This window comes from Ochotona princeps, chromosome 2, assembly GCF_030435755.1.
Source record: "Ochotona princeps isolate mOchPri1 chromosome 2, mOchPri1.hap1, whole genome shotgun sequence".
In the NCBI taxonomy this organism is placed as follows: domain Eukaryota; kingdom Metazoa; phylum Chordata; class Mammalia; order Lagomorpha; family Ochotonidae; genus Ochotona; species Ochotona princeps.
In genome coordinates this window covers 56,747,693-56,819,781 of record NC_080833.1, presented here as the reverse complement: position 1 = coordinate 56,819,781, position 72,089 = coordinate 56,747,693, and the positions used below count along the sequence as shown (strand labels likewise).

The 72,089-nt window shown below is 37.7% G+C and overlaps 1 protein-coding gene across 1 annotated transcript; it reads left to right on the top strand.

Moving 5' to 3' along the window:
- The first annotated feature begins 18,073 nt into the window (after positions 1-18,073).
- RPE65 (retinoid isomerohydrolase RPE65) lies at positions 18,074-36,617 on the top strand. Its single transcript, XM_004588764.4, has 14 exons — positions 18,074-18,209; positions 19,294-19,376; positions 21,260-21,410; positions 23,373-23,480; positions 23,583-23,724; positions 26,264-26,411; positions 27,539-27,620; positions 27,860-27,992; positions 28,087-28,226; positions 28,820-28,949; positions 34,054-34,168; positions 34,263-34,357; positions 34,461-34,572; positions 36,089-36,617. The coding sequence occupies exons 1-14, from the start codon at positions 18,199-18,201 to the stop codon at positions 36,238-36,240; spliced, it is 1,602 nt and encodes a 533-aa protein (XP_004588821.1). The 5' UTR covers positions 18,074-18,198; the 3' UTR covers positions 36,241-36,617.
- The last annotated feature ends 35,472 nt before the right edge of the window (positions 36,618-72,089 follow it).

Here is a 72,089-nt window from a genome sequence, read left to right as displayed (position 1 = left end):
AAATTGCGCAATGCAAAGGAAATCCCTGAATTATTTATGTAAGTATTTTTGCTTTTTTGAAGCACAGAGAGATAAGCATACAGTCAGATATTTCCCCCACTGACAAATGCCCACAGTGTAATTGGGGTTGGGCCAGGCTGAAGCCAGGAGCCAAGAACTCTGCATAGTCCTCCCATGAGTGTGACAGGGATACAAATGCTAACCCTTGACATTGTTTTGGACGTGTTTTCTTTGCATCTTTGTGAGTGTCAGCTTTATGAGGTCACTCTAATTTTGCACTGGGTCATTTTCTCCATAATTGTGAAACGAAAATTTGTATGGAAGACGCTTATTTGGAAACACGTGTATGAGTATGACGGAAATGGGATGAGGCAAAAGAAAAAGTTCCAGTGCAACAACATTGTGACAAATGACTTATATGTGCCTATGAGAACCTTTAGAGCATAAATGTTTCAGACTTTTTCCCAGATTTAAGGACAAAATGAAGTTGTTGAACTTTGTATTAGCTAGTCACTGGATATAAGCTGATCCTGGGAGCAGATGGAACCTTGGGTAAATCAGCTCCTTTCATCGACACACAGTCGCTTGCAAGGAGTACAGTCAATACTCCTGGCAACCAGGGAAGTAAGTGGACACTGAATGAATATCTTTGAAAAACACCTTGCAATCACTACTAGGAAAGGGTCTGTGTTAATGAGAGAGACAGAGGAAATAAGAACAATTGTTTAGAAAAAAAAAATTTTAGTTTAGTATTATTTCTAATTAAAAAGTAACATCTGTTGAAATATTATAGCTACAGTTTAAAAAGAAGAAAGTTTAAATCACCTATAATCTTGATACAAACCTATGAAAACCTCAGGGTATTCTCTCTCCAGAACTGAGTCTCTTTACTGCTGGAGATAAAGTACTTCAACTGCTCATGACAAAGTAGTGTTTGTCGTTTAAGCTTATGTAATAGGCTATGGTTAGAGATTAGCAATTATGTTTCTTAAATATGCATGATACAACTAAAAATACAATAACAAAAGACCTGCCATTCTTATTCATTTAATACAATATCTCAGAATTTTATATTCATATGTTTTCATTAGCCTTTTGATTTATAACTTAGAAATTCTAAAAGACCACATCCATCTTTACATATTAGCAGACTCAATCTGTCTTCTGAATCCTAAGTAATCTAATTTGTCAGTCTGCAACTTAGGCTCACTCAAAGAATCCAAATCTCTTTCTTTTCCAGTTTAAATTATATTCATTTGTCTTGCCTACTCGTTATATATACTCCACCTGTTGTTGAGCAAGAATGTTATCAAACATTACATTTATTATCCATTAAATTCAACACCAATCATAAATTGAAGGGAATTACACAATTTATAAATCACTCAAGCATTGGTTGAGAGTTAACTTCAAAAGTCAGTGCAATGCTTTCTCCATGAATCTATTTTCTAACAAAGCTACTACTGAGGTAGACATCTGTGACTCACAGGCAGCAGCGCCCTCTGCAGGCCTCCCCTGTGAAAGCTGTTCGAAATCTCTTAAAAGGGATTAGTCTCCACTAACTGCTTTATAATAACAAGCACCAAGTGGCATTAATCAAAGATTTAAAACAGGTAAATTTACAGGTCCAAATTCCTTTTAAGGACTTTCTAGACAATGGGTTAATAATATCAACAGAATACAAAATTGGAACATAGGTATTAAAATGCATAAAGAGGTTGTAGTTCCATTACTTGCAGACTATGTGAGCCGATACAAAATTTACCCGAGTTGGAGCTGTGGTAAAACAGCAAAGCTGACACCTGTGGGACCAGCATCCCACATGGCTGCCGGGTCATGTCTCAGCTGCACTATGTTGTATAGCCTTAATCTGTCTTAAACAGAAATACACATAAAACAAAGTATATATTGGTTAGTGGATAAAAAAGTTAGAATCAGAGGTTTTCAGACGCTCAACTCTGTTTTTCCCTGAGGAACAAAGGTTTAGTGTTCACTAATTCAGTGTTCATTGTAACTATATAAAACATAACGAAGGGACTAACTGAATTTTCATATGTCTACAGAAGAGCGTAGATATCGTGGTAGGTCTCTTCCTCTGTAAATTTTCCAAATTCATAACCTTGAATAGGTATTGATTTTGTTGTGAGAACTAAAGTTTTTCAAAAAACATACTTTATAAATACTGGGTACTACTAGTAACACTTATTTAGCAGTCAGATCGAGGTTTTTTCTGCAACCTATTCTTCCCTTCATAAAACAAGGATAATATAATTGCTTTGAGGTATCATTCTAAGGATTAGAATATCAAAGGTCTAGTAGGGCAGTGCAATGTGTTAAGCCACTGTCTATGACACCAGCATCCATGTTAGCGCTCTGGTTCCAGGTTCAACTGCTTCTAATGCAGCTCCCTTGCTTGGTTCCATGCCACCCAACTGAGAGACTTGGATGCTGTTTGTAATTCTCAGCATCAGGCCTGTCCAGTCTCAAGGGTGCAACCATTTGTAGAATGAACCAGCAGGTGGAATGTTCCCTTCTCTCTGCAACTTCAAAATAAAACTTACAAAAAAAAAAATTATACATCTAAATCATCTGGTTGGTATTTAGACACAATAACAATGCAACTGAAAATATTATTACCTTTCTCTTTGGAATAAACCATAGAGGACCAAGCCTTGGAGACCCGTAAGTAAGGATCTTCATCCCAGCTGTTTTCCTTGTTCATAAGCATATTTTTTTATAAATTTAATGTCTTAGTTTCTCTATTCTCATTTCCATTCCAATAGCTATGCTTGCATGCCCGTAGTGTACAGAAACTATTCTAGTGGTGAATAAAGCAAAGCTCTTGCCATCCAACTTGTTAAATGACATAGCTTAGGCCTTTGTAGGAGAACTTGAGTGACTTTGACCTCCAGTTACACATCTACCTTATACAATATCAGACTATTAGCCTGAATTAATAATAAATAGATTTTAGAAAGTGATTTCTTTTTAAAATCCAGTTCCATCAATATTTGGTCAGATTTGGCCCCAGATATTACACTCTTAAGTTGTTAATTGAATCATTAGTTCGATTTTTCGTTTAATAGTAATTCCACAAAATTAATCCACCTGCCTGCTTGTTTGAACAGTTCAGCCACCACGTTTGACAAGCAATAGGACATGATGAGATGATAAAATGATACGTTAAATGGGACCTTGGTGTTCTTTTTTTTTTTTTTTTTTTTTTTTTTGACTTTAAAAATTTTGTTTTCAAACCTGGTTGCTGGTGGTGGTGTTCCGGATGCTGTTGGAGTTTAGATCGCCGTGCTGGAGTATCAGTCTCTGCAACACCACACTGCTGTGCCCGCTGCTTTCCTGTGTCGGTCAATCTCCAGGTACCCCTCTGCTGTTGTTCTGTCCTTTCTTATTTCCTGAAATATGTCCTCTCTGCTTCGTCCTGATTAAATGTTTTTCTGTCCGCATAAACGTGTCCTTACCCTATTCCGCCATCTTGATTCTCCAGGACCTTGGTGTTCTGATCAATTTGAATTAAAGGCACTTGGGAATCAGCAGACAATGGAAGAAGTTTTTCTCTGATGTTCTTTTGTTTACTTGAAGATTATACCCACCAAAGAGGAACACAACTGGAATTTCATTCACCAGGGAAGATAAAGCTCAAATTACAGAAGAGACTAAAAATCAGCCACCATACCTACAACATCGAGAACGTCACCCTATTCTTCCAACCGACTCATCTTCTCTAACCTTTATTACCTCCCTAAATGGCCTACATACCTACCCCTTTTCTCTCCCTCATGAGGAACAGCATGCAAGTTTTTAAATCTCTTTGGATTTTTGAGTACTCAGTTTTCTCTGATGCTTCAGTGCAGATCAATAAATTTGGGTCACTTTTCTCTTGTTTATCTGTATATTGTTAAGTTATTTTGCAGATTAAAGACCAGAACTTTCAGTGGAGGAAAGAAGAAGTTCCTTTTGTTATGGGCCTATATATCTCAAACTTTCTTTGCAGATACTCAATCCATAGAAATAAGAATTCAAAGCAGAGGCATAATTGCATAAATAAGCACAGCACTTATTTAAAGGGAAGAGTGTGTTTATACATTCATACAAGAGTGTGGGCCACACCAGAAAGGTGCCAGAGATGCCTATGAGAATAGAGAAAGGAGACCAGAAAAAGGATCCCCAACAATTGTCAAGAGCAAACAAAAGGTTCCTGTTGCCTATCAACCTCTTTTATGAGAGAAGGTAGTGGATGAATTGAATATTCGAATGGGATGACGTGTGTGTGTGTGTGTGTGTGTGTGTGTGTGTGTATTGAACATCTAAATTTCCATGATGGCTCCTCCTTCCCCCTTCTGGGAGAGTCACAGGTACATCCTGAAAAAGTGGATACATTAGATTGACAGGTAAAGGGATAGAGTCCCAATGCAGGGCTGGCAGCAATTCCAGTTCACCTAACCCTAACTCCCTGCCTATCCTCCATGTCATTCCCCTTCCTACAACATTTACAACAGAGTTTTCTGTGATGAAATTTTTAAAATTTCTAAACTGGAGGATACATTGACTTCAAATATGCTCTAGAAGCATATTTTTTTCATCCTATGTCTTGCTCATGAAGTGTTGGAAGACTGCTATAATCACAGTCTTCAAAGTTTTTCACAACAACATAAAATTATTTTTAATTCCAACTGAATTGATAACTCCAATAAACTTAATAAGATTGATTTAATCAGGCATGACTGATGGCGGGGTGAATATTCATGAACTTCCACTTGACCTTCCGTACAGAGCGGTACCAGTGTGTTTCTTTTTTCGCCAATTGTGATTTGTCACTTACATTGTCCTGTTTCTCTATATGAGGGAGTTTGAAGTTGTCTAAACAGCAGACAAAATAGCTCCCCGTGTGACACAGTGTCCTTTTGCAGCTGTTAACGTAACAGCTCTCCTGACCTCCTGCACTTGCTGCTGCCCTTCTGCGTTTCCCAAGGCTAGCTTGTCTCTGTCATCACAGTGGATTCCATTTCTCTACAGCATATAGCGTGACCTCACTCTCTGCATCATCTTGTCTCAATCATAACAGAGACTATTTACCTTTGGGAAATGATTTTGTTTTGCCAACAGAAAACCCTATTGCACAACTACTTTTTCTCTAACACACTTTGGATTCTGAGAACTGGAAACAGTAAATAGTTTTCCTTCATTCCAGAACATCCTGGGCCATAGCTACCCAGCAGGGATCAAAGCAGGCACACATCAAAAGCACCCTGTGGAGAGGAGCAGTCCTGAAGCTTTGGTGCCTGCGGTCCTTCGTTTTCATCACTGACAGTCCTGTACAGCTCATCTCATCATTCAGCTGTCAGTTGCTCCTCCAACCACAGCAGAGAGATCGCACACTTACAAACTTTCTTAATGACTAGAGATAAAAACTTCAATCCCTCCTTGCTGCTTTCTTTCCTAACAACCAACTAAAAATTTTGCATACTCACTTACTCGTTTAGCATTCTGAACATCTTGACCACATTCAAGTACTGTGCTAAGTGATGGGGCTACATAATGAATAACATTGCCTGTTCTCAGAGCTTTGTAACAGAATAAGAGAATCAGATGGCACACAGCAGATCTCATATAGAAGAAGAAAGTTCATGACAAAATAAATGGAAGAAATGATAGCATATGGTGGAATCTTCTTTTGGTGGATTCTGCATTCTCTCATTCAAGCAACTGGGAACTGAAAATATTCTAAAAAATTAAATTGTGTCTGTACAAAATATGTGCAGATTTTTTATTGTCTTTAAACAATGCAGTACAAATGCTTACAAGTACTTTGCATTAGCTAATATAAACCATCCTGAGATTATTTAAAGTATTCTAGAGGATATATGCAAATTATATGCAAAATACAGTATCATTTTATGGACCTGAGCAACCTTGATGATTTCATATCTGAGTGCCCTGGAACTGATTCTCCTGCTAGTAACAGGTACTAAGAGATGATCTTCTATTTCCAAAATTGGTTATGAAGGAGCAGAGCCTGACAAACAAGTACAAATCACAGAGGTGCCCCAGATGTAGGTAAATGCCTAGGTTATCTTGTACCTACAAGGCATGTGTTACACTGCTGAGAGAAAAGCAGCCACTAGCTGGTGCGCATTGTGGACATGGTTAATACCAAGTTTATGTTAACTGTACCAGAAAGCCAGCACGTTTACTTATTTAATTTATTTGTTTATTAATTTTTTAAAGATAAGTGAGGGAGGTAGGAAACTTGAGGCTGGGACACACCACCCTTGCCCCCAGGTTGGGGGCTACACATTGTCCCAGGAAGAGGTCTGGAATATATTGAAGTAAAAGAATCTGAGGACATGTTTCACAGGAAGGAATGATTTCTGGAGTCTTCCATGGACTGGGCGGAATAGTTCAGAGGGGGAAATTAGAGGACATGTCTGTGTCAGACCAGGACAGCTTCCCACTTGGGAGATCTCGGTTGGGTTAAATGCCATCTCCTATTACCCACTGGCATTTGCAAAAACTGAGACTGGGACGGGGGACATGTTTAGTTGGACTAGGCCACAGTACCCACCTGCAACTTTGGTATCAGGATTTGGGCCAGCTCGGGCTGGGCCACAGCATTTACTAGCACACAAAAGAAGCAGATGTGAGGGCAGATTCTGTAGGGGAATTGTGGGCTCACCTCTGTGAGACTGCAACATCTGCCAACTTATACAGCTGTTAGCAGTGACAGGCTGATCCAGACTGAACCATGGAACTCACCTGACAGGAATCCACTAGATACTCACTGAGTCTGGGGCCGGGAGAAGGATAGGAAGGGCCAGGCTGTAGCACCCACCAGTACATGCAGGGACTGAAGGCAGATTGGCACACATGGGAACTGGGCCTTAGAACAGGTCTTGTAGGCGAACTTGAGGAACTCCCATACCAGGCCATAGCTTTTTCTGGGGAGCACGAGAGCTGTGACTAAGGGGTGGGGGAGTGGGCAGGCCAGGAAAGTCTGCAGCACTCATCAGGGTTTGTGTGGACCAGGTGAAGGAACATACCAGGCTTGGCCAGGCCTTTGCACTGGCTGACACGCATGACAACCAGGCAGGGAGTGGGCCACTCCCAGATGGGCTGGGCAGCAACACCCACCAGTGAGAGCTGAAACTGTGGGTGAGCCATGCCCAGCTAGGCTGGGAATGGGCCTGGTAGAGGATCTCCAGGGATCTCTAATGGGCTGTATCTCCCAATAGTCAGCGTGAGAGCTAGAGTTGTAGGTGGACCAGGCTGGGCAAGGCTGCAGCACCCATCAACATGTGTGTAGGTTCGGATATGGGGTTAATACAAACTGTACTCTAACACCTGCTGGTTCTTGTGAGAACCAGAATGGATGTGGGACAGGCGGGGCTAGGTGATAGCACCTGCTGGGTCACAGGAGAGATGGGTCTGGGTGGGCCAGGCTAGGCTGGACTGTAGTACCCATAATTGAGAGCCAGAGTCAGTGATGGCAAGCCGAGCTAGGCCAAAATATCCAGGAATGGTGAATTCCAGGAGTGGTGGCCCACTATGTCAGGCTGGGCTTCAATATCCACTGGCACATTTATGAGCTGGGTCTGGGGACAGGCCAGGCAGGGACAATCCACAGCACACACTGGCATGAATGAGAGCCAGAAAACAGTGCAGGCCAGGCTGGGTTGTACCACAACACCTCCTAGTTTTCATAAGGATTGAGGGTGAGCTAGATGAGACTGGATGACTGCACCCCTCTCTGACAGCTGGGGTTGGAGGCAGGCCAGGTTAAGCTATGCTGTAGCACCTGCAAAGATTGGGAGAAAATGCAAAAATTGGGAGCAGGCCTTCTCAACCTGGGCTGCTCCAACCATGCAAGACCTGGGCTGGGAGCAGGCCTGGTATGGGGAATTCTGGAGACTCCCTGGCTGGGCAGCTGCTTCCACTGGTAAGCATGACATCTGGGACTGAGAGTAGTCAACCTGTGTGTGGAGCAGTATGGGTAAGGCTGTCGTACCTGCTGGTGTGCATGAGAGCCTGAATGGATGTGGGCCAGCCAAGTTAGGCCATAGCACCAGTGACAAGTGACTGGACTGGGTACAAGTCATGTTAGGCTAGACAGCAGTACCCCTAGCAGGTGCAAGGTCTGGGGCTGGCCAACATGTCTGGTGGGGGAAATGTGGGCACTCCCCTGCCGGGCTGTACCTATCACTGGTGAGCACAAGAATCGGGGTTAGGGGAAGGGAGCCAGGCTGAACAAGGCAGTGGCACCTCTCAGTGTATGTGAGGGCTGGTTCTGAGGGGCAGATCAGACTCAGCTAAGCCACAGAACCCATGGGTGTGCACAAGAGCCTGATTGGAAGTGGGCTGGGTTGGGCTAAGCCACAGCAGAGGCTAGAACAAGCACCTTAATCTAGGGGCAAGCCAGGTGATGTTGTTGGGGGTCACCCTGACTAGACCACAGCACCCACTGGTATGCCTGAGGACTGGGTCTCTACCGGGTTGTCTGGGCTGGGCTGTAGTATCTATTAGTTTGAATGAGATAAGGAGTTGAGGTGGAACTGACCAGGCAGCTATAGCCACCAATATGTGTGTTGGCTGGTACAGGTGACAGCCCAAACCTGACCTTATCTATACTGACTGGCACATACAAGAGTCAAATCTCAGGCAATTTTTCTGGGAGGACTCCCCAACGACACTGCTGAGACTGCTGGACTCAGATCCTGGCTATCAGGACAATCACAGCATGTGTAGCCCAACCTTGGAGTGCATGCATCAGGATTGGGCATCTTCAGTTGCTGATGCCCATGCAGTGGACAGCATATCCAGTTGCACATAGAGGACATGACAGCTCATCTAGGCCAGCAGAGGACATTAACTGCCACATTAGAGGAACTAAGCACAACAGGTTAGACAATTCTGCTAACTAAACTTAGCAGCACATTCCTGGGTCTGTGGATGCACATTAAGGTAGACTTTGTCAGCTAGTAGACCTTGTAAATATTTCCTCAACCCAGGAGCAATGAAACCAACAATGTCTCAGTTACTGAAACCACTCAAATAACACCCTTGGAATGTTGTCTACATTGTAATCTCTAAGTATCATCAAAGCAGCAGCTCCCATCCCTGGGGAAAAAAAAAATATCTTATTTAGCACTTGTTCGGGGAAAAAATGTCCATTTCTATAAGCCAAAAGTTGGGAGAGGTCAAACAATGGCACACCTTTTGTGAACAGCTCAGCAATTACACACCCTGCTGGGAAGATGTCCATCGGCCTTTTCAACTCCCCTCTCATCCTCTGGTTGCTACTCAAGTCCACGAGCGGGGTCGAGGGGTCTCTGATACGCTCTAACTCAGCGGCAAACATCCCCCCATCCACAAAACGCTCAGGAGCAATGTAGCAAGTTCTTCTCCGGGACGTGTCAAAAAAATAGTTGAAATCTGCCGGGTTGTCCTCCTGTTGCACTCCGGGATCCCCCCCTGCTCTGTGCATATGACTACCTGTTAAGAGGTTGTCAGGATCGCTCTTGGATCCCACTGTATGTCTTTATAGTTTTTGCTAATGTCTAATGCAGATTCGAGTCTGCTGTCTGTAAGTTACCTGTTACAATCTTGATAGATTATTCTTACATCTTCCTAACACACTCTAAGAAGGAAGATTTCTCTACTCTCCCAACACATTGTGGAATATCATAGGGTATTAAAAGCATATCAGGGTTTTTAGTTCTTTGATGTAGATCATAAGCAGCCTGACTTACATTGATTGTTGGTTCATAGATTACATCACATTATCTTATTGCATTAGCTACAGGCTCTTTGAGGGCGTAATAATATTACAATTTACAGGTACTTTTTTTCAGATTGACATCATTTCTTCTTAAATTAAGGCAAACATGTGGTATCTAACCTTTTGGGATTGACTCATTTCCCTTAGCATAATGGTCTCTAGTTGGGCCCATTTGGCCACAAAGAAATGCATTTCGCTTTTTTTAATAGCTGAGTACTATTCTATAGAGTAGATGAACCATAGTTTTCCTTATCCAGTCTTCTGTTGATGGACATTTCAGTTGCTTCCAAGTTCTTGCAATTATTGATTGTGCTGCTATGAACACAGGGGTGCATGTTGGCTTCTCGTGTAACAGGTGTTTTGGATATATTCCTAGGAATGCTATTGCTGGGTCACATGGTATGCAGATTTTCAGTTGTTCTCCATACTGATTTCCATAGAGCCTGTACTAACCTGCATCCCCACCAGCAGTGGAGTAGGGTTCCCTCTGCCCCACATCCTTGCCAGCAAGTGTTGTTGGTGGTTTTCATATGTGAGCCATTCTTACTGACATTAGGTGGTACCTCAGTGATGTCTTAATTTGGATTTCCCTTATTGCCAGGGAACTTGAGCATTTTTTCATATGTTTGGTGACAATTGGATTTGTTCCTTTGTAAAGTGTCTACCCATTTCCCGTGCCCATTTCTTGAGTGGTTTGTTTGTTTTGTTGCTTTGGTTGTTCTGGAGATCTTTGTATATTCTGGAGATTAGTCCCTTATCTGCTATGTAGTGTGCGAAGATCTATTCTGTCGGTTGCTTTTTTACTTTGTTGATTGTTACCCTTGCTGTCAGAAGCTTCTTAGTTTGATGAAGTCCCATTTGTTTATTTTGGTCTTGATTGCTATTGCTTTCAGTGAGGTTTTTTTTTTTAGGAAGTTAGGGCCTACACCTAAATCTTGCAGGGTTTTCAGAGTAATTTTCTTTATTGCATTCCTATAAATCTGTATCCATTATTGATAGGACTCAGATATTTATGGAATTTACTGTAGTTTATTATCCTGATCACCTAATTGAATAAATACTAATAAATCAATTTGGTATTGTAATCCCAGCAAATATTTTCTATTTAACCCAAGTTTGTATACGAAAGAGACAGAAAGAACTCACTAACACTTCCAAATATTTCTTACTTTTTTTCCCCACTCTGAAAGAGCCTAGCACTTGAACGATTAGTTGAAAGTAGCTTTTATCTGTTTCAAAGTAGAGATTCAATCCATGCCCTTTAGAAAAGAAATGGCACTCCTCTTTCTTTGGCTACACCTCTTTAAATTTAAACTTCACTGAATTTTTTCAAATCTATGACATGTTAATTATGAGCTTCACACCTATAATAATCTAAGATAGGTCTTTTGAATGTAGCAATTAAAATGCAATTTCATTGCAGTTGGATTCTAACTCTGGTTTAACAAAACATACCTAGTTAATGAATCAAAAGTATTGTAGGTAATAAAAAATTTGTCCTCAAAAATAAGGAAAATTTGGCTCAACAGTAGATGATTCAGACAATTCAAAAGTATTCATTTAGAAGTATGAACCTTATAAATTATAGTGTTTTTAAAGCCAAGATTATTTGGATAATTGCTTCAACTACACATATCCTGGGAAGATACAATTAATTTAGCTAAGGGAAGATTTAGAGTGGAAAAAATTGCTAGCAAACAAAGTTGAATTTGATTGTCAGCATTTTAAAAGCATGCCAGGAGAAAACACTGTAGCAGTTTCGTGGAATAATTCACAGCTTTAAAGCACATTGCTGTGCCATTTTCAGCAGCTGCGAACTAATCAACAAAGCTTGCACAGGAAGCTATTAGGATCTACTAATCTGTGTTTTTCTCCCCTGCTAGCTTTTTTTCCCTGCCCCAATATGCAAGATAAGCAGATTCTGGAAATAATTGATTCAGCAATTCTGATTTGGATGTCTTCAATGATTCTTTTTTTGTTAATTTACCTTCTTATACTTACATTGGAACTCATCAGTTGTTCAGCCAAATGTTGAAATATAAAATAAGAGTAAAACTTGGTAACTTATGTGTGATCTTACTGCGATGCCTTCTTTGTGCAGGATTTTCCCCCTTGTCTTCTGTTCTGCTGATTACATACAAGGACTTTCAGAGAAACAGCCTAATTTGGCCAAGATTTTCAAACCTGACCTCTCTTTTGCAAACTTGATTGGAATTTAGGATCTTGAATCCCAGCTTGACCTTCTTGGCCTGAGCTAGAAAATTTTAATACACAAATATTCTAAAATACCTCCTGGCATGGTCTCTACAGTGACCCAAGTCATTTGTTTTGTTTTTGTTTTTTGGCTTTCTTTTAAATATCCCTGTTGAACAGAAATCTTTTCAGGGCATCATTTGAGAAGTGGAAATTCTCTTTATACATCATAAAAACATTCTTGTTAGATGCAGATTATGGAAAATGGATTGCTTTTTCTCTTTTTAGGCTATGCTTCTGATTCATTATAATGATAATGAATTAGACTTAGAAAAGATTCCTGAAACGTCATTTATTCACTCATTTCTAGGCATTATTCTACATTTTACAGACACAAATTAGGGTCCTGCAGCCATGGACTGAGGACAAAGTACCCTGCTGCCTCTTTTTTGTTGAAGGTGTTTATTCATTTGAAAAGGAGACAAAGAAGAGAAATCTTCCACCACTAGTTCACTCCTCAGAGCCACAACGCCCAGCAATGAGATAGACTGAAGTCAGGAGCCAGGAACTCCTTTTAGGTCTTCCCTGTGGATAGCAAAAAGTTAAGTACCCAGGCCACCATCAGCTGCTTCTCAGGTGTATTGACACAGAGTTAGACTGGAAGTAGAGCATCTAGCACTAGAACCAGCACTCTGATATGGAATACAGGCATCCACTTAGCAGCTTAACTTGCAGCACCAAAATACCCACTTCCTTTTCTTATTTTATATCGGGAGATCACAGAACTGTCTTTACAATACTATGAAGTAAGTACTGGATGGTGCTCATGTGGAAATTATCCAATAAAGAAGAGTGATCATTAAACAAGGTAAGTTATTGAATTACACCAGGTTGGTGTGAAACACTTCCAGGTTATGATGCTCTGAAAGTGATTTTAAATAAACTTGCTGACTGCCTGAGTTAAGTAGATGGAGTGGAGACTCTGGAGAAAATGGTGTAATTAACATTTACTAGAAGTACCATGGAAAAGAAAACTCTGCAGAATATATCCCTTAAGTAGTCAACTAAAGCACTAATCAAAACGTATGTCCAAAGAAATTTTCCAGAGACTAAAGAGAGCCAGCTGAGTGGATGAGAAGCTAACAACAGTTCTACTAGGCACCCATGTAGAGCTGGGAATGATGTCTCCTTAAATCGTTTCCCAAAGCTCAAGAAAATTTAATCGGGGTGGGCAGTTAGTGCAGTGGTTAAAATGGCGATTGGGATGCTCATAACCCATACCAGAATGCCTAGGATTCAGATCTGTTCCCCATTAACTTCCTGCTAATGCAAACCTGAGGAGGCAACACATAATAGCCCAAGATCATCCACGTGGGAGACCTGAATTGAGACACTGACTACTGACTTTGGCCTGGTCCAGTCTGCATGTTGCAGGTTTGTGATGTAATTTAACATTTGCTCCAAACTTAAAGTCCTTACAAATTAAAAGATTTTTCTCAGGCTCCTGAAACGCATCCCATAACCAGTACCACACCTGATGATGAAAGAGAATACTTTCTTCTTAATATAGGAACAGGAAAAGAAAGTTCTCCTTCTCCATTTCTACTTTTTCCAGTGGAATAAAATTAGCAAATTAGGGGAATAAAAGACTTTCAGATTGAAAAGGAGGAAATAAAAATATCTTCATTCTCAGATAACAGGATTATCTCTACAGAAAACCTGGTGGAACTTACAAAAAAAGATACTTGAACTAAAAATGAATTTAGAAACATTTCAGGATACTGGACCCATATATGGAAATCCCAACAAACAGAAAACAAACCACTAAAAACAAAACAACAGCCACACACACACAAAAAAAGATGTACTACTAAAATGTTTAATAACTACTTACTTAGTGATTGAACCTATAAGACAATGCCAAGTTACAAAAGGGCAGTCCTGAAAAGAAGCTTTCTAAATGGAAAACATAAAGTTAGATAACGAAAACATTCTGATACATAGAGGAATAGAGATGAGTAGCGTTTCCCATCAATTGCGTTAACAACTCTGTCCTGTTCTACGCTCTGAGAAGGTCCGCCAAGCAACCTATTCATTTAATGAACCACATTAGCAAAATCAGAATTCCATAGATTCTTAAAATAGTTCTTGATCTGATATCAGCAATGTAAGGGTAAGTAGTGTTAACTCACATTTGAAATTATTTTACATAATAAATTCATTCTTTATATCACACAGGTACGCGTGTGTGTGTGTGTGTGTGTGTGTGCGTTTCAGAATAACTAAGCTGCCATTCCTTGTTCATTTGCACCTGTTGGCAGGGACTGAGAATTTAAGAATGTACATAAGACTTTAATCCCTGAGTCCCCTTTAATCCAGCAGGGCTGACCAGGAATCTTCTTTTGTGCTTTGTGAGGTTGTGATTCCAAAATTAATCAATCAAAAGCACACTCTAATCAAGATTTTTAAATGAAATATTTCAAATGCCTTAAGAAAAAAATCCAAATCCTTAAGTACTCATTCATACTTTGAATTTTTATTCTTGTCAGTTCAGTTCATTAAAACTGTTCTTGAAGTGGCCTCTACCAACTTATTTAAGCAAGCAAATTCTGGCTTTCGTTTTTTCTTAAAAAAAAACATTCTAACATACTTATATAAAGTGAACAAATTTCATATATTTCACAATACGCACTTGGAAGCATAGTGGCATTTACCGTTGCCCTCCTTTCACATTCCCCATCTACTCTCCTTCCTTATTTCCTTTTTTTTTTTTTAAGTTTTTACAATTCAGCCAAAAAATTTTGGGTTGTTGCGCTTTTTCCCTGATACAAGGCTCTACCTGTTAAAGATATTATGTAACAGAGCAGGCACTGCTGTGAAGCAGGTTAAATCACCACTTGGGACAACTAAATCCCATGTTGGAGTATCTGGCTCAAGTCCCAGCCACTATGCTACCAGTCCAGCTTACTACTAAGAACTCTAATCAAGAAAAGACAGAAGACAGAGCAGATTAATCATTCATCTCAGCTATATGTTGGCAGCGAAAAATGGGGCAAACGGAGACTTTATGATGGACCATATCAATCAGTGGACGACCTCATCGAGCGAAACTGGCAGCGATTCATAACTGGAGAACTATTAACACCACTCGAGCACATATCTCAGAGCATGCCCCACATCCGGGACTTGGGGTGGGCGGGAAACTGGGTGGGGCTTCTCCCTCAATATCCCCTCCTTTACCTCAGATACAAGATGGAAACAACATGGACATAATAGTATTACCCACTTCCCTATTTCCCTGAACCTTTTTTTTTCTTTTTCTTTCTTTAACTGTAATTAACTATGTAAAGATTGTCAACAACAACACAATAAAATAGATTAAAAAAAAAATCCACCTGGGACAGGCAGGGTACTTCAGCCCCTACCACCCATGTGGGAGATCTGTGGAGTCCTGGCTTCAGCCTAGCCCACTCCGCACTATTCTTAGTGTGTGGGTAGACTAGTGAACAGAACGCTCTTTCTCCCTTTTGCTCTGCCTTTCAAATATTTAAAAAAAAAAAAAAGATACTAAATGTTGGGGCCAGTGCCCTGGCATGGTAAACTAAGCTTCTACCTAAGCACTAGCATCCCATATGGGTGCTGTTTCAAATCCTTGATCTCTAGGTTGACCTCATGGCTTGTTTTTGCCTAACAGAAAGTACTGATAGACAATCTATCAGTTCTGAGTCTTAATTTTATGCAGTTATACATACTTCCATTTGTCCTTCTTAACCTCTTCTGTTTCTGCGGAATCACCCAGTGTAGTCTAACAATGAGAGGTCATGTGTTGCAAAGCTAAGCAACCCTGTTTAGCCCCACTGAGATGTAGACTGGCCAACATCTAGGCAAACTCCAATAACAAGAGCAAGTCAAATCATGTCAGCAATCTTTTTATCTATCATTCACAAAGGACCCTATTCTTGCCCGTCGCTGAAGTTTGGTAGTTAATACTCAAGCCACAGTAATGACAATAGATAAGTACATATGCTTAACTCCATTTTCATGTATCTCAAATACATCAATCTACCATGGAAGTCTTGTAATTTCTACTGACAAAAACAGATCTCAGTTTTACCCACATTTTCCTATCTGCTTGTCTTCAATCCAGTCTAAGGACCTTCATCCATCGTCTCAACTGTCAGTTTCCCTGCTTCCATGTTAGGAACTCACAATACATTTTTTTTTCAAATATCAGTGAGTGTGACTACATTTTTAAACACTAATCAGATCTCCTCAGTCACTGCAATACTTAAAATCTCCTAATGTCTTCTCACTGGTCTGATAACATCATCAAAATTCTTTACTAAGACCTACAGGTCCTGTGTGGCATGTCTAATATTTGGATAAAAGAATAGTTTTTATTATGCTCTCTAACATAATCTTCCAAAGAAATGTAGAATAAGTTTCTCTGCTTGCAAAAATCTTTACTGGTATTTATTTAAAAGGAAAAAAAAAGTTTTCATTGAATTTGGAAAACAGAAATGGGGACAGAGAGAGAGAGAGAGAGGGAGAGAGAATGAAAGATTGTGTATCACCTGGATCAGTCCACAGATGCCCATAACAGGCAGAGTTATGTCAAGTCAAGGCCAGGAGCCCAGTACAATCCAGATCTTCCATCTTCACTTAAAAGTTACGTGTCTCCCTCTGGTTTATCTTGCCTAGATCTTCCTGTCCAAAGTGTTATCTGTAATGTAACACAAGTGGTCTTAATAAGATGAAAATTCAATAGTAACATTTCTGAATAAAACTCTTTAGTCATTTTCCTTGTCATGATAGGAATCTGTATTGCTGAACACAATTCACAAAATTCTACAGCATCTGGCTTATCAGTATAACCAGTATAGCTCATTTCTGGCTATTTCCTGGCATCATGTTAATCCAAATACTCTTCTTATCTTTTCCCTTTGACTAGCTAACTTTTATATATTCTTCCCAAAAAAGTTAAGACACATTTCGTTCTTTTGAGGCTTCCTAATACTATTAATGTTCCTCCTGACAGATATTATTCCCTTCTATCATCATCTTATGGAGACAGGACTCTGAGTTAAAAGCAGCAAACATAATCCTACATAATTAAAACAGGACACAAACTTTTAAAGCATTATGTAGCTCACAGAGGGACAGCTAAAGCAAGGAATGTGGAGGCTCCCCAGCCAGTGATGATGGCCCAGGCTGCCGTGTGGAATGGCTTCAGGAGCCACCACTACTGTGTTAGATGGATGAGTAAACTTTTTCACCTACCTTAGAGAGTGATCAAATTAATTGTTATATGGTTTGGTTGAAGTAGAGCTCTAAGGCAAACATCTATAACTACACATAAAATTCTCAAAAAACATGAAAGTCATCAGCTGTTGTTTCCAGAGAATCTTTTTGGCAGTACCAGATCTGTAAAAAACAAATAAGCTTAGAAAAGGAGTGAGAGTGCTACATCCTTCTGGGTGAAGACCATATAGCAGTGGACAGGAGAGCAAGATGCAGAACTGACCAGCATTAGTGACAAGCAAGGACATGATGAGCTTCTTCATCAGCAAATCAGCTTGATTGGTGAATATGGGCACTCAATAACATCATTGAAGCAGTCACAGAAGATTCTAGGTGCTAGGATGTATGCCTGTAACTTTCTGTACTTTTCCAACCTTAATATTAACTGAGTTCTTATTGAACACTTTGCTAGTTTCTCCTTGCCCCATAAAGTGATAAGATCTATGAAGACAACAGCCATTTCTATCCAGTCCAAAGATAATGTATAACACATATTTTTCAATGCATGTGAATTAATAAATTAATTAGTGAATAATGGTGAAAACAAAGACACAGAGGTAGTAGGGGAGGTGGATGCCAGAGAATGGTGCCAGGTTCCAGTGGGGTGACTTGGATCAGCTCAGGCCTGTTGCTAGCCACTCCCACACAGCTCCTTTCTTTCTAATCCACTTCTCATTCTTTTTGGGAAAGATTGAGGTCTCTGGAAAACAGTCAAAAAAACTGTTATGGGAACAGCAAGTCCAAGTAAAGCTGAAACATGGGAGGCTCTGAGTTCTGAAAGCCACTTCTGTTTCCTTTCCCTCAGCTGAGGGGGCAGGGAGGGGAGAATTCGAAGGCGTATAAAAGCCTAGCTGAGGACTTGTTTCTTCATTCTGCAGTTGGTGCGAGAACTTTTGATCCTCCACTTACAGAAAATGTCTATCCAGTGAGTATCTCTGGGAAATTTTTTAAACTCCATGGTGATGCCATTATGTGGTCAAGGGACAATTTCAAGAGCTCCTCATGAGAAAGCCTTGATGGACAGTCTGTTCTCCAAAGACCTGGGCATCTTGCTGAGGGGAATGTCTTTCTATTTATATACTATGGCAGACATCTAGAATTGAGATCTAATTTATGGTGAGATCTGTGGGACTTATACTGAAGCTCATCAGCAGTTAGAAGCACAAAGATCAGGCAGACATGGGTCCCACTTCTCACCCAATCATTTCCCATGGGCAAATTACTTAACTTTTTAAAAATCTTGATTTGTCCTTTTATATAAACTTGCACAGCAACAATACTTATCCTATTGTGTTATGAGCTTTAAATATCATACAAATTCTTCCAGTACATCGTACATGACATGTGTTAAATAAAAGATAATTGCTCTAAGGTGGGAGTCTAATAAGAATTCTCACTCTAAGAATTTATACCATGGAGCCAAAGTGAGGTGGTAGGAAATACTCAAAAATATGGAATCTAAATATTTTATGCCTTTTTATAAAATACTGTAGTTATTAGGGATTGGTAAAGAAATGAAATGATGGGAAGAAATAGTATAATATAGGTGGATTATGAATAATAAAGTATCTGACCCAAAATGCAGCCATCTCCCAACACTCAGCAGAGGAAGGAGGCAAGAAAAAACAATGATGCAGCCAGCTGAGAATATTGGTAAAGCTGAGTAACTATGGAAAGGGTTCTATCTGGTGTTTACATTCAGAAAGAAAAGTAATAACCATTAGCAGATTTGTGTTCAAAGCATGGGACAATCAGAGAGGGTAAGATGAGGTCCACTGTGACAGATGACATTAAAAAGGGACGATTTCCTCTAATAGGAAAGGAGCACTGAGCTGATCTCCCTTCCACACCTGAACATGCTCTTCTCCCTCTAAACCCCCTGTGCTCCCCCCTGGAGTCCAAGGCTGGCTTTGCTGAATTGACATGGAGCAAAGAAAGACCTTCCCTCATAGAGTGCTCTGTCTCCTCAGACTCCTGTGAGCTCCTTCCTCCTTATTGTACCATTTCAGAGTTGAGCATCCTGCTGGCGGTTACAAGAAACTGTTTGAAACTGTGGAAGAACTGTCTTCACCACTCACAGCTCATGTCACAGGTTGGTCCTGCCATCTTGAAGCCCTTTTCTTTTTCTGTTGAGGTCCCTGTCACTCAGTAACTCACTCAGTGTTGGTCACCCTCTGGGATGCAGGAAGAGGAATGTGGAGGGGCCAATTTTTTATTCCAAGAACTGATTTCCCCTCATTTACTTTTACTTCATTTCTGTAATGTAGAATAATGCAACTTAGCTGGGATACCTTAATGACCAGCACCAGACCTTTGTCATCTTCATACCAACAGAGTCTATGCCTAGTACATAGTAAATGTCCTATAAATGTCTATTTCACTAGTGTCTGAATAATCTGGTAATAGTACATTGAAGGTGGTGGAATTCATGCCAATTTTGTTGTAAGAGTGTTGATTATGAAGTTAATAAGAATACTGGTGTTACAGCTGTATTATTCCGTGAATTCCATAAATAACCTAAATTTTCTGAGCTCTATTATTCCGTGAATTCCATAAGTAACTTAAATTTTCTGAGCTTCTCCTACCTAAAACCAAAATTTAACTAATCAGGATATGGTGAGATTATAAGGTTAGATGAGGCAATATGAATAGAATGATCCACTCGATAACCAGCACAAAATGATCAAATGATATGGGTTGTCATTGCACAGAGACACTATATGGTCCACATAGTGTCTTCACTTGGTGCAATGTAATATTACAGGAATGGTTAATGCCTTGGCAAACCTAATTTTTCATAGTTTCTTCTTCTAAAGAATAGAAAAAATGAGGCAAATATTTTCTCAACTGGATTCTGATGTTCCGCATCTAACCACTAGCATTACATTGCATCTTTTAGTTCACCAATGCCTTTTACATTTCATACCTTGCCAACCACAATTTGTAATTTATTTGTTTAAAAAATGTGGTAAAGATTCAGCAAATACTTCCAAATTCTGTAGCTAAAAAGGCACAAAACTATCTTGTGCACCCCTCATTTTACAGATGAGAAACCTGAGGCCCAGAGGTTCATGCTGGGAACTAGCACCCAGGTTCCCAACATTCAGCCTCAGTGCTTATGTTACAGAAGATGGAATTTAATCTGGACAGTAGTTCGTGCTCTCAGCAACACAGTTCTTAATTTTAAAAAAACAATATTCCAGTTGCTTTATTAAACGGTTTCTTTTATAGATGTATTATTTTTAATGTCTTGGTCCTCACTCCAAATCGATCTTTCTACATTTCAGACTATTACAATATACCAAGAAATTAGAAATTCTTTTTATAAGTGAGCTGTCACAAAAAAATGTGACATATATGAATGAAATGGACATTTGCGATTTGAATATTATTTATAACCCTTGTCTACAATCCTGAGAAACTGTGGTTTTTATACTTCCTACTTGTTGAGCTCCTTTAGTGGAGAGTCAAGCTTGTGACTATAAAGTAAACTGAAAGTATGTCATTGAAAAATTGTAAGAAAAATAAGAAAGAAATGGTACAGGAAGAGTAGGAAGAAGGGTTGGAGGAAGGGAAAGTGGGAAGTATCATTATGCTCTTAGAATTGTATACATGAAATACATGAAATTTGTTATGTTGTAAAAATCAATAACATTTGGAATAAATATTAGAATGTGATTTTTAAAAAGTAAGCTGACCAGAGGCGAATGGGTTTGCATCTGGGGGAACTTAATTATGGAGACATACCATTCATTTGAAGTTGCTTTTGCTCATTCCTTCCAGTTCTTTGTCCATGTTCTGAGGTGTTGCACGTTTTCTGCTACTTGGCCTCCTAATGAAAACAACAGACATCCTGCCAGCTTTTCAAAAAGGTGCTGGCTAGTCAGAATGCTAACAAGTACTTTGTCTTCCCAGGACAAGTGTAGTCCAAAGGCAGGGTAATAAGCAATGCTCTGTGTCTCACCTTCACCGCAGGCAGGATCCCCCTGTGGCTCACGGGGAGTCTGCTTCGGTGTGGGCCAGGACTCTTTGAGGTTGGATCTGAGCCGTTTTACCACTTGTTTGATGGGCAAGCCCTCCTGCACAAGTTTGACTTCAAAGAAGGACACGTCACCTACCACAGAAGGTAAAGGAGTACTAGGTCCACTTCAGGAGATCTAGTTCCCTAGGCAGTGCTTTAAAAACGCCTGTACCCAACAAGAGACATGTAATAAGGGGAATTCCAAAAGCTTGTGTAATTATATTTTAAATTAATATTTAATTTGGTTAAAAATATTTGGTACATGCATAGTTTTTTCATCATATACATTTGCCATGAACTTTTTGGAGACTCTTCATATATGCATCTACTTCTCAGAATCTCCTGGGGCTGGTGTATTTGTACGGACACTTGGAACACCACTCACTATAGGACAGAGAAGAAAATAAGAATGAGAGGTTTGGGGTCTGATATACTTGACTTCTAATCCTGAATCCACCAGACATCACTCTCCCATGTGGGTAAACTTTTGCAAGAAGTTAATTCTCCTATTCTTTGTCATATATTAAATGGGACAAATAATCAAATCTGCCTCATAAGTGCTACAAAGACTCAAGGGAAACAGTAGCAAGAACAAAGAAAACACTCTGTAATAGCAGAAGTCATTTTCACAGTTATTGTTGTTATAATTAGGACCACTGGCTACCTTGTTTCCTTTGTTTTTTATATGCAGAAAGGACTAGAAAGAAGAAAGGGATGTCACAGAGGAAGGAAAGACCAAGTGTGGTGTGTCACGGTGTCACCAGGATCAGAAACATTCTAAAAAAACACTGGTACTGAAATGCCAACTGTACATTCAGGAGCATCATGATAATGATATTGTCTGATGCTTCAGCATTCAGGTGGCTTCAAAGGTTTGTTGATCACCACATCAATCGGGCATTTTGGATTAAAAATCAGAAGGAAAAGTAAATGACAATCTAAAATAATCTGAAAAACTTGGGCTATAACAGAAGAGAAAAAGTTGTGTCAAAACAAAAATTTAGCTATGAAGCAGTTTGGCATTCAGATAATTCTTTCACATGTTTTTAGAAGACCTTAGCACCTGTTCATCTCTGTTAAAGTGAAAAATCAGATTTTAATTAATTCCCCACATGAGAAATCCTAGACAATGTATGCCAACTACTATCAGGTATGATTCAGTAGACATGCCTGTACAAGAGATTAAATCAAGATTACCTACTTTATAAATTAGCAAATTAGATGTATGATTGATAAAACAGGAAAGAACAGTAGGAGATTTAAAGGAATTCAACCTGCCACACTGTGTCCTATAACTGTTGATTCAGGATAGGTGATAGACAATGGGTTACTGGAAGCAGAGGATCTATACGAGTTTCCATGGGGTTGTATGGGATAATATGGAAGATTTACATTGTCTGACTGTGGACAACTTGTGTTCTAGTCTGGCCTAGCAACATAAACAAATCATGTAATTTCTCTAAACCTCAAATTCTTCATTTGCCACTCTGTGAGGGTTGGAAGAGTTAAATTTAGGTGCCTGCCTTGTGCTGCTGTGGGTCAAGCCTTTACAGCAGTATCCCATGTGAGAGTATCAGTGGAAGGCCTGGCTCATTTGCTTCCAATCCAGCTTCCTTCCAACGTGCTTCAGAAAACAGCAGAAGACGACTCGAGTATTTGTATCCTGGCCACCACTATCAGAGACCAGGATGGAGTTCCCAGCACCTTGCTTCAGCCTGGCATTGACATGGTTATTTCAGCCATTGGGGGAGGGGGTGGTAAGCCAGCAAATGGAAGGCATATCTGTCTTTCTCTCTTTTCTTCTCTCAGTCTCCACACTGATGTTGCTCTGCATTTATAAATAAATAAATACTTAAGAAAGGAGAAGAAATCAAATTTAAGCTCATGGCTCACTGCTTCTTTCCCCCTTGGTGACCTCAGAAAAGGGCACTGAGAATATCCTTTATTTTGTGTTATGGATTTATGATTCTGTTTTAATTATGTCACATACCCTGTCCATTCTAAGCTCTATGAGCATTGCTGATTATCTCTGTATATGATTCTTTCCTGTTTCTCAACTTCCTTCAGGTTTATCCGCACCGATGCCTATGTACGAGCAATGACTGAGAAAAGGATCGTCATAACAGAATTTGGCACTTGTGCTTTCCCAGACCCCTGCAAGAATATATTTTCCAGGTTAATGAGACCCAACTGAAAGTTATTAAAGACATTTTGCATTTAACTTTTTTTCTTATGACTTGAAAGGCAATGAGCTAAAAATTTCATTTGCTTCTTCAGGTTTTTTTCTTACTTCCGAGGAGTAGAGGTTACTGACAATGCCCTTGTGAATGTATATCCAGTGGGAGAAGATTACTATGCCTGCACAGAGACCAACTTCATTACCAAGATTAATCCAGAAACCTTGGAAACAATTAAGCAGGTAGGACAGCATGCTCAGGTAGCAAACTCAGGAAATTAAAATTTGAAACTTAAAATTGAGTTAACTATGGAACTTGTAGAAAGAATGCAAAAGCCATGTCATCCGAAGTTTCAAATCCTTGCTTTGCACCAACTTCTAATGATGTTACATAGCACGAAGTCTGCTTTTTCATCTATGTTTTAGAAATTTATATGGGCTGGAAAGAAAATATTATCAAATAGATGACATCTATGCATTTGCACATAACTCACATATTGATTAATTTTAGTAGAACAGAACTTGTGCTAAATATAAGAAATACCTCAACAAATATTGGCACTTGGCAACATATTGCCCTTGCCCTTCATGTTTTTCATAGGCTAATGTGAATCTGGTATATACAATGCTCAAAACCTTATAGTTATTAATATTGAAAACTTTATAAACCATACTTCAAGGCAAAATAATTTTAGGCATCAATTTTTCCTTTCTTTTAAACTCATTAAAAAAAATAAATATTTTTTAAACTGGAGTAACATAGAGCAAAATATCAGAAATACTACAGGTTGACAGAATTTTGCTCAAAATTTAGGCAATCTCAATAGAGTGTTTTAAAAATAGGACCACGTTTTCAATCAATGTTATTAAGCCAAGCCTGTTTACAAAACATTCTTCTTATCCACAAGAAGCTTAACATTTGATAGGTAAGCCAAAAATACACAGAATTTTATATGATGCAAAATGATACAAGGACTGTTTGAGGACGGAAAACTAAGATGGTCCAGATGAAAAAGAGATTGTTCCTGAAACTAGGGATATTAGGGTTGTTAGATCAAAGAAGGTTCAAAAGACTTGTATTTCAGCTGGAGGATAAAGGAGACATGCACTTTGGTGATCCTGGATAAAACATTCTAGATGAAGACAATAACATGACAAAGGGCATAAAGGTGGGAAAATAAAGGCTTAATCTGCAGGTAGTGTCTAGACTTACAAAATTTCTTAATAGAAATGCTAGTGTCGTTGTGCAAGAAATGACTGCACTACGGGAATTGCCTCACATGTGGCAGATATTAGGAGTGCTTGGCCCCATTCATTAAATGTCAAGCACATTCTCCACCACGGAACAAACCAAAATACCTCTGCCATTTTCAACTCTTCCAGTGAGGGGTGTGTGACAGTAGACACACACACACACACACACCCTCAAGAAATCATCAACCATATGCAATGCCAAGGGACACAGAAAAGAGGATAAGAAGAAAATAAAAGCTTGATTAATGATCTAAAAGTGTTTAATAAGATATTTAAACAACAAGAACCTACTGAAGGGTTTATGAAAGTGGTAGAAGCAGAGCTGTACTGTAGGATATCAAGTAGGAAGCCATGTGTGAGCTTCTTGTTTAAAGAACTGAATTTTGAAACCATTAATTTCTTGTGGCAGTAAATTCATATACTAGTTACATATTACATTAATTGGACATATAGAAGCTACAGTGCAGCTCCAGAATAAATTTAGTTAGGAGTCACATTCCATCATGAGAATTGCATCTTGATTCTATATTAAATATATTTAATTATATGATAACAATTTAATATTATATATTATTATATTATTGTTATACTGGCTAATATAAATATGTGCATAATAGATTAATTTATATTGCATATAAATATTTATTATTACATATGACACATCATATATTATAATATTATTCTACATGATACTATATTATACATTATAATTTAAATATGTTTCTAATATAAATCTTTTAATATGAATGTGAAATATATTAATTAATATAAATATTAAATATATGTATTTTGAGATTTCACCTGTTTACCACTATGGAAATAGCCTCTTAGCTGGATCTTGCCTTCAGCCTCATTTTCTTAAATAGAGTTTCCTCAATGCAGCAGAAGCAGTTTCTCTAAAATTCAGGAAGAATTGTGGACTTAAGAGGCGGCTTATTATGCACCCAGCCCTATATGGGAGAGCCTGCTAATACACCTCCTGAAAGGCAGTAAATCCTTGGGTTGCTGCCATCTACATGGCAAACCTGGACTGAGTTCCCAGTTTCATCTTAGTCCAGGCCCATTCATCACAAACATTTGAAGAATGAATCAGTGATGGGAGATTCTCTCTGTCTCTCCCTCTCTCTCCCTTTCTCATCCTCTGTGTCTTTTCTATGCCTTTTAAATTAAAAAGAGAGAAAGAGAGAAAGAAAGAGAGAAAGAGAGAAAGAGAGAAAGAGAGAGAGAGAGAGAGAAAGAAAGAAAGAAAGAAAGAAAGAAAGAAAGAAAGAAAGAAAGAAAGAAAGAAAGAAAGAAAAGAGGGAGGACAGGCAGGAAGGAAGGGAGGGAGGGAGGAAGGGAGGGAGAAAGAAACAAAGAAAGAAAACATAAAGGGGATAAAACCCAAGCAGATGGAAGGAAAGACAATTGAAGGAAAGATAATTGCACTTCAAATGGGAGTTCAAGACATAATGGTGTGTCAGGTCTAAGGTCAAAAGTTAACGTAATATTTCTCTTGACAAGGATGACATTTGCTCTCCTTCCATAGGTCGATCTTTGCAACTATGTCTCTGTCAATGGAGCCACTGCTCACCCCCACATTGAAAGTGATGGAACGGTTTACAACATTGGTAATTGTTTTGGGAAAAATTTTTCAATTGCCTACAATATTGTAAAGATTCCTCCATTGCAAGCAGGTGAGTTTATCAATGTTTCTTCTTAATGAAACATTCAGTATTATGGGCAAGTCACTGAAAAGACATGATATCCAATTGGAATATCAGAATAGCATTATATGAATATTTAAACTATGTTCAGACACAATTGCCCTCATCCCTATAACACAGAAAAAGATGAAAACAAGGAAGTAAAATGAGCAGATTGTCAAGTTCTGTTCCGTGACACTCAAAGATCTACTGTATGTGATCACATATAATTTAGATTCAAACCATCCAGCATTCATTGAACATTTACTCATGTCCCAGGCAAAATTATGTTGAACATGTTTGTGAATAACAGTGTACAAGGAAATTTATGAGAGTGTCCCATATTTATCCATCTACTTTCTAAAACTATAGATATATCTATTAATTCTTATTAATATCCTGGAAAAAGAACTTAAACAGGAATTCAGAGTACTCCATTCTCCTTTTGTCCTCTCTTCACTGCCAAACTCACTGTCATCTTAAGGATTATTTGAATTCATTTGGATTTTTTATTAATATCACTTAATACAGGCCATAAAACAGTACCTGCACAAGCAATGTCATCTTAAAACATTCCAAAAATACTAATCTTGAGTCTCACCCTACTCTTAACAACAGGATCCACAATCAGACTTTTTAGAAACTTTTCATGTAATTTTTCTGATGCACACTAAAGACTGAGGGTCACTGATGCAGTAGTAAATGAACTCTAATGTTTATAAGAATTATTTTGCAGCATTATTGACACAAACTCATCTATAATGTCCCTTTTAGGCATCTTAAGACGTTGTAAAAGGCATTTTGATCATATTGATATTTTAGCTTAATCCTCTGACATAAAACCCACATCTAGCTGTTCAAAGATCTGTCTATAGTATACACTGCCTGCCACAACTAGTTGAGTGAACTTTTTCAAATCTACTGCTATTTGGATTTTCCTGGGTGATTGCAATTTCACATGAAATTTCTCTAAGAAATGCAATAACTGAGAAAAAGGAAATAAGCTCTGAAATAGAACAAAACCTGAAAATGTATTTCTTTACTTGTATGAGCTGTTCTAAATGCTTTGTATTTAAAAAAGAGGCTGTCCAAAGCCTTTTAAAACCACTTTATTTCAGACAAGGAAGATCCAATAAGCAAGTCAGAGGTCGTTGTACAATTCCCCTGCAGTGATCGATTCAAGCCATCTTACGTCCATAGGTAACTAGAAGGCCTGCTATGAATCTTCAGGAAAACTCAGCCTTGAACACCTGCCTTGTCTACTTTTAATACCAATCCTGATCACATTATTTTCTCACAGAAAATTAAATTTATAACTAGTTAATTTCCATTGGTACTATTGATTAATGCAACTGAGCATGCATTGTGCACTTTTTTTTTTCTTTTGTGGCTTAAGAATCAGCCCTTCAATTAACAAGCCTATATGTGTTTCTGAACAGTTTTGGTCTGACACCCAACTACATTGTTTTTGTGGAGACACCAGTCAAAATTAACCTGTTTAAGTTCCTTTCCTCATGGAGTCTTTGGGGAGCCAATTACATGGATTGCTTTGAGTCCAATGAAACCATGGGGGTAAGTCAAGTATATGATTGTGAAGAAGGTATGTTTCATAATGTATTCTTTTTCTCCATTTTAAATGCATCAAAATATTTGCCTTGGTTTTTAGGTTTGGCTTCACATTGCTGATAAAAAAAGAAGAAAGTATCTCAATAACAAGTACAGGACATCACCTTTTAATCTCTTCCATCACATCAATACTTATGAAGATAATGACTTTCTGGTTGTAGATCTTTGTTGTTGGAAAGGGTAAGAAAGGATGTAAGATAAATTTCCAGTGCTTATGGGAATTAGGGGGCTTTCACAGAAACACTGCTCTCAGTGTTCAATTTGAATCACACTGAAAAGACAAGATATGTGCAAGAGTCAAGAAATGTAATTGAAAATGTGGTAGTAAGTTTAAGTAAACAGGAAGACAAAGTGAGCGTCAAACTATGGTTATTAATCAAAAACTGATTGGAGTCTATGAACCAGGCTTGAAAATAAAAGCTTCTGTGGTTTGAGAGGTGAACTTAAAATTCACTCAAATTTGACAAGATCTCTGGGGAACCTTGACCTCTGCTCACTGGGATTGGTAGGAGAGGCATGCATTTTTTCAGACCAGTCAAGTCAAGGGAAATATGATGGCCCCTGCCTGAGAGTACATGTGCATGATAAAAGTTTCTTTTTTTTTTTCACCCAGTATGGGAAGCAGGAAATTGATCACTATATCTGTACCATTAGCAATTTCTGGGATGTGGAATAGAAAAAAGGAAGGCACCTGTGCTTTTGAAAAGTGTGAGTCATCATTCTAAAATTCACAATCATCATTCAAGCGCGTGTTTTACTTTTTATTTTTGCAGATTTGAGTTTGTATATAATTACTTATACTTAGCCAATTTACGTGAGAACTGGGAAGAAGTGAAAAAAAATGCCAGAAAAGCTCCCCAGCCTGAAGTTCGGAGATATGTACTTCCTTTGAATATTGATAAGGTAACCCTCTGCTACCTATACTTCAGACTTAATGAAAAGTCTTAAAATTTCAGAGCTGGAAGGAATTTCAGAAATAAACTGATTAAGCTTTCTTTTACAAAAAAAGGAACTAGAACTAAGATGAATGAAGCAACTTTGGCAAAAGTCAATGGCAGCACAACAGGATGATAACCAGATTTTGTGATCATAAATCTGCTCTTCCTTGTCACAAAGGCATTTGTAAAATATACTTTCTCTGTGGTTAGTACAGATCCACTGGTCTTTTTAGGAGCTTTGTCAATAATGCAAATAATTCAACTTGATCAACTTCGAAATTCTAGAGAATGAAGCATCAAAAATTTATTTCAAAAAAGGATTCCATTGTTTTGTTTCCTACATATCTCCTGAAAATATCACCTGAGAATAGACATATTCAGTATCATTAGATAATCATATCATTTTACTATGTCTTCTCTACATCCAGTCATTGTCTTTTTAAAACATCAGAGTAACATCTAGAATTTCTAATATGATGGAAATGCCAGTCACGATCATGAAATAGAATTTTCACATTTAAATACATGACCATCAATCCTTTTTATGTTGATCTGATCCTAGTTGCACACAAGGGATTGTGGCAGCCGAACAGTTTAAAACACATTCTACCAATGGCTAAGCTCAAACATCGTAGAAAATAAATCCAACTTAAAAGCAGATACTATCTCCCTTAAGTTTCCAATCTTAATATTTCTGTGGTTTAGAACTGAGGGATCATAAAATACTTATCAGCTGAGTTGATTGTTCTTCAGAAGCTCTTATTTTGTTCATAAAATCACAGTCATCTTCAAATTAAAGGAATAAACTTCATTATCCACATTCCAAAGCAAAAAAAAAAAAAAAAAAAAAACGGGGGATGGATTTTTCTAAATGGGTAGCCATCATTTCCTGAAGAAAATCACCCAAGTATAGATTTATGAAAAATGTCTAATGTTACCCTAATCCTCACTTTCTCTTTCTTCCAACAGTTAGACAGTAGCTGCTACAACCAGTATCACACTGGTTATTTTAGTGAAAACGTAAAAAAGATACACTGCATGTTCTCATGGATACCATGATGAGTCAGGAATATAAAGCATGAGAAGAGAACCATGAGAGGGGTAAACTGACTTATCTAATCAGAGAATAGAATCATCATGCTTGCTCAGGAGGATGCATAAAACACAGCTATTTCCATATACGCAATTATTGCAGAGCAAGTGAAGACACGAAAAATCGTTAGAGGAGAGACAGAAGTTGAGAAACAGACAGGCAAACAGAATTGGCTGCAGTTCAGCTCATTGGAAGCAGTAATGTAACTGGGGTAAGGAGCTATGAAACGCGGTAGCTAATCTTGGAAGGCCTCAGGTCAGGCTAAGAAGCTTGCACTTTTTTGCCATGTAATGAGGACACAATGAAGATTTGTGAGTAGAAGAAAATCTACTACTATTGGTACAGAAATCATGGCAAGATACCCAAAATTAGATTTTGGAATAATTTTTTTCTAAGTGAAACATTAAAAATGTCCTTATTTTGGAAATGAGGCACTTGATAGTCTTGAAGGGAAAAAAATAATAGCCAAACACAATATCCTAAGAAATTCTCTCATGCAGAAAGTAGTAGAAAAATTATGCGCAGAGTATAGCAGAAAAGAGAAGCCACAGAAAAGAAACAAAAAGAAAGGAAATTACAATCCAGAAAATAATGACATCCGTGTTAGAGTGGGAGAGAGTTTTAGCTGTGTCCATTACTGTAGACAAGCTATATAGGATGAAGACAAAGAACCAGATGCTAAATCTAGCGACCCTACCAGAGAGTAGAGTGAGAGGCAGAAATCAGGCATGAAGACATTGAAGGTAAGTTGCTGGTGAGTATGTGCGAGCAGTAACCAAGTCTATACTTGAAGATACTTGGCATGAAAGAAAACACCTCAAAATCTTCTGTTAGAGGAAGGAGAGGTAACAGAGAAACCAAGTGAAGGGTAGGAAAGAATAAAGAGGAAAGAGAATATAAGATAATTAAAGTTCCAGTTACTGAGTAAGATAGCAGTCATATTTTCAAAGTTCATATTTTATTATTTTGAAAAGAATGCACATTAAATGTTTAAAAAATTCAGAATGGTGAAGAAAGGAAGTACAGAGAATCTCCCTGAACCACTCACGTCATCTCTCCATTCCATTCCCCTTCACATTGTATTGGCAGCTTTTATCACTATCTTCCTTTGTTGCTACTTGTGCAAAATATAAGAAAATGCAAATATATTAATATATATATTTATGTATTAATTGCTTCACATTTTGCTGTACAAAAGTAACTTTCTACATCTATATCCACTATGAGGATACAAATATAATGTCACATATTTCTTATATGTAGGACCTCATTTATTTATGTATTATTATATTTATTATGTTTGAGATGACAATGTTTTTCATTTATATTATAGTCAAAGGCTCCACCAAGTAAATAGTTCAACAAAATGTGAAACTACCATAGTCTAACAGGAAAATTGGCAAGGGCTAGGAACAACATTGTACTTGCAACAAAACTGATACACACAGTTCTTTCTCTTATTAAAAAATTTAGCACCTCTATATAAGGGAAATAAAAGCTTGTCTTAATACTTAAAAAATGTAGGACAGAGAGAAACAAGCCACCTAAAAACCACATCCATAGTGCATGTAAATACACTTACTGTGTACATGCAGATAAATACATAGATATATTCACATCATTGACGCCTTCCCAACATTGTCATGATTGGTTTCAGTCCCCATTTCACAAATCTTACAAAATCTACTTTTCTATTTACTTCCTTCCTACTATTCCTGCCCTACCCTAAAAATATTCTCCTATTTTTCTCTTAATCCATAGGGACTACTAGAAAAATCCTGTGTATCTGCTTCTTGGAACACTTTCTGTGCCTTCCTTGCTTAACCAAAATCCCAGCCTCTTTTGAAGAGACAGTTTTTTTGCCCAAGTTAGGGATCGAGTCCCTGTTTCTCTTTTCTACTGTCAGACCAATGACCCTCCATCCAGCTCAAAAATTCCCCAAGTTTTTTAATCTCATTTTAAGCAATCAATCATATAGGCAAATAGTCTAAGCATAAATTTTTCTCCCTTCTGGTTCAATGTCACTGTCTTCCCATATCTACTTTTATCTCCTAATTCTTGCTGTTGCAGTATTCATATTGTGAGTCTTCTAATAACACAATCTCTGAGGTTGTTGATCTATTGCTCTGTTCTTGCCTTTCATATCAGCTTCTCCTCTTCCAGAATCACAGCCTTCACCTGCTGATGCCTGTGCTGCTTCCATAACCCGTTTCTCAGACGCATTCTGACAAGCACCCTACAACTTTGAACATCACTTTCCTTAATGCAAAGCCTACCAGCAGCTCCTAACCCATTGCAAACACGAGTTTTTCACTATCTTTCACTCCTTAAGAAATTACTCTCCTTTCTTAAATTCCATGATTAATAATAATCAGCCACATCATGTAGACTTTATTTTTCTTGCTTCTTTCTTACTGTATTATATGCATATGTCAAATTCACAATTTTTTTTGTTTGTTTCTCTAACCACTCCATGTTTATACCTCTGAGATTGAGGAACACAGGACCACAAAACCTGACTGCTGCTATTTCCAATTTCATTTCTTTTCTCATTTTGCTGGTTAAACATTCCATACCACTTTCCTTCAAAATTTTAACACCTCCTACTACAAACATTAATATACAGTTGATGAACATACTTCCTGTGCCTCTGAAACAAATGAAACAACTCACAAGAATCATGGAGTCTTACAATCACATTTACCCACATGCTGGAATCTGTATTCATGTACTGAGTTACCGATTTTTCTAAACAAAACTAATCTCTCCCGTTTTCTCTTACTTACTGAGACTTCACTCTGACCATTTTGTCTCTCTCTCAGATAATTATTCCCCTGCCATTTTCAATAAATCACTCACCTCATGCTCTTGGAAATCTTTCTCATGACAAATTATGCTTCAACTCATTTCTCCTCTTGGAAAGCGCTAGAATATACTCAGTTCCTTATAAAGACATGCTTTAAATTATTCAATACATACTTCCAGCTTCCCCTTGCACTCCAGCTTCCTGTGTATTGCTGTTAACAACACGTCTCCATTTGGATATCCAATAGACATCTCAAGTTTGATGAAGCAAAACTGGAACTTCTTTTCTTCTTCTTCGGAAGGAAGGAAGGAAGGAAGGAAGGGAGGGAGGGAGGAGAAGAAAGAGAGAGAAAGATCCCTGTATCATCTGCAGCAGTTCTCATTTTTTTAATACACCAAACATTACTAGTGTAAATCAAACAGCTTGGTGTCATGCTTGACTTTTCTCTTACTCTCCTGCCTCTTCACCACCCCAGTGTTCTACAAGATACATACTGGCATCCCTGATTTTACCTCGTATCCCTTCTCTTCCTATGGGTGGTTTCAATATGGTAGCCAGAGTAAATGTTTTAAAAATAAATCATAGCATCCTCCAATACCTTCCCATTGCTCACTCATACAGAAAGACAATGTCCTCAAAATAACTTGTAAGGCTCTATACAGTCTTTGTTCGTATTTACATGCACATGCTTGTGTAAAACAAAAATCTTTTAAAATATTCTGTCTAGTGGATTTTCTATATATATTTTTGTTTTAGAATGTGTAACTGCAAGGATTGTTTCAAACAAAATTACAATATAACCTAGCTATAAGAGATAAGTGCACCTCTATTGCTTTGGCATTTGAGGTCTTTTTGTTCTATAGGAAAAAGATATTGTTTTAATTGTTTGCAGAGCACATTTCTCACAGTCCTAAATTCTCCTCAAGGATGATCTCATTTTACAGATGAAAAAAACAAAGAGGTCCCTAGACGTTTTGTGACTTCTCTAGTAATACACAGCGAGGGGTTGACATGGGCACACATTGCCCGTGATGCCTTCATCTATGGTTTTCAGTCTTGTTCTTCTCTATATGTTGACCAAAGAAATCAAGTAAATAAAGCCTGGAATGTCTGCATTTATGGATGCTGAATCTTTTTTTCTGCTGAGGTTTATGCTATCTTCTTTCTTAGGCTGATACTGGCAAGAATTTAGTCACACTGCCCAACACGACTGCCACTGCAATTCTGTGCAGTGATGAGACCATCTGGCTGGAGCCTGAGGTTCTCTTTTCAGGACCTCGCCAAGGTAACAGGATCTTGAGGGAATTTCACACAGGAGGGTACAAGTGCTCCCTTCAGAAGAAAAGTGAGTTTTGCTAAGTATGTGCTCTGTTTTGTAGCATTTGAGTTTCCTCAAATCAATTACCAGAAGTATGGTGGGAAGCCTTATACATATGCGTATGGACTTGGCCTGAATCACTTTGTTCCAGATAGGGTAATTAATCTACCTTACTAACATTAGAACAATGCTTTGCATCATTTGCTAGTTTAAGTAGTGCATATTGACTGTTTTTTTTTTCTTTCTTTCTTATAATCAGCTCTGTAAGCTGAATGTCAAAACTAAAGAAACCTGGGTATGGCAAGAGCCTGATTCATACCCATCAGAACCCATCTTTGTTTCTCACCCAGATGCCTTGGAGGAAGATGATGGTAATGAAACTAGTGGATAGTTCTAAACACTCTTTTTATACGAGTACTGGGTTTCAGTAGGAGGAGTTATTGCAAATTCCCTAATATTCAGAAATTATTCTTTTAGCATGTATAGATGTATAGAAAGATATAACTATGTATATACATACACATATAATTCACACAGATATATTTATATTTTTTGAGAGATAGCAAAAGAGAGCCAGAGAGCACCCACTTGCTGGTTTAACCCCCAAGGGTACACAATGCCCTCAAGCCAGGAGCAAGAACTCCCAATTATTCCAGATGACAGGAAAGAATCTAATTACTTGAGTCATCACCCCGCCCCTGTGGTCTGCATTAGCAGGACACCAGGAATTGAACACAGACACGCTTACATGAAACATGGGCTAAAGCCAGCATCTTAACCACTAGTCTGAATGTTAAACCCAGGAATGTCTTTATGCTATAAATGGAACAGTACAAAGAATTTAAGGCTATTTGAAAATAAATTTCTTCTCATGGTTGGGTTTTATTGATAATCAATGAAACCATCCTGAAACGTCATTGTCTGGATAAGAGAGAATAAGAAGACAAACTGGCAGTATGAAATTTAGATTTTTCCCTTTCTTAACCATGAGATATTTCTTTAAAATGTCAACTTTCTTAAAAGGGAAACTGAGTATTCTAGAAGGACAAAGAGAAGAAAAATGCAAGTTTGTGAGTGCAATTCTGATTTGTTCTCTTAGAAAAGCAAATCTAGATAGGAATACAGAACTAAAGCCTATAGTTCTCTTGTAACACATTTTCCATGAACTTTTAAGATACTTCATGTTCATGAGTTTCAAAAAAATTATACTGTAGTAAATATATCATCTAATTTTATTTTCCATGAACTCTTTGAAGTACCCTCATACAATACTCCATTACAAAGCATCAGTCTCAACTAACCCCTTAGATGATAGAGATAAATTATAATTTGTGGACTTACTATGAGTAGCCATAGAGAAATAAGATGAAGAATTATGGAGCCATGTCATGATAAATTATTTAAATAACTAGTCCATGCAGTCAAAACTTCAAAAAGTTGGTTCTCATTTTGTTTGAGGGAAGTCAGTTTCTAGATGAGTCGTGGAAATCATAGATATTTTATATTCTACTACTTTCAAAGCCTTTTTTATACATATTTTATTTACATTTTTCTGGCTGTGGATAAAGGAGATATATTTCTTTTCTCATGTTATTCTCAGTCATTCAGTAATACTTAGTGAGACCTTACTATGTCCTTGTCAGTGTGGCAGAATATTGAGATAGAACAGCAAGCAAAACAGACCACATCCCTGAAGTCATAGACATGATGTGTTTAAGACTTCTTAGGAAAATCAGACAACAAGTTGAGTCATATGGTATTGTTTGTTTAATCAAGGAAATTTCTCCTAAATTATTTCAATTATGTATAATTATTTCAATGATGTTTAATCTGTGAGTCTTGCCTTCTTTCAGATTCAGTGCTGCCTTATTTATTTCTGATTAACAGGTGTTGTTCTGAGTGTGGTGGTGAGCCCTGGGGCGGGACAAAAGCCTGCTTATCTCCTGATTCTGAATGCCAAAGATTTGAGTGAAGTTGCCAGGGCTGAAGTGGAGATCAACATCCCTGTCACCTTTCATGGACTGTTCAAAAAATCCTGAGCATATTCTAGTAAGATATGTTTTTGGTGACAAAACAAGAAAATATCTTCAGGTCTGCAATCAAAATCAATTTAATTTTAGACGCCTTGTATGTCCTGGTTTTAACTTGCAGATGCACCCAGTTTTGCAATGTTTTACGGAAATCACCGAGTTGAACGAGCAATTCTTTTTCTTTTTTTTTCAAGCACATGCTGAAATCATTACACCTTCTCAGACTATACTTGAAACACTCTTTTGAATCTTTAGCAATCATACAGGTAGGGTATAAATGTGGACTTATCAAACTGCTTTTTATTCTGTTTATAAAAGTGCATTTAAGTACCCTATCTGCTCCAATTAATGTTTTAACATTTAAAGGCAAAATTCTCTACACCTGATTTGCATGTGGCTTTGCTAAGTCAGGCAGTATCATTTAAATGAGCTAATAACTAAATGTCAAACCAAACTACCAAACTTAAAAAGTAATCACAGTAACCGTTTTGTACATATGTGGCAGCTTGAAGAGTCTTAAACTTATAAACTAGTTTTCCTACTTAATATAAACAATATTATTTCTGATTTATAAAGAAACCTATGTGTAGTCACTGAGGCCTGTCAAATATCAAAATGTCTCAGTGATTAAGCAATATATTAAAAGCATGTGAATATCAAAGCAAGTGCATGTAATGACTTTTGTGAAATATAGAGCATAAATACTTACAAATATATCTATTAATAAACTGATCGTGAAGTAACAGTGGGGGGTTTTGTTGCCACTTCTCTTTAATGATAGTTAAGAACTCTGGAATCTCCTGACTGGAAAAAAGAACATATTACATCATTAACATCCAGTATTAATACTTTTAACTACTTTAATTTTTAAATTATTCCTTTATGTCCTACAGATTATAGGAAATGGATATTGGTAAGGAATGATATTTGGTTTCTTAACATTAGTATCTTTGCTATGCTCAAAAGCATTACATATAATATTGAAGATGATCAGCCTCACTTTTCAATAGGTAATACTAGTTTGAAGACACAGACACATCTATGTGATTTCTTCATTTACAGATGCAAATTCATGCTTTAAGATTAGAAACATTGACTAAAAATACTTTTCAATAGAAATATAAAGATATAAAAGATAGAAATTGTAAATTAATATCAAAGATTTAAGTAAGTATTATAACTGGATACAATTTTTCTGCACAACTTTTGCCCCTGTAAATTTTTAATAAGATACTTATTTCTATACTTATATTCCATGAATAAGACTATAAATCTCCCCTCTGCCAAAAAAAAATATATATAGAGAGAGAGAGAAGTTAAAGGTAACAGGAGACTGTCAGAAAATTACATGACACCATAAATCAATATTAGTTCATTATTTTTTGTCTGTAGGCATGGCATATGAAAAGAATTCCACAAAGAGAGCCATCTGCCTTTTATTTTTAAAACTGTAAAATTAAATTACTGAAAAATGGCTAAGCTTTAAGCCTGAGGTCACTGAATAGAAAAGAATTCCTACTCTGGCCACTTTCTACATTTTTCAATCAACCAATCTTTTCCTGGCTCCTTTCTATTCATTTTCCAGGATGCAAGTGTTACAAATGAGGGTGTATATATCATCTCCTGTGTTGATAGTTGTCTGATATCAGAGTGTGAAGAGGGAAAGAGGCATATTTAATGGTTATAATGTTCTACAGATACAATTGCACCAAAATTGGGATTGTTCATATAATCACTGATAATATTCCATAAATATGACTTAGAAGTTGCTTTTCAAATTCAAAGCTAGAATCTAAGTTTCAACATTGGACATTTAAGTCAGTCAAGAGCTTAACTTGAAAACTCATGTTGAGTAAGTTAAAAAAACTTGCTTTCTAGGATACCTTACCTATCTGAGGAATTAGAGAACTGTCCCACTGGTAAATAAATGAGTCTAGTTTAAGGAAAGTAATTAAATTAAGCTATATACATCAATCTGCTAATAAATACTTGTTTGGGAAACAATAAGTATACAATCAATAATTTTTCCATGTTGGTTATATTTTTCACAGCCAAGGGAAAGAGCTAACAAAATTTTAAGACGATATCAAGAAATAATTGATAACTGAAAATGCTCATGACAATTTAGACAGTCTTTTTACTATATTCTGAAACAGAATATACCAGCAGATATAAAAAGGAGTCCATATTCCAATAATTCTATGCAAATATTATTCCATAATCCACAGTTTTATTAAGTTTAAGGAATATAACATAGCACATTCTTCTGGTTCTCTATTAGGAAGATTTTCAATGAATGAAGCTCTAGACACATCCTTCAATTAACGGAAATGCGGTAATCTCTGAATCACTTGGAAAGTAACTTCTGAAACTTAGAACTAAAAAAGAACACTTAGACACTGAGTGCACGTAGTGTGTGTAAAGCTTTCAATGCTGATACTACACCCATTTTTACAACTTACTACTAAAACAAGCAGGAAAACAGAAAATAAATGCTACAAAACCTACCTTGAAATTTTTTATCTTATTTAAAGTTTGATTTCTGACACCATCTGAAATTTTCCCAATAATTTGAAATTTTATTCCAAATACGACAACTATCATATTACTTATTCACCGCATCTAAGCACAAATAAAATTTTTGATTGCTCAGTAATTCTTCCTACTAGCTAGTGGCACAAATTTTCCTTGAATCACACTTACCACTTTCAAAGTATTTATTAATGTGAGATATTCCACTAATTAGCCTCTAAAAATTATATCTATAGAATTAATATTCTTGTTTTGCTACAAAGAAAAATGAAGTTCCTAGAGTTAAATAATTTGGTCAAACTTTCACATAGAACTGGAATCTGACTCCAAAAACCCCTTGTGTTTCTTGAAGACTATGAAGTACTAGTTTTAACAGCTCACAGTGTCTACTTCTATGGTATCCTAAGAGGCTACATTTTGTAACTTGTTGTGAAAATACAAGAGCTGTGTAAAAATCAATTCAAAAAACAAAGAAAATGAAATGGTATCAGTATCCAATCTAACTTTAAAGTTTGAGAAGCTGTAAACTGCCCAGCAAAGTTATGTAATTTGGACAATGATACTTAATATGTCATTTCCATTGAACTGCTACATGAAGAGAACTCTTCAGCTTTGTTCTTGCCTAGAGTTGCTGTAAGAAATTATTACAATGTTAAAGTCTTTAAGAATGAAAAAAAAAAACTACTTACAAGACTCTGGCTTTTAATTTAGTTTGTAGAGTTCTAATCTCATTGTACCCAGTCCAAAGAGATATGATTAAAATAAATTCATCGTCAAAGAAGATAACTATATAGCAACACGTATATTAAATTGACATTAGTAGAGTGTATATATAAAAAAAAACATAGGTAAGGCAAAAAATAAATAAACAAATAAATAAAAACCCCTACACTTATCTTGGTTTCCCATATGGTTAGCAATGGGCCAAACACTTAAATCATCTGTTACTGCCTTTCCAGAAACATTCGCAAGAAGTTGAGTTGCAAGTGGGGCAGCTGACACTCAAATGAGCACTTCGATATGGATGCTGACAGCACAAGTAGCAGCTTAATCTGCTGTGGCATATCTGTGATTGAATTGGCATGAATCTGAAGTCATATGTGAACTTTATTACCTTTTTAAAAATTTTATGTTTTTATTATCATTTTATGATACAGTTCCATACATCATGGGATTTCTCTTATCCCCTGCAACTCCCGCACAATCGAGTTCCTATACATATTTAATATAGTATACTTCTTCATACACAATCATATGTTCATCATTGAGGGCTTAGACAATGGCAGAGAGTTCAGGATCCTATTGTCAACATATAGTAAGCAGTTTCATTGGGAGTCCATCTTTGTCTGGAAGTAGAGATGCATACTGCATTGTATTCTCACATCTGGATACGATAGTCTCCATTACACAGTTACTATACATTCCTTAAATGAAAAGCCACAATACAAAATCAACAACAGGAAGAAAAATACAAAGAAATTAACAACACCATTAAGTTAAATATCATGGTACTGAATGGCTAATGTGTCGCTGAAGAAATGAAAAAGAAAGTCAATACCTTCTTGAAGAAAATGATGCTACTGAAAAGAATTAAGACAGTCAAGATGGCCGACGGAGCTAGACCGAGGTAATCAAGGCTCCTAAAAGTTAGGGATAGGAGCAGTCTGAAGTGAGCACGAGAGAAAAAGAACCACGGGGAACACTGTGGGAAATCCCCCAGTCCCACCAGGACTGACAAAAGCTGCACACAGCAGCTAAACTAATGAGAAAGACTGGGATCAGTAACCTGAGAAGGACAAAGAGGGAGCCCTGGGCTGCAGAGACTCAAGCAAAATCGGACAAGCGAAATTCAGGGAGCAAATCTCTGAGTCGCTAACACAGGGAAGTGCCTGCCCTTAGCAGGTGAATTTTGGGACAAAACATGGTGAAAGGTGCCTGAACTGTTGGCTTGGATCTAGGTAGGCTTGGATCTGGGCAGACGGGCCAGAGAGGGCAACCAGGCACAGAAACAAAGAGCCTGGCCGATCCTGGGAACTGGAGTACCCCAAACTGGGTGGCGCCAATCCCAGGGCCACAAGAACTCCACAGAAGGGACATTCAAAACCATAAATATCGCCTGGTGGTAAAGAGCCCACAAGACCTCAGACTGAAGAAGTAGGGAGAGGGGAATCCAGGCGCCACAAAGAAGAAAAAAATCTAGGTCAGCAAGACCTCAGGCCACCCACTAGGTGGCAGCAGAGGTCAAGGGTTTGAAGCCAGCAATACCTTATATCACATAGACATGGGGCAAGGTCACAGGAAAATAAATGAGTCAGAGGAAGGAGCCAGCGCCACCCCAAAAAGTCACCAAAAGGCCTGGTCAATCGCAGAGATGACAGATGAGGAAATTGACAACCTATTACACAAGGAGTTCAGAAACATAATTATATCACTCTTCAGAGACAATGACAAATGATGGGAGGAACTTAAGGAATTCAAAAACCACATGATCACAGAAACAAAATTAGTCAAAAATGAGATCCTTGACCTGAAGCACAGAGTTGACAGCTTATCCAACAGAACTATTGCAGCAGACAGGCTATCCAAATTGGAAGATTCTCAGAATGAAAGCAGGCAGATTATTAATCAAATGGAGCCACGAAGGCTATGCAGGAATTGAATGACAACATCAAGAAGTCAAATATCAGAATTATAGGCCTTCCAAAAGGAGTGGAAAGAGAGACAGGTATACAACCGGTGCTTGATGAAATTATACAGGAGAACTTCCAGAACACTTGGAACATGAGCCCAGTCCAAATCCAGGAAGGCCAGAGAACGCCCCACAGATTTGACCCAAAGAGATCTTCACCCAGACACATGGTAATCAAGCTCCCCTCCAACAAAGACAAAGAAAGAATCCTGAGACTAGAAGGAAGCATAGACAAGCTTACATTTAGAGGCAGGTCCATCAGGATCACCGCTGACTTCTCAGAACAGAAGCTCCAAGCAAGAAGGAAATGGAATAAAGCCTTCCAAATCCTGCAACAGAACAACTGTCAACCAAGAATAATGTACCCAGCAAAGATCTTATTTGTATTTGAGAATGAAACAAGATACTTCCATAGCAAGGAGAAACTACAAGAATATGCCAGCACAAAACCAGCTCTACAAAATCTCCTTACAAATGCACTACTCCAAGAGAAAAAGGAAGCAAACCGTAAGCAAGGATGGCAAATGGGAAGACCTCCCCCCTAGAACCCACGCAAGGTAAGATCATCAGATACCAACGCCCACAAAAACACACGTGCATGGCAGGACAAAATCGCAATCTCTCAATATTAATCCTTAACACAAATGGCATAAATTCATCAATCAAAAGACATAGATTAACAGATTGGATCGACAAACAGGACCCAACTCTCTGCTGCCTACAAGAGACGCATCTAAACAAAAAAGATGCTAAGAAACTGAAACTGAAGGGATGGAAAAGGATATTTCACGCCTATGGATGAGAAAAAAAGACTGGTGTTGTGGTCCTACTTTCAGATGATATAGACTTCAACATGACAAACATCAAAAAGGACACACAAGGATATTTTATATTGTTGAAAGGAATGATCCACTAGGAAGTGATTACCATCTTTAACATATATGCTCCAAGTCCAGATGCATCCAGCTAAGTGAAACAATTACTTATACACTTAAAGGGAGATATGGATGAATGTACAATAATCGTGGGAGATCTGAACACTCCATTAACACCAATAGATAGATCAATAAGACAAAAGCTCAACAGAAAAGCTATAGAGCTCACACAAACAGTGAAACAACTGGACTTAGTAAATATATATACAACATTTCATCCTAACACCGCATATTACATGTTTTTTTCAGCAGTGCATGGCACCTTCTCCAGGATAGGCCACATGATAGGGCACAAAACACGTCTAAGTAACTTCAAAAAAATCAGAATCATACCATATACCTTCTCAGACCACCACGTAATGAAACTGGAAATCAACAATTCAAAATGCCCCAGGAAATATAGAAACTCTTGGAGGTTGAACAATATGCTATTAAACAAAAAATGGGTTAGAGAAGAAATTAAGGACAATATCAAAAAACTTATGCAAACCAATGAAAACTCAAATACAACAGTCTAAAACTTGTGGGACACTGCCAAAGCAGTGTTACTTGGTAAGCTTATACGAATTAGTGCTCATGTCAAGGCCCAAGAAAGGCATCAAATAAAGGAATTAAGCACACACCTCCAGGAATTGGAAAAACAACAGCAAAATTACCCCATAAACAATAGGAAACAAGACATTATCAAAACAAGGGAGGAGATAAATCAAATAGAAATCAAAAAAACTATACACAAAATCAATGAATCAAAAAGCTGGTTTCTTGAGAAGATAAATAAAATAGACACCCCACTGGCCCGATAGACAAAGAAAAAACAAGAGAAAGCAAGAATTAGCGGCATCAAAGATGAAAAAGGCAACATAAAAACAGACACTGCAACCATCAAGAAAATAATTAGAAATTACTACAAAAAACTGTACTCCAACAAATCAGAAAAACACCAGGAAGTTCAAAGGTTGCTAGACTCCCATCACTTACCAAAACTTGCCTCAGAGGCAACAGAAGACCTAAATAAACCCATAACCGAAGTAAAGATAGAGTCAGTGATTAAAGATCTCCCAAGAAAGAAAAGCCCAGGCCCAGATGGCTTTACCGCAGAATTCTACAAAACATTCCAAACAGAGCTAACCCCAATTCTTTCTAAGCTCTTCAAAACAATAGAAAAGGAAGCAACCCTTCCAAACTCATTCTATGAAGCCAACATCACCTTAATCCCAAAACCAGAAAAAGAATTAACAGAGAAGGAAAACTACAGACTGATCTCCCTGATGAACATTGATGCTAAGATGCTCAACAAAATCCTAGCCAATAGAATTCAAAAAAACATCAGACAGATCATTCATCCGGACCAATTAGGATTCATCCCGGGAATGCAGGGATGGTTCAACATACGGAAATCCATAAATGTGATACATCACATTCAAAAACTGATAACAAAAAATCATATAATAGTATCAATAGACGCAGAAAAAGCTTTTGACAAAATCCAACACCACTATGTTAAAAACCCTAACCAAGGTAGGCATAGAAGGAACAATTCACAACATAATCAAAGCAATATATGAAAAACCCAATGCCAGCATCATACTGATTAGAGAAAAAATGGATCCCTTCCCACTGAGATCTGGAACAAGACAATGATGTCTGCTATTACCACTGCTATTCAACATAGTCCTAGAGGTACTCGCAGAGCTCATAAGATAAGAAAAAGAAATTAAAGGAATTCAAATGGGAAATGAAGAAGTCAAGCTTTCACTATTCGCAGATGACATAATCCTTTACATAGAAGAACGAAGAGACTCAAAACAGAGGTTGCTAGAACTTATATGAGAGTTTGGTAGAGTGGAAGGGTACAAAATTAATGAACAAAAATCAACAGCCATAGTGTATGCAAACAGCCCCAAGATGGAAATAGATCTAACCAGCAAGGTACCATTCAAAATAACAGAGAAAAGTATGAAGTATTTAGGCATAAATCTAACCAAAAATGTAAAAGACCTCTATTAAGAAAACTACAAAACACTTAAAAAAGAAATCAAGGAAGACCTCAAAAGAAACATACCATATTCCTGGATGGGTAAAATCAATATCATTAAAATGTCTATACTACCAAAAGCAATATATACACTCAATGCAACCCCAATCAAAATACCCAAAACATTCTTCATTAAACTGGAAAAAAATGATACAAAGGTTCATTTGGAAATAGAAAAAATCATGAACAGTTAGAATCATCCTGAAGAATAGGAAATTAGCAGGGGGAATCACAGTCCCAGACCTCTGGACATACTATAGGGCAGTGGTTTTTAAGACAACCTGGTACTGGCACAAAGAGAGATAGGAGCATCAATGGCACAGAATAGAAACAACAGAAGGGAACCCACACAGATACAGCCAAATAATCTTTGACAAAAAGACAGACAATAATCCAAGCAAATGGGAAGGTCTCTTCAATAAATGCTGTTGGGACAACTGGTTAATAGCCTGCAGAAACCAGAAGATAGATCCATATCTTTCACCATACACTAACATCAAATTTAAATGGATAAAAGACCTAAACCTACATCCAGAAATCTTCAAACTTTTAGAAGAAAATGTTGGAAACACCCTGCAAGACTTAGCTATAGGACCTGACTTCCTAAAAAAGACATAAAAAGCACTAGCAATAAAGAACAAAATAAACAAATGGGACTTCACCAAACTAAGAAACTTTTGTACAGCAAGGGTAACAATCAACAAAGTAAAAAAGCAACCCACAGAATGGGAGAAGATCTTTGCGCACGACATAGGTGATAGGGTGCTAATCTCCAGGATATACAAAGATCTCCAGAACAACCAAAACACCAAAGCAAACAAACCATTGAAGAAGTGGGCACGGGGAAATGGGCAGACATTTCACAAAGGAACAAACCCAAATGGCAAACAAACACATGAAAAAATGCTCAAGTTCCCTGGCAATAAGGGAAATTCAAATTAAGACATCACTGAGGTACCACCTAACACCAGCAAGGATGGCTCTCATGCAAAAAACCGTCAACAACATTTGCTGGCAAGGATGTGGGGAAGAGGGAACCCTACTCTACTACTGGTGGGGATGCAGGTTGGTACAGCCTCTATGGAAATCAGTATGGAGAACACTCAAACAGCTGAAAATCAGTCTATGACCCAGCAATAGCACTCCTGCGAATATATCCAAAACACCTTTTACACGAGAAACCAACATGCACCCCTATATTCATAGCAGCACAATCAATAATTGCAAAAACATGGAAACAACCGAAATGCCCATCAACAGAAGACTGGATAAGAAAGCTATGGTTTATTTACTCCATGAAATACTACTCAGCTATTAAAAAAAAACAAAATGCAGTTTTTGTGACCAAATGGGCCCAACTGGAAACCATTATGCTAAGGGAAATGAGCCAATCCCAAAAGGATAAATACCACATGTTTGCCTTAATTTAAGATGAAATGATGTGAATATGAAAAAAGTACCTGTAAAATGTAATATTATTTCAACCTCAAAGAGCCTGTAGCTAATGCAATAAGATAATGTGATGTAATCTATGAATCAACAATCAATGTGAGTCAGACTGCTTATGACCTACATCAAAGAACTGTAAAACCTAATACACTTTTAATACCCTATGTTATTCTGTAATGGGGTGGGAGAGCAGAGAAATCTTCCATCACCCTAGAATGTGTGAGGAAGACGTGAAGTATAACCTATCAGGATCATAACTGATAGCTCATACACAAGAGACTCAAATCAGCATTAGACAATAGTAAAACTACAAAGGCATATGGGGGGAATCAGGAGCGATCCTGACAACCTCTTAACAGGAGGTCATACACATAGAGCGGGGGGTGGGATGAGGTGTGGACCCCAGAGTGGAGCAGGTGGACAGGAGGAGGCTTGTATTCCAACCCTGAAGACTCCCAGATCCTCACCAAGGACTATCAGTATGGGCACCAAGGACTGCATCCCAACTGCCAAGGAGACCACGGGGAATTGGAGTGCCTTCGGAGGCCGAGAGCTCTGAGGTCACCCACCCCCATTTGGATCTATCACATGAGATGGAAGAAATTCAAATCCTGCCTTGCAGGATCCAAGGTCATTGGAAAGACAACCAGGAGCCCTGAGCGGTCTGCAGAAACAGAAGGACAGTAAACTTCCTTCAGGACTAGGAACGGGAGCTTTCTCTGATCCTTGCCTGGTTCCGACTTTGGGTCCCCACCCTCTCTCACAATGTCCATCAAGATCGCTCCAGAAACCCCTCAAAACAAACAAACAAACAAACAAACAAAAAATCTAGAATAGACAGAGAACAACAAGGAAAGCTTAGAATCACACAGGAAACGGTCAGCGGGGATGCACTTATACCTCACTAGGTGGGACACAAAGATTAGTTACTCCTCACTAGGGTGTTGAAGATTTCTCTGCACACCTCTCCTAAAACTGTTCACCTAAAGTATTGACATATGTCTTGTTAGAGTTATAGAGTTAGGCTACCCGAAATACAGCCAGGTTCAGCAAAATCATGCTTCAACACTATAAACTGCTATATACTAACATGAAAATAGACACGAGACAGCTGAATAGTAATCAATAGCCATTTTAAGTTGTATAGCACCCAGTTGTATATAAACTAATAATTGAAATGTCAATGTAGAAGTCACAGGATGTGGTTCAGAATTTGCATTCTTTTTTTTTTCCTTTAACATATTGGTTACTCAATACTATGTCAATTAATTCCATAACGTTATAAATTGTTGTTGATGTTATGTTGGGGCTTTTAATTGATCGGGATGATACTCTGTCAGCTCTACCTTCAGACCAGAGATGGTCTCCCCAAGAAACCGTTGAACTTATCTGGACAATAAGATGCCAGACTTTATGCTTGGTAAATGCTCGCAATGAAAGAATCTCAACTGAATTTGAACTGTGGTAATGCAACAAGGTGGAGGGATCCACCGGGGGGGGGTTTGGGGAGGGGGGGGGAATCCCAGTGCCTATAAAACTGTGTCACATAATGCAATGTAATCAATTTAAAAAATGAAAAAAAAGTAAATGATGCTCCTGTATGAGCTATGCATCATTGAAAAATTTAATCAGAAGAAATTGTTTTGAAGATAAGAAACTAACAAAAAAATTCAAAATATATGTAGTTTCCACTGATCTTTGTTGGTGAAATGTTTCTCCTGTAGGCAACAAATAGATGGGTTTTGTTTTTTAATCCAGTCTAATAATCTGATGCTTTATTGATGAGTTTAAGCTGTTTATATTCAGGGTTAATGTAAATGGGTGGTAATTTGGTTTTGTCGTTTTAACAATGGGTTTTTCATTGATTTAGTCTTCTGCTATTATTTTGGTGGGAAGTTTTTCCCATTTTCCTTTGGTTTTGGTGGGCTCTATTCCTTTTTTCTGTCAAGAGAAGATCTTTAAGTATCATTTGTAGGACAGGCTTGGAAGAGGCATATTTTTGTAAGAATTTTATTTCATTTTCAAAGACAAAGGAAAGTTTTGCTAGGTATTTTATCCTGGGCCAACAATTTTTGCTTTTAGAATCTGAAATATGTCATTCCATTCTCTTCTGGCCTGTAGAGTTTCCTATAAGAGGCCTCCTGTGAGTTTAATTGGCATTCCTTTATATGTCAACTGATTTTTTTCACGTGCACATTTAAGGATCTTTTCTTTATGCTCAGTTGAATAGAGCTTGATTTTCCTGTGTCATGGTGAAGATCTCTTTTGATCAAGCCTGTTGAGAGTCCTGTGTCCCTCATGGATCTTGTTTCCCAATTCTTTCTCTAGATTAGTGAAATTTTCCCTTATTATCTCATTAAATACATTTTAAAACCCACCTTTTTCTGCACCTTGGGCGACTCTCAGAACTTTTATATTTAGCCTTTTAATAGTGTCTTTCAATTCTTGAATACTTTTTTTGGCTTGTTCTAGCTCTGCTTCCAGCTTTTTGTTTCTTTCCCCCTGGTGACAGGAAATATCTTCTAATTTTGAAGTTCTTTCTTCTGCCTCCTTCATTCTATTTTGGAGACTCTCCACTGTACTTTAAATTTCTTTCACTGTATTCTTAATTTCTGACGTATCAGCTCTCATCTGATTAACTTCCAGTGTGAAATATTCCTTTAATTCCTTGAGCTCCTGTCTTACGTGCTTATCGTTGTTGATAAGAAGTTTTATAACAAGTGTTTTGAATTCTGTGTCCCCCATTTTTTTGATGTCTTCCTCAGTTAACTCTGAGGTTTGCAAATGGTTTTGCTCCTCTGCAGCGAAGTCTTCCGTAGTATTCATTTTGCCTCTGTTTCTTCTTTTGCTCTTAGTCACTTCTAGTTACTTCTGGTAACTGGTTACTTCTGGTGATCATAGTTTTCTCCTTTGGGCAGATTTATTTTCTTTTTTTTTTTAAAGATTTATTTATTTTTGTTAGAAAGATGGATATACAGGGGTGGCGGGGAGAGGAATATCTTCTATCCAATGGTTCACTCCCCAAGCGGCCACAATGGCTGAAGCTGAGCCAATCCAAAGCTAGGAACCAGGAGCTGCTCTGGGTCTCCCACGTGGGTACAGGGTCCCAAAACTTTGCGCCATCCTCAACTGCTTTTCCAGGCCACAAGCATGGAGCTGGATGGGAAGCAAGGCCACCAGGATTAGAACCGGTGCCCATATGGTATCCCAGCGAGTGCAAGGCAAGGATCTAACTACTAAGCCATCACACTGGGCCCTTGGGGCAGGTTTCTAAGCTGTGTCACCCAGATCTACAGTTCAGTTTTATTTATTGCCATGTACCAATGGCTCTTTGCAATCACTTGTGCCACTCCCTCCAGCAAATTCCAGGCCTGAGTTCTTATGTTGGATTTCCACCATGGTATCTGTAGCCCTAGCTCCTGGCTCACCAGTCTCCACCTCCTGTGATACCATGCTGAGGCTGCATGTTCCCTGTACAACCTTTCTCCCACTTCTGGTTGGAGTAGGCCCCAGGATTAAGGAGACACCAGGTGTCCTATATAGCTAGGTGGTTGGTGGTGCTGATCTTACTAGAACTTGTTGGCCATTAGGTCTGAGGACGGACCTATTTTGACCCGTACAATGCCATAATCGGTATTATTTTCCCTGTGGGATTAGTGCAATGCATTGACCTTAGTGAGTTCTTGCCAAGCTCAGTGCTTGCGCAGCTCACTGTTGTTCCCTGTAGTCTTAAATTCTTTGCCACACTGTAAAAAATGGCGCATGATGGGCCACTAATAGAGTTCTCGATCTGCTGGCCATCAGGTCTGAGGGCTACCTGGACCTTTCTTGGGAGGAACCTTTAGAATGCCACCTTGTTTCAGTTTACTGAGTCAGAAATGACTTTACTCCTAGCTTCGTGCATGCTTAGTCCTGCCCCATAGCCCTTACCTCCTTAAACAAAAATGGTGTCTGATAGGGCTCTAAGGGACAGACTTGGTTATGAAATCCACCGTGTTCCCCAACTGCCCTACTGGGACCAGAAGCTCTGTCTCTGCTCCTGGTCAAATCAAACTGACCAGCAGGATGGGCAGTTCTTTGGGTTCACGTCTGAAATTCCTAGTATATGTCTCTTCCCACCTGGTTGCTGGTAGATTTCCGGCTGCTGGCGGAGTTCAGATCGCCGTTCACCAATTGCAGCTAGGGTGTCAGTCACTGCAACGCCACACTGTTTTGTCTGCTAATTTCCTGTGTGTCTAAATATGCAGAATTTAAATAATACACTCTTGGATACAAAATGAGCAAAGAAGAAATCACAGAAAAATTTACAAAATACTTTGATCTACAGACAAAATATAACCTATCAAACCTTATGGAATGTGATAAATGCAGTTTACAGCAAAACGATAGTCATACATAACTGTCCTTAAAAATCTTCTTTTATGTTAAGATTTATTCATTTCTATTGCAAACTCAGATATACAAAGAGGAGGAGAGATAGAGAGGAAGATCTTCCATCTGATGACTCACTCCCCAAGTGACTGCAATGATCTGAGCTGTCCAATCCGACTGTTTTCCCAGGCTACAAGTAGGGAGCTGCATGGGAAATGGGGCCGCCAGGATTAGAACTGGTGCCCATATGGGATCCCGGCCCATTTAAGGAGAGGACTTTAGAAACCAGGCCATAGTGCCAGGTGCAAAAATCTTATAAATCAGTGTTTTTTTGTATCTTAGGAACTAGAAAAAGGACAAATCTCAAACTTGAGAAGGAAATAATAAGCACTGCAAATGAATGAAATAAGAAATAGAAAGCAGTAGGGAATGTTAATAAATATTAATAATAAAATAAAATAAAAATTAATAAAATAATGTTGAGAAAATTGAACAAAAATGAGAAAATTTCACCTAGTGTGACTAAGAAAAAAATCAAAAGTTAAAATATTAACATAAAAAATCGAGGTGGAGATGCCACTTATGACTTTAAAAAAAATTCAAAGTGTATGTAGGGAAATAGTGTGAACTATAGAGGTGGAATGCTTAAATTTTTAGAAAGATGTAAAACAAAACTGACTCAAAAAATATAAAATATGAATTAGACCTATAAATCAGTGTTTAAACTTCTCAAGAGAAACAGAGGCCAACGAGTTTCATTGATGAACTGTAGAAAACCAGTTTAAAGCAGCAATTCAAATATTTCACAGCTTTTTCTCCAAAGTAAGCATGGAAAAAACACTTCTCAGCATTCTCCACGAGATAGTTTTACTCTGACAACAATATCAGAAAAAAAAATTATTAAAAATGGCAATAGGTGTCTGGCACCATGTTTAACATGCTGTTTGGCATGCCATGAGAATTCTGGAAAACCTCTGTTCAAGTTCTGGCCCCACTTTTGATTCCCACTTCCTGCCAGTATGCATCCTGAGAGGCAGCAGGTATTGGCTTAAGTATTTGAGATACTTTGAATTATTATAACTTATGAAATACTTTGAATTCTAGGTACCTAGCATAAGCCTGGTCCAGCCTTGGCTGTTGAGGAATTTAGAAAGTAAATTAGTAGATCAAAGATTTCTCTTTCTCTTTTCCTTCTTTCTTTCTCTCCAGTCTTGTTTTCAAATTATTAGATATTAATTAAAAAGAGAAAGAAATTGGCAGATTAATGTCATATATTAAGTTTTGTGCAAGAAAACTTTCTCAACAAAATACCAGCAAACTTGGGACTAATGTAGAAGAGTGGATTAAGCTGCCCAGTAATGCCAGCATTACTGATGATAACCTTATTACCAAATGACAATGAAAAAATAGGCATCTGCATGAAAAATAATAAAGCTGAACCCCTACCTACAATTCAGAATTAATTCAAAATCAACCGCAGAACTGAATGCAACTTCTAAAACTTCAAAATTCCTGAAAAAAAAAAGCATAAAAGTAAATCTACTTAATCTTGTTTTATGCAATGGTTTGTTAGGTATGATCAAAATCATAAATAACAATCTTTTTTAGATGATGACTAGGACTTCACCAAAATTTTTGAATTGTAAAGCTTTTGATTCCGCCAACATTATATAGAAATTTAAGACAACCCATAGAATGCGAAAAAATATTTACAAAAAATATGTATTTATAAGGGAATTGTGTCTTGAAAACTGTACATATATTAAACTATGTTTTTATATTTTTATTCTTTCATTTATACTTCTTTATATTTTAAGTTTATTCCTACGAATATCCATTTATTAACATGTTGCTGCTCAGTTTTATTTCAAAGCTAGCCTTAACAAAAGCATAATTGTTTGCAAGTTATATGTGTAATGATGTCTACCTCCCGCCATGTTTTAAATAATAGAAATTGTATAACACTCGATATGCTTTTAGAATCATAGATCTTCAAATTGAAAGGACTTAAGAAGTCATATTTTACCTAGAGATTACATCCTTTCCACATTTTAGGAAAGGGATTATCCAATTTCTTCTTAACCCCCTACTGGTAGAAATCCATTATTTCTAAAGCAGTGGGTGCATTGATTTACATACCCATTTGCAAAAAAAAAAAAAAAAACAAATAAACTAGCATTTAGAGACAAGTCCTGCTTCTAGTACATAATAAACAATAATTCTCTAACCAGGAAGAATAGAATAGAGATCTTTTTTTGGTCAGAGTAAAATGATGCCTAAGAATCTTTCCATGTTAATTTTAGATGTGAGTTTATTCAAAACAAATAAACCACAATATTAGAAACATCCAGTAATTAAAAAGTCACTAAGATACTAAAATTTGAGGTCTTTAAAACTCAATGAAAGTATCATAATTCCACAAGCTAGAAATACTTAGTATCAAATTGGTGTAGTCAATTCTTTTCTGACTTCAATATAATTTATGTGTACCTAATAGACTTTTCATCTAACAAAAATATTGGTAAATTAAGACTATGGTATGAATAGCTAGAGTTTCACAAGAAGTTGTAAGTATTCACGTACACATTGGAAATCAGGATTACTATAAGACATGGCACTGACGAGCTTTGGCCAGGCTTTATTGTCACCCACAGCAATACAGACAAGTTTCTCTACTTATGCTGCTAGGTTTCCTGAAAAGCAGAGATTGGACAATATTATGTTTATTTACACCTCTTACTAACCTTGAAAATTCGATAAAGGATGAAAAGGCATATGTATTATTAGTCATGTATGAACTTAGAATTAGATAATATTTTCCCTAGTATTTACTGATTACCTATGGTGTGTTAGGATCTGTTTCAAGTATGGTGGTGGAAGAAAACAGACAAATATCTCATATCTAGTGGGAAAAATAAGTAATAAACAATATAAGTAAGGGAAATTCAGCATGTTAACAAAGGGAAAAAATCCAGTTTTAAGGGGAAACATGAAATGTAGGCGGGTAAGAAAATCCTTGGTAAGATGGCTCAGGACAGTCTTTCTAAACTGATATTTAGTCTGTCTGAAGGCAGCACCTGCAGTGCAGTGAAATCAGGCAAATAGTAGTTTTTGAGCCAAAGTAAAGGGTTTTTAGACATGAAAGAAAATATAGTGACTTCATATCACTTCAGCATCTTGGGAGAGTTGTGGGTAAAGCAATTAGTTTTATATCTTAACACCTTGAGTGACTCTTCTGTGGCTAGGTGGCAGCAGAATAGAGGATCAGTAAAAGATTATGGAAATAACCCAACTTAAAAAGGGAGAAGCATCAGACTAAACATAACACAATGGAGCTACTGAAAACTGGTGAGGTTTTGGATTCATGTTGATAGAGTGAATACAATTTACAGACAAACCTGAGAAGGGGAGAAAGAAAGAATTCAATAATAATAGATGAACATTAGAAGTGTTTTGAACACTGTAAGTTCTAGATTTCTACTAGCAAATGAGTTCGTCTGATCCATAACAATCAATCAATTATCTTTCATATAAATTGGTAAGTTAGCAAAGAAACAGTTTAAATGGTAATCAAATCCAGTTGCTTATTCATCTGTTAACAAATATATTTCAATCATTAGAAAGCATGCTTACCTTGGCAAAACTTTTGGTTTGTCAGATAATAGCAATTCTCTGCCTGCTGCAAGTTTTAGCACCTATGTTACAGTCAGTAATTGCAGCTACCTTGAAGACAAGTAATTAAATAACTATCCAGTTAAATTCTTAGTTATAATTCTGTGCGGTTTGGTGCAGCAGCCTAACAGCTAAAGTCTTTGTCTTGAACGCACCAGGATCCCATAAGGGTGCTAGTTCTAATACTGGCTGCTCTACTTCCCATCCAGCTCCCTGTTTGTGGCCTGGGAAAGCAGTCAAAGATGGCCCAAAACCTTGGGACTCTGCACCCATGTGGGAGACAAGAACAGGCTCCAGGCTCCTGGCTTCGGATTGGCTCAGCTCTGGCCATTGCAGTCACTTGGGAGGTGAATTAGTGGGTGGAAGATCTCTGTCTCTCCTCCTCTCTGTATATCCGACTTTCCAATCAAAATAAATAAACAAATCTTTAAAAGAAAAAGAATAATTGGGCCCGGTGGCATGGCCTAGCGGCTAAAAAGTGCTAGCCTTGAATGCACCGGGATCCCATATGGGCGCTGGTTCTAATCCCGGCAGCTCCACTTCCCATCCAGCTCCCTGCCTGTGGCCTGGGAAAGCAGTGGGGGACAGCCCAAAGCTTTGGGACCCTGCACCCGCGTGGGAGACCTGGAAGAGGTTCCTGGTTCCCGGCTTCAGATCGGCGCAGCACCGGCCATTGCGGCTCACTTGGGGAGTGAATCATTAGATGGTAGATCTTCCTCTCTGTCTCTCCTCCTCTCTGTATATCCGGCTTTCCAATAATAATAAAAAATCTTTAAAAAAAAAAAAGAAAAAGAATAATTATGTGAAATTGAAGCTATCAATCTACTCATTTTATAGAGGAACAGACTTAGAAAGCAAATGATTTACTCAACTCCATAGAGTTTATTCAGTGGCTAGAACGAGATTGTAAATCATGATCTTAGAATTCCAAAACATGCTTACCACCATAATTATTACCTTTCATCAAGACTCACGTGTTAAAGTTTGAGTATTCATTTGGATGTTAAACATGGCACAAATGCTCATGTGTTAAAGGCTTAGCATCCAGAGCATTATATTAACGGTATTGAGAAGATACTTAATCCAGTTGTGGTGGTAGGGCCTTTGGAAAGCGATTGTGCTGGACTGTGTACAATGGAACATCCCTGACTAATAATTGAGAGCCTTGTAAACAATGAGCATGCTCTCTATCTCCTGCCATGCAATACTTCACATTGCCTATGGACTCCGTCAGCAAAAATGCCATCAGTGCTTCCAACGGGTTGCTGATCTTGGACTTCAGCCTTCAAAACTATTAGCAAAATAAGGTTTTTCTTTCTACAAAATAATTATTTATCTCAGACATGGGATAGTAGTGATCCAATGCAATTACATCATTCTTACTTGAAAGTCTTTCAGAACTTTTCTAACTCAAAGTCATATTCCCAGAGATACATTTATTCATTTCAAAGGCAGAACAGCAAGATAAAGAGAGGAGAGAGTGAGAAGGAGCCTTCCATCCACTGGTTCACCTCCTCCTCCCCCACAAATAACCATAACAGCCGGGTCTGGACGAATCCGTAGCCCAGAGCCAGAAACCCTGGCTTGGTCTCCCACGTGGGAAACAGGAGCCATCTCTTACTGGGAGTAGTGGGGCCATCTCTTACTGGGAGCTATTGCACAAGCAGAGTAGCCGGGACTGGCATTGGCCCTCAGGTACAGATACGAGCATCACAAACAGCAACAGTCACAAGCTGTTCCCTAATTCCCAAGGATCCTAGTCAGCCAGAGTCACAACTCCATCTAATATAAATATTTAAAATATTCCAACAGAATTTGAAGACAAAATCGCATTTAAACAGGAGTTGTCAAATCCCACGTAATTGGCATCAGCCTAAATTATAACTCAGAATCTAACTCAAGTATCTCATTGATTAACCAAGTTCAAAATTGATTTATAGGATGATTTTTCTTTATAGAATAAAGTTGTTCTTTACCATTTTTAAGTTTCATTGCCATATTTATTAATTCATCAGAATTCTTGGAACATGTATACTGTAGTTTTTAGTAAAAATGATAAGTCACTCACCTAAACAATCCAAGCTTCAGAAAAATAACTTTTTTTTCTGTAACACCTAGATGTTCAGTTTAAAATTAAAATGAGATTCAAAGTATGTTTTCTTTTTAAATTTAATGTAGCTGGTGCTATGGCTTTTCAAGCATCCTACATGGACTATAGGTCATGTCCTGGCTGTTCCACTTTTGCTCAAGCTCGTTACTAATGGCCCAGGAAGGCAGCCCAGGAGAGCCTAAGTACTTTGCTCCTACACTCAAATGGAAGATCTGGAAGAAGCTCCTGTCTCCCAGCTTTGGATCAACCCAACTCCAATTGTGGCTTTTTGGGGAGCGAACTGGCAGATGAGAGATCTCCCTCTATTCTCTCTGTCTCTTCTTCTCTTTCTAACTCTACCTTTCAAATTAGATTAAATAAATCATTTTTAAAAGTCCTTTGAGGGCCGGCGCAATAGTGTAGTGGTTAAAGTCCTTGCCTTGCAGGCGTCGGGATCCCATATGATCACGGTTCTAATCCCGGCGGCCCTGCTTCCCATCCAGCTTCTTGCTTGTGGCCTGGGAAAGTCAAGCACGGCCCAAAGCCTTAAGACCCTGCACCCACGTGGGAGACCCAGAGGAGTTCCTGGCTCCTGGCTACGGATTTCCTCAGCTCTGGCCATTGTGGTCACTTTGGGAGTGAATCAATAGATAGAAGATCTTCCTCTCTGGCTCTCCTCCTCTCTGTAAATCTGCCTTTCCAATAAAAATAAATAAATCTTTAAAAAAAGGTCCCCTGAAGCTTTCCACTTAAAAAGAATCGCCTTTGTAATTAACTTGCTAAATACAGACAGTTGCTTGGCTATAAACCATCTCTCTAAATAAAGTTTATTATTATTTAATTGTACATGTGCATAGAATACAGTGAGATACATTGATGCATGTGTTCAATGCATTAGGGTTAAGTAAGGTTAGCACTTCTAGCTACTTGAAAAGTTAAAACAATTTTTGTCTAATGCTTAATAATTGTACACATTCCTTTTGGTGCAGTGTGATGTTTCAGTAAATGCTTACGATGTGAGTATTCTCATCATTACTTTATGAAACATATTCATTGAAAATGGTAGTCAAACTGCTGTGCTATGGAAAATTAAAACGTTTTTCTTCAATTTAATTTTGCTGTTACCCAATCTTTCTCTAATATTTCCTCCCAGCTTCTAGTAATATTATCTTGTAATCAGATTAACTTTAAAATGTTTTTAATTTACTATTTTATTCATTTGGAAGACAGATCTCCCATCTACATTTGCACTATGTTAATATCTACAATAGCTGATACTTGAGAACCAGAAACTCAATCAAGGTATCCCATGTATCTAGCAGGCAGCAGAGGTTTAAGTGCTTGACCTATGTCTCCCTGCCTCCCAGATTGTGCACTAACAGGGGTCTGCAATTGAGAGCACAGCCGAAACTCAAATCTAGGTGCTGTGAAATAGGATACAGGCATCTCAAGAGGCATCTGAACCACTACACCTAACACACGCTCCCCAGATTGACATTTTTTCTGCTTCCACATAAGACATTTGTCTTTCCGTATATGCCTTATTTCACTTAACATGATGCCTTTCAATTCCATCCATTTTTTTTTACAAATGTTCGAGTTTCATTCCTTTTTATTCCTGAATAATATTCTATAATGGAAGTATTCATTTTGTTCATCCATTGACCAGCATCCAGGGTGATCGCATAGCTTAGCTGTTGTGGCTGATAGAGCAATAAACAGGAGAGTGATAGCATCGCTTTTATGTGCTGATCACGCAGGGGGACACCAGGATCATGAGGTAGATCTATTTTTGGATTTTGGAGAAACCTCTACACTGTTTTGTACCATGGCTCAGCTAGCTCATTTGGACATCAATAATGTATAGCCATACCTTTATCTCTACGTACTTAAAAATGTTTTTAAAATTTTATTATTGGAAAGGCAGATATACAGAGAGGAGGAGAGACAGAAAGGAAGATCTTCTGTCCAATGGTTCACGCCCCAAGCAGCCGCAATAGCTGAAGCTGAGCCAATCTGAAGTCATGAACCCAAAGTCTCTTCCAGGTCTCCCACCTGGGTGCAGGGTCCTAGGCTGGGCTGTCCTCAACTGCTTTCCCAAGCCACAGTCAGGGAGCTGGGTGGGAAGCGGGGCAGCCAAGATTAGAACCGGCGTCCATAGGGGATTCTGGCATGTTCAAGGCAGGACTTGAGCCACTACACTATTGTGCCAGGCCCATGTTTTAAATTCTTTTGAGAGATTTTGGTAACATTAGTTCTAACTATGATAAAAAGATATTGTGTTTTTTATTTGCAATGTACAAGTATATAATGACATTGAGCATTTTTCTCATAAATTTGTTTTCTATGCACGTATCTTTTTAAAAAAAGTATCTATTCAAAATATTTATTCACTTTGGTTGAATTATTTTGCTGTAATAACATAGTGTCTTGAGTTTCTCACATAGTCTAGGTATTCTTTCTCAGAAAGTTTGCAAAAGAATTGTCCCATTTTTTAGGTTACAGCTTCATTTTACTGGTCATTTTTTCTGCTATTCAGTTATTTCTAAGTTTGATGTAATTTCATTTGTTTATTTTTGCTTTTGGTTCCTGTGCCTGTTATCATATCCAAGAAATCATTTTCTGCACAGATGTCTTAATTGTATGAAGCACTTTTTATGTCTACTGAAAATATTACATGATTTTTAACACTCATTCTATGGTTCTGTTTTTCACATGCTTTAATGTGTGAAGTCTCATTATCTTTTCCTTTTGAAAGAAAGTGTATTTTTGAAAAATTTTTTATTTGCTTTATATATTTGAGAGGTGGGAAGACAGAAACAGGTAGAAATCTTCCATATGCTGGTTCACACCTCAAATACCTGTAGGAGCTGGGCTTAGGTCAGTCCAAAGTCAGGAACACACACATGCACACACACACACACACACACACACACACACACACACACACACACGATTGTCCTGAGGGCCTGGCCAGGTAGCCTAGTGGCTGAATCTTCATCTCACCTATCTGGGGCATGCTTCGTGTTCTAGCAGCTTTACTTCCCATCCAGCTCCCTGATTTGTAGCCTCAGAAAGCAGTAGTGGATGGCCCAAAGCCTTGATGCTTCACCCACGTTAGAGACCTGGAGAAAGTTCCTGGCTCCTGACTTTGGATTGGCTTAGCTCTGGCTGTTGCAGCTTCTTGGGGAGTGAATCAGCAAACAGAAGAGCATTTCCAATAAGTAAATGAATAAATCTTACAAAAAAACAGAAGTCCTTGGAATGAATTCAAGTTTAAAAATGAATATCTGTATGATGAACATTGTAACACTGATGAAAGAAATTGATAAGGACGTAAAAATTAAAAGCTCCCATGTTGGATTAGAATAATTAATGATATTAAGATGTTCACACTACACAAAGCACTCTACAGATTCAATGAAATTCTTGTTAAAGTATCAACGAAATACTTCAGAGACATGAAGAAAAAATATCACAAAATTTATATTGAAGCAGAAAGTATACCAGCTAGCCAAAGCAATACTGAGTAAAAAGAACAAAGCTGGAGGCATAAGAATATCTGAATTCAATCCTGTAATAATCAAAATAGCATAGTTATCACATAAAAACAAGCGTACAGACAATGAAGACTATAAAAGCAAATCAGTATGTTCACATTCAGTGAAGGAAATCTCTGCAAGGAAAGGTTCTGAAGAATTAACCTTCGTATGCAAAAGAACGAAATTAGATCCCCATCTTTAATCTTACACAAAATTCAACTCAATGCAAACCTAAAGCTTAAATGTATGACAAGAAAATTCAGGGCAGTGTTCACACTACCCAAAACATCTAGAACACTAACCTGGGCAAGTAGTTTTGGAAATAGTTCTCAAAGCACAGGAAACAAAAGTAATACTTGACAAATGGTGTTATTCAAACAAAAAATCTTTTGCAAACTAAGGTGAACAGATAACCTACTGGACAGGATAAAATATCTGTGAACTATACATCCCACTAGAATTTAATATCCAATAGATAAATAACTCAATTCAAGATCAAAACAAGTAAGTAATCTGGTTTTTAAATGGGGAAATGATCGGAATTGGCATTTCACATAATACACAGTACAGATATATGAGCATGTTCTAGCTCTTACCCTACCTTCCCTTCTGCCCACATTCCCCACTCAACTTCCTTTTTCCTTATTTCTTTTTTTCCCCTGATCTTTAAAATAGCATAATTTTATTTCATTTTGTAATCACAGTCTTAATGCTCCATGAGGTAAAGATATCAACACATATGAAAGCAGAAAAAATATAACTTATTATGTATCAGGAATATACACAAAGATTTTAAATAATTATCTAGTCCCAGGATGTGATTTTCAAGTGTACAGATTGCATTTATTATACCCTGTGTATTTGGTATTACAAATCATAGAAAATATATGATTGTTTTCTTTTAGGGACTGGCTTATTTCACTAAGCATTATGGTTTCTAACTTGATTCATTTAGTGCAAAAAACAAGATTTTATTCTATCTCATCACTGAGCAGTATTTCATGGTGTATGGATACCACATGTTGTTGATTCAGTCATAGTTGAAGGGCATCTGGATTCTTTATATTTCAGCAATTGTAAACTGAGCTGTTGTGAATATGGAAGTACAAATAACTCTCATATTCTAATTTCATTTCATTCGGGTAAATGATCAAGATTTGGACAGCTAAGTCATATGGTAAATCTAGTGTTAGATCTCCAAGAAATCTACATACTATCACCATAATGCTTGAAAGATTTTATATTCCCATCAACCGTGGATTAAGGTAGCTTTTTCCTCACGTACTCACCAGCATTTACTTGTTTTTTTTGGTTTTTGGATGATAGACATTCTAATTAAAGTGAGGAGAAATATAAACATGAATTTTATTTGCATTTTCTTTATGCAGAGTGGTCCTGAACATTTTTCATATGTTTGTTGGCCATTTGAATTTCACCATTTAAATACTGCCTGTTCATATCCCTTTCCTATTTCTTAATTAGATTGTTTCTTTTGTTATTCAGTTTCTTGAGCTCTCCAGGATCTTGGATATTCATCCTTTATCAGTTCTGTAGTTTGCAACTATTTTACAGGTTCTGTCAGTTGCATCTTTGTTGATGGCTTTCTTTACAGTATAGAAGTTTCTTAGCTTACTGTAATCCAATTTGTTTATGACTGTTTTCTTCTAGTAATTTGTTTCTAGTAATTTTGTTTTCTTCTAGTAATTTGATGGTATCAGATCATAAAATTTAGATCATAGATCCATTGTCAGTTGATTTTTTAATTAGGTATAAAGTAGAGGTCTTGTTTCTACTTCTTCGAGTATAGGTTCAATTTTTCAAGCAACATTTGTTGAAGAGGCTGTCCTTTCTCCAGGAATTGAAAATTCTTACTTGAAAAATATTAGTTGATTCTCAGTAGATTAATTTCAGTTCTATCCCCTTGGTCAACATGTTTAGTTTTGTACCGGTACCAGGCCAGTTATGATTGCCCTATACTGTGTCTCGAGATTTGAAATTGTGACACCTACAGCTTTTTGTTGTTATTTGAGATTATTTCAGCTATTTGAGGTCTCTCAATATCATATGGTATGTCCATATAAAACTAAAGATCATTTTTTCTAGTTCTGAAAGGAATGTACTTGTTATTTAAGTAGAAATCACACTGAATCTGTAAATTACTTTCAGCTGTATTGACATTTTTTCTTCATTCTTCTGCTGCACTACCAAGGAAGATCATTCTAATCTTTCTGGATTTTCTCTTTTTGTGTTTAAAGTTATGTTATTTTCATTGCAGACATCTTTCATATACTTGGTTAAATTTATTTCAAGGAAGTTAAATTATTGTAGCTGTTATGAACCATACTTGTATAAGTTTTTTTTTCTCAGTCAAGGCATTGTTCATGTATACAAAGACCATTGACTTTTGTGTGTTGCCTTTATATCCTGCAACTTCATCCAACCTTTGAGGCATCCCAATAGTCTCTTACAGTACAATATTTTGCTTTCCCTATGTATAGAATTATGTCATCTGTAAATGGAGATAATTTGACTTCCTCCTTTCCTATTTGTATTCCTTTGATTTCTTTCTCTTGCTTAATATTTCTGGCTAAAGCTTCCAGACCTATACTGAGTATCAATGATGAAAGTAAGCATCTTTATATAGTCTGAGATATTAGTGGAAATTCTTCCAACTTTTCAACTTTCAATATGATGCTGACAGTAGGTTTGATATATAATCCTTTCATCGTGTTGAAAGTTTTCTAAATGCCTGGTTACCTTAAGGGGTTTTGTTTACCATGAAATAATGTTGTATATTTTCAAATGCTTTATTTGCATCCACTGAAATAATAAGTTTTTTCCTTCAATATGCTAATACAAGGTATCACATTTATTGATTTGCATACGTTAAACCTGAATAACAGGGATAAATCTCACCTGGTCCAGGTGAATGATTTTTTTCAAGTTGCTAGAATCAATTAGCTGCATTTTGTTGATCATTTTTGCATCAATTTTCATTAGGGAAATTGTCTATAGTTCTCTTTGTTATATCTTTTTCCTGTTTTAAAATTAATGTAATGCTGACTCACAGCAACAGGATGGAAAGGTTCTTTCCCTTTCAATTGTTTTGAGAGAAACTGAACATATTTCCTCTTCAGATTTTTCTAGAATTCAGCAGTGAAGCCATGTTCCTGGATTTTTTGTTGTTGCTGTTGTTGTTGGGGTTAGATATTCATTATAGATTCAATCACTGGCTTGGATACTAATCTGTCTAGGTTTTATATGTTTTCACGACTCAATTTTGGTAGATTGTGCATGTCCAGAATCTACCAATTTCTTTTCAACTTCACTTTTGCTTTATTCTATTACCCACGGCTCATGAATGAATGTATTGTTCAGTCTTCATATTTTCTACAGTTTGTACTTCTTAATTTCCTGCTTATTCTATTGTGTTCAGAAAAGATACATGGTATGATTTCAGGTTTTTTTAAAATTTATTGAGACTTCCTTTGACCTAGCATATGGTTTATGCTTGAGAAAATTCTATGTACTGATGAGAATATATATATCCTTTAGCTACTGGATAAAACATTTGTAGATACAAATTAGGTCCATTTGGTCCATACTCTAAATTAGCTCTATTGTTTCTTTGTGGATTTATTTTTTTCTGGTTGATCTGTCCATTGGTGAAAGCAGAGCATTGAAGTCACGATTAGCATTGTTTGGGCCAAAATCTTCCTTTAGATCCATTAATATTTGCTTTAAAATAGCCAGGTATTCTGGCATTGGTTGCATAAACATTTACTGTAAATTGATCTCTTAATTATTAAATAATTTCTTTCACCGCCTTTTATACAGTTTTTCTGTTAAAGTCTGTTTTGTCTCGTGTTAGGATGGGTACATTTTGACTTTCTAATAGAATGGAATATCTTTTTCCATCCCTTCATTTTCAGTCTCTGTATCCTTGTTCGTGCAATATGTTTCCTATAGGCACAAATAGATGTGTCTTATATTTTTTCATCTCATTCAACCAGTATGTATTGTTAATTGAACTTTTTTTAGGTTATTTACAATAAATGCTATTATCTTCTGTAACAACTTTGTCCTTCCATTTTTCCATAAATATTATTGATTGCTATGGATTTCCTTTGTATTTTTACTGGAAGATTTTCAGCTTTCACAATGCTAATGTTTATTATCTCTTGTGTAGTGTGTCTTATCATTTGTAAGGCATCAACAATGATGATGTAGTCTTTGAATTTGTTTTGGAATATATTAATTCACCTTCATTTATAAGTGAGAGCTTTGCTGGGTACAGTACTCTGGATGACAACCTGTTTTTTCTTTTAGAACTTGAGATGGATCTCTGCATTCTTTCCTAGCTTGCAAGGTTTCAGGTGAAAAATAATCTGTCACTCCAATTGGAGATTTTGTGAAGATAATCTGGCATTTCTCTCATGCACATTTTATAATATTTGCTATATGCTTTACTTTTAAATTTTTGATGATAATTTGTAATTAGGAAGATTTTTTATGTTTATTAGTACATCTATATTTCCATACAGATGTTCCTATCTTTCTCCAAATTAGGGGTTATTTCTGCTATTTCTTTTTAAGGATCTATTTATTTTGCATTTGAAAAGTGTGTTTTACTGAAAGAGAAGGAGAGACAGAGAGAGGTCTTCCATCCACTGACTTCACTCCCCAAATGGTCACAACAGCTAGAGCTAAACTGAGCTGATTTGTAACTGGGAGCCAGGAGCTTATTCCTGGCCTCGCACATAGATGCAGACTCGTTAGGCCTTGAGCTATCCTCCACAGCTTTCCCAGGCCATAAGCAGAGAGCTGCAGCAGAAACGGAGCAGCTGAGGCACACAATGGCATCTATATGGAATGCCAGTGTTAACCAGCAGAGGATTTGCCTATAATACCACTATGCCAGCCTTCCACTATTATTTCAAGGAATATATCCTCCAATGCATTATCTCGTTCCACACATTCAGGTGCTCTTCTAAAATTTGTATGTTTGGTTGCTTGATAGTGTCCAATAAATCTCACTTTTCAATTTCCCTAACCTTTTTTATCCTTCTTTTTGTTGTTTCCAAAGATTTATTTTCTAGCTCAGATATTCTTTCATCCACTTCACCAAGCATGTTAAAGCTTCCCACTGTATTTTTATTTGATATACTGAACTCTTCATTTCTAATAATTCAGTCTGATTTCTTTTTAATAACCCTATCCCTTGGCAGAATTTTTCTCTGATACGCATGTCTTTGCATCTCTGTATTGCCGAATAACTTTATGTTCAGTTTTTTTAAAAAAAATTATTTTTATTTTTATTGCAAAGTCAGATATACAGAGAGGAGGAGAAACAGAGAGGAAGATTTTCCATGCGATGGTTCACTCCCCAAGTGGCTGCAACAGCCAGTGCTGAGCTGATCCAAAGCCAGGAGCCAGGAAATTCCTCCAGCTCTCCCATGCGGGTGCAGGGTCCCAAGGCTTTGGGCCGTCCTCGACTGCTTTCTCAGGCCACAAGCAGGGAGCTGGATGGGAAGTGGAACTGCTGAGATTAGAATCGGCGCCAATATGGGATGCAGGTGCGTTCAAGGCGAGGACTTTAGCCATGATCAGTCTTTACTGAGCTGAGCTGTTGCTGTGCTCCTTTAAGAGTCATTCTGTTTTCACTGGCTTTATTTCTTATATTTCTACAGTTATTTTTAGACACTTGTAAAACACTTTTTGATTTTCTCCTTTTTTATTACTGTAATATGCTTCTGTGATGTAGTGTTCTGTCTCCTTCTGCAGAAACCCAGCCACATATGCCTGGTGGAGGTAGGGAGTTCCAGACAGGGCTCCAGTTCAGGTCAAGAGTCCAAGGTGACACCCAAGTGGCGCATGGTAGATCTCCTCTGTCATTAGGAGACAAGAGAGTATTGATCATATCGACTGGCCTCATCAGTGATATTCCCTCTCTGCCAAAGTATAACAACCAGCCAGGGGAACCCAGCATATTTAGGTATCTCACTCACACAGGGCCATGAACTCCACAAAGCAGCTGTGCTTCTCATTGTGACCATGGAACCCTGAGTCTCCAGAGATACAGTGATTGTCCAAAGACTCTATTGCATGCCTTACTGCAGTCACTGAATTCACAGTAACAGTACACAGTATGGGGAGCCTGGGATCCACTCTCAGCCTTACAAGCCTCTCCTATCCACAGCAAGAACTGCAACATTCATAGAGTCAACTGCCTAATGGCTATAGGTTGATCTCAGTGCTCCAGGTTAACAAATCAGCCCTTTTAACTCTTCTTTTGTGGAACACCGATTTTTAATTAAATTCAAAATATACATACAGCTTAATCCATCCTTTATATTTCTTTTTTTAAAAGTTAATTACGCATTTACTTGAAAGACTGAGTCAAAGGAAAGAGAGATGGAGGGAGAATCTGTCATCAACTGATTTAGTCCCCAAATGGCAACAACAACATTGGATGGGCCCAGCCAAAGCCAAAAGTCAGGAGCTTCATTGCGGTGACAAGGGCTCAATCACTTATCCGTCCTCTGCATTAACAGTGAGCTAAATCAGAGGTGACGCATCCAGGACTAGAGTAATGGCCATGACACTGGACCCTAGTTCTTAGATTTATAGGAATTAAAAGTATTTACTCTATTTCTAGAAGAAATACAATGATGTTGATGCATAAAAAGGAGTACTCTTTATACTATCAAACACTGCCAGTAAACCATATTTTGTTTACATTTATATATATAAAGGAGTACTATTTATAGTACCAATTACTACAAGGAGATCATATTTTGTTGAGCGAAATATGAGAGACTTAGCAGTTATCTGTGTGATAAAATGGCTCCATGAAAGCCACTTCTCACTGTTAGAGGACACATAGCAGACAAATAGCAGAACTAGGATGAAAATCTCCTAGATGGAAGACTTCTCATGATTTTTTAAAAGCATATCAATTTTTGTATGTATGACAATCTCCAAAATAGATAATGTTTTTCCTACATGTATCAATAAATTTTAAACAAGATAAAATGTTAACTATGTAAATAGGATTTGAAGATAGATATGAAGATTATAGTCTGCAGTTTTCATTATTCTCTGAATAGCTAGTAAATGTCTCATAAGCATTAAAAATTTATAAAAACTTTTTAAATGTGGAGTAGTAGTAACTTCATAAAACTTTCTGATTTATATTATAAACTAATATATTTCCTGTAGTGACAGCTCCATTCAGTTATCTTTATTGCTGGTTGTCCTAAGGGAGGTCGTTATAGTAATAGCACCGCTAACAGCACTGATAGTATAGCCGTCACTAGCAGCACAGCTAGAAACAGCGAGCAGTACTACCAGTAGTGGAAGTAAGAATTCTGTCCTTGCTTGTTTATCATCATCATCCTCAAAGTGAAAATCCAGTTTCATAGGATTTCCAAAAGTTATATAGTCAAGGATTGCATCTGGAATTAAAACCCAGACACATTGACCGCTAATATGAGAAAATCCTGGCTAAGAGAATAAAGTTTCTGCCTTTCACACATAGTTAGCATGAAGAGAGACTAAAATACATCAAACATTGCCTCTCGAGCCTGTATATTAAAATTCTGCCTTTTACTTTCACATATCTTGTATCAAAACGCAGTACCTCTGCTTTCCAGTCTTTTTGCGTCATAGATGGATAGATAGATAAATAGATAGATAGATAGATAGATAGATAGATAGATAGATAGATAAGAAATATCATGAGTTTTTTTTAAAAGCTAGCAACAGAATCAGGAAACCAAAACTCTAAAGGATATTTAAATTTTGGCATGAAGAAACTGTCAATTAGTCAAGCTTATGTCCATCTCATTACACTTCACTTCTGATTAACCATCAGTGTATAATCAGGCATGTACACAATTAATTGTGAGTGTAATTTTCTTTGGGAAAATGCTTAAAGCCTTTGAAATAGGAAAACTATGAAACATTATTCACTCTTCATGATGAAAGACAAGCAAAATGCTCCTATATTATGGTAATCGACAGCTTATCTCGAAGTCTTGCAGATTTAACTGGTTGTTATTGTTACAATGATGAACAAGGGATTTTTTTTTAAAGAATTTTAAGTATCTTATGAAAATCTTTCAAAAATATAATACATATATCAGAGCCTTCTTAATTAGCCTATCCTGCTGTCAGCATTTTATTTACACACTGGCTTACCTATATGCTCATACATTAACTTCTTCATACAGCAAATATTTATACAACTAGTTGATTCCTATTAATTTCAAATTTCAATTAAAAATGTTAATTTGTGAAGCATTTTTTAACTTTCTTTTGACAAAACATGAACAAGTAATGGAATGAGAAATAGCTAAAAAAACTCTGAAAAGTACCAAAGATGTTGAAAATATATAAATAAGGTGTAAATCCAATTTAAAATGAAAAATTTCTTCTATGAGGAAGGAAATCCATACATTTTTGTAAAGATTTATTTATTGATTTTACAAAGTCAGATATACAGAGAGGAGGAGAGACAGAGAGGAAGATCTTCTGTCCGATGGTTCACTCCCCAAGTGAGCACAACGGCCGGTGCTGTGCCGATCCGAAGCCGGGAACCAGGAACCTCTTCTGGGTCTCCCACACTGGGACAAGGTCCCAAAGCTTTGGGCCGTCCTCAACTGCTTTCCCAGGCCACAAGCAAGGAGCTGGATGGGAAGTGGAGCTGCCGGGATTAGAACCGGTGCCCATATGGGATCCCGGGGCGTTCAAGGAGAGGACTTTAGCCACTAGGCCACGCCGCCGGGCCCAGAAATCCATACATTTTAACATGAGAATGCATAATATAGAGTAGACTGCTTAGAAGCATTTATTACTTACTTCCTGGTTTCTGACTATTATCTTTTGCTTTTTCATTTTATTTAAATATAGTGTGTACAGCAATAAATGCACAGAAGTGTACAGATAATTGTTTTTTAATCAATCTAGATAGATGTACATCAACTGATGACTGTATAAAGTGCAGTGTGTGTGCATGTGTATGCACATACACACATTTACATATAATGGAATATTTGTCAAGTTCAGCCACAAAAAGGAAGGAAATAGTGACTTTTACAATAAAATGGATGAAATTAGAAATCATTACACTACATGAAAAAAACCAGATCTGAAAAGATAAATATCACTTGTTTTTTCTTATTTCTGGTAGTTAATACATAAAGAAGTTATAAAGTTATGTAGATATCAAATTATTTGGTATATAGTTATAAACATTGCTTCAGTGAATCATACCATACAAATGAGTAAAATACATGGAAAAGGGTAAATACCATTCTTTCTTACATTAAAAAATTAAATGGAGGGAGAAGTAATGAGGACTCTTAAGGTACTAACAATGCTTTTTTCTAAATTCGGGTGTTGGTTATGAATGCCGTCAGAAGATTCTTGCATTTCTAAAAAGCTATTACAAAATCATTTTAAGGAAGTTTGATCATGATCTTTCTACTTAAAATTTTTCAATTCCATATATATGTATATATATGTATATTTAATTTGGAAGGCAGAGAGAGAGGAGAGACAGTGGAGAGACTCTGGCCACAGTGGTCAGAGCTGGGCAATACAAAGCCAGGAGTCAGGAACCAGGAGTCTTTTTAGGGTCAGGTACCAGGAGCCTTTTTAGGGTCACCTACATGGGTAAAGGGACCTGAGGAACTTAGTCATCCTCTGCTTCTTTCCCAGGCCATAAGCAGGGAGCTGGAAGGGAAGTAGGGCAGTTGGGACTCGAACTAGTGACCACATGTGATGCTCTCACCACAGGTAGAGACCTAACGTACTACACCACAGTTGCAGGCCCCAAAACACATGAGTTACTCATATTTAATCACAAGATAAATTCTTAAGGCCATGGATAGTTTACAAACTAGCTGTTTCCTAACTCCCCAGTCCTATTATCCGTCTTCTACTACTCTCAGTCTTACTGATTTTTTCTTTAAATGTAACCTTATGCTTTTCTCTTAGTGCCTTTAGGATTTTCTCCTTGCCTTTTGACAAAATAATTGCAATATGCATTGAACACCTTTTAAGTTGAATCTTCTTGAGTTCCTTTAAAATTCCTTTATCTGAATGTCTACATCACTTTCAAGATCTAGGAAATTTTCAGCATCATCTCGTTAATTGGGTTTTCAATATTTTTTTTCTTTCTCATCCCCTTCAAGAATTATATAATATGAATATTTGGTCATTTAAAAATATCTTGATACTCTGTCGGCTCTACCTTCAGACCAGAGATGGTCTCCCCAACAAGACGTAGAATTTATCTGGACAATAAGATGCTGGACTCTATGCTTGATATATGCTCGCAATGAAAGAATCTCAATTGATCTTGGACTGTGGTAAACCAACAAGGTGGAGAAATCCACCATGGGAGCAGGGTTTGGGGAGGGGTGGGGGGAATCCCAGTACCTGTAAAACTGTGTTACATAATGCAATGTAATTATTAACAACAACAACAACAAAAAGAAAATGCTCTCAGACAAATCCTAAAACACAACCCAGAGCTCAGCTCTCATACCGTTCCTTGGAGGATGCTCTTGACAATGGCTTCTGTGTGGTCAGCCAGGAGATCGGCCTTTGTGATCGTGGCCAGGGACAGGTAATTTGACATATTCCTGCGCAGTTCCTTGTTGCCTTTCTGGAGGAATTTCACTGTGATGGGGATGGCTAATGTCATCACAGAGGGCTGGTTGTAATTCTGAGGAAATATAAGGAAATAAAAAATATGAAGTGAAAAAAAAAGTATCTTATATTTCCCACAGCCTCATCACTTTTAAGTTATCCTGATTATTTTAGTCTTATTGGACTATTTCAAGTACTGTTCTCCACATCAAAAATTCTATCCTTCATTTGATCCATTCTGCTTGTTTTTTTTCTTTTTTCAAAATAATCTTACTTAGTTGATTAGGGTACAAAGAGTCAAGGGCTACAGGAAAGTAGGTAATACCATTGTTTCCACACTAATATCAGCATTTTTTCCTTGCTTCTGGGGTCAGGGGAGAAACAAAGGGAAAAGCCCCACCCAGCCTCCCACACATCCCAGGTCCCCAATGTGAGGCACACTCTGAGGGTCCTGATCAAGCAGTTTTGATAGTTCAACAGTTCTGAATTGCTGCCAGTCTTGCCATTCCAACCGCGATGAGCCCTTTCAGAATCCACTGGCTGACATAGTCTCTTCATGGTTGGGGTTCTGAGATCAGCAGTTCAGTTGGAGGGATCGCCAAAGAAATTTCATCTGAGATGATCCCAGACCTGATTCTTGTGTGAGTTTGCCAGTACAGGGTCTGGCACAGTCCGTCTCCCAAACCAGCTTATGCACATGCTGGTCATTGCAATTGCTGGATCAGTTCTGTTTCCCGCCCTGTCTTCCACTTGTTGTAGTCCAGCTCGATCCTACCCACTTCATACTCGGTCCTCACGCAAGCCAGTGGGAGCTGCAGCCTAGCTGGGGAGACTCCCCATGCCCCCCACCAAGCCTGCCCCCTACCCTGGTTCCCATGCATGCCAGTGTGTACCACAGGCTTGTTCAGTCTGTCCCGCATCCCATTTAGCTCTTGTACATGTCAATGGGCGTTGAAGCCTAGTTCAACCCAACCAACCTACTATCTAGCCCACACACATACTGGCAGGTGCCTTTCTGTCCAGCTGCCCCTGTTCTGGTTTTCGTGCTGTCCAGTGGGAGTGGCAATCCACGAGGGAGGTGCCCACTATCTCCCTACTAGGCAACGCCCACTCCCAGGTTATGCACTCTCCAGGTGGCTCTAGCATTTAACTTGACAGAATTAGCCCCAGTGCCAGCCTCTGCCATCTGATGCTGCGGCAAAGCCCAACCAACTCTCACCTACTCTAATTTTTGCTTGCACCAGTTGGAACAGTCATCCCAATCTGGCCCTTCCCGAATCTAGCTCACATGAGGCCCACAGGTGTTGTAGCTCTGCCTGGTCTGGTTTGCCCCCATCCCAACTCACACTCCCCAAAGAGAGTGGGTGTTCAGCAGGGGAGCCCACATTCCCCTGTCAGCTTTGCCTCCTCCTCCCACTGGTATGTGTCGCAACCGAAGCTGGCCTGACGCACACTGTATGCTGATGCTCGCATTCGCCAGTGGTTGATGCCAACGGGTTCAGCCTGGTCTGCCCCCCACCTATGCCTTATGTATGATGGTGGGTATCTTCCTCTGGTCTGGTCTGGGTTGCTGCTTATCATCATTCTGCTTGTTTAAGCTCTTTACTTTTTAAATTCACTGATTCACTATCTCACCTTCAAAATTTCTATTCGGTCAATCTTAACAATCTATATCCTTAATGGATATTTTATGCATGCCACTCATTGCTCTCCCTATTTCTTTAAGCGATCTGTATTTTCTTATAATCATTTTTTGAGTTCTTTTTTCTTCGGAACAGCACCCAGTTCTAGAGAATTAGTGTGACATTCTGACGATGTCACCTTGCATTGCTGCTTCTTGTTTTCTATGTCCCTACACTGACATCAGCATATGGTTGAAATAGTC

Coding starts and splice junctions, on each gene's coding strand:
- RPE65 (XM_004588764.4), top strand. Junction 23,481..23,582: donor TGCAAGAATATATTTTCCAG/GTTAATGAGACC, acceptor TTGCTTCTTCAG/GTTTTTTTCTTACTTCCGAG. Junction 27,993..28,086: donor AGTCCAATGAAACCATGGGG/GTAAGTCAAGTA, acceptor CTTGGTTTTTAG/GTTTGGCTTCACATTGCTGA.